At 37.0% G+C, this 72,089-nt stretch overlaps 1 protein-coding gene across 3 annotated transcripts; it reads left to right on the forward strand.

The window, feature by feature from the left end:
- The first annotated feature begins 23,459 nt into the window (after positions 1 to 23,459).
- Positions 23,460 to 59,404, forward strand: LOC131152289 (uncharacterized). 3 transcript variants are annotated; one of them, XR_009135914.1, is made up of 6 exons: positions 23,460 to 23,989; positions 44,712 to 44,776; positions 44,859 to 44,919; positions 50,618 to 50,764; positions 58,850 to 59,099; positions 59,222 to 59,404. XR_009135914.1 is itself a non-coding variant. In XM_058104103.1 (5 exons), the coding sequence occupies exons 1-5, from the start codon at positions 23,602 to 23,604 to the stop codon at positions 58,975 to 58,977; spliced, it is 789 nt and encodes a 262-aa protein (XP_057960086.1). In that variant the 5' UTR covers positions 23,460 to 23,601; the 3' UTR covers positions 58,978 to 59,404. The 3 variants fall into 3 exon arrangements, 2 of the variants coding, with proteins under 2 accessions (XP_057960086.1, XP_057960087.1); XM_058104103.1 differs by having other exon boundaries at positions 58,850 to 59,404; XM_058104104.1 differs by lacking the exons at positions 44,712 to 44,776; positions 44,859 to 44,919 and having other exon boundaries at positions 23,548 to 23,989; positions 58,850 to 59,404.
- Positions 59,405 to 72,089: the final 12,685 nt, after the last annotated feature.

Below are 72,089 nucleotides of genomic sequence, written 5' to 3' on the forward strand. Positions count from 1 at the left end.
TTTTAAGGTCAATCATTTAGAAAGAAAACCTAAGTTCTCTTATTTTTATTTTAAAATATTTTTGGAGAAAAACGTCTTGGGTTTTTCAAGAATTTTGAGCATATATTTAATTAATATATATTGCTTGAAAAGGTTCTTGAGAAAAGCCTTGAGCATGTATTTAATCATATACATTTTTGCTCAGAAGGTTTGTTGATTATTTTTAAAGGTTTTTTTAAAAAAAAAAAAATCATTTTCTACACTCTCACGTTTTATTGAAAAATATTTTTGAGAGAAAAATCATAAATCTATTGAGCTTTATTTTTAAATCATATGAGAGTGCATTTAGGTCTTCAACTTGTGCATCTTTGCTTATTTTAAGAAGCATTTATATTGTACGGAAAGTTTTATACTTGTAAGCCAGTTGGGCTCAACCTGAAAATTAAGCTGGGTTTCAGCACCACCCGTAAAGTGTTGTTGAGGTATCTGCGCCTCGCAAGGAGTGTTAGTTGTGGCTCAATTCGTGAATTGAGTTGGGGTGTCTCTGGTCCGTAAGGGAGACTAGTTTGGTTCAGCCTGATAATTGAGTTGGAGTTTACCATGCCCCGTAAGAAAATGTTGTAAACGGCTTCTATTCCGCCCGTTTAAATGAACAGGGTTAGTGGAATCCTTGGGGAGCACGCCCAAGGCGGGGACGTATGCTGATTTGACTGAACCTCGATAACAAATATCGTGTGTCGCTCTCTCCTTATCTCATTTAATTTATGCACTTTAAATTCAGCATCTGTATGCTTTGGTTATAACAAATTGCATGCACACATTATTTTAAATGAGATACATGTATATGTCTGCACATATTGCTTATTTAGTTTTTTACATATACGTCCATAATTAAAATGAGATATGATACGTGGTAAATCGACGTAAATGTTTAATTTAGTTAAAATATTTTTAAAACCTAATTCACCCTCCTCTTGGGATCACACCAATTCCATCAATTGGTATCAGAGCCCAGTTGCAATAAGCTTAACCGTTTTTTTACATAAAGATCGCAAGGGCTCGTTTTTTGTGTATCCCTATTTTGAAGATAAATCCTTTGCATATCCTCTACATCTTTTATTGTATAGATTTTACTATTTGTATATTGAAAATGATTTTTGTAAAATCAATTGTTTGGGGGATTTGGAAAGTGTTTTTCAAAAGAAATTATGTCTAAATTGAAAATTTTTTTAAAATGCATAGTTTCCCAATATTGAAAAATAAAATGAAAAAGCATGACATGGTTTTAATGTATATCATCTTGTGTGCCATGCAAATATTTATGTTGTACCTTAATTACTAATGCTCTTGAAAGAGATTATGTTTTAGTGCTAAGGAAATTTTGGGAAAAATAAACGGTATGGAAAAACTGAGAGAGAGGAGAACGTCACTCTGAGCTTAAACGTATAAGAAAGAGTCATTTGAAAAGGTATATCTTTTCTCCTTCAGCTTTATTAAATATTCCATTTCATAATTCATGTGATTTTTTTTGTTGAATCTTTTATGAATCATGACAACATGCTATCTTATGAGGTGCATTTCAAAGAAATATTTTTTAATACTCATAAGATTTTAGGATATAACATATAAGGGGTTATAATGCTTTGAATGCTTAAATAGTGTTGTATGCTTAAAATTTTAAATTTTAGTATGCACTATTGTTATACTAAGATTATTAGAAAAGCAAGCCAATATGAAAATCTTAATTGATAATATCTAATCCAATTGCTTAAATTATATATATTATGATTGGTTAAATTTTGAAAATATTGGCTATTGCATGCTTTAATGTGTAAATCCCCTTCATATGATCAATGACTCTTAATTGGTGAAATAATTTGTAATGCTATATGTATACTTAAAGTTTGAATAATTTTATATATATCATATTTTTTTGTCCACCAAATTGAATTGAGTTTTAGGAAATTAATCTAGTGCTATGTATCATATAGCCCTAAATTCATAATGGAACTTAAATAATTAATCATATTTGAGTTTATTTAAAACTCCTCCCCTTAGTTGAAAATATTAGCTTAAATCTTAGAATAAAAATGTCAAATAATATTTATTGAAAATATAATCTCTTTGGCAAATGAGTTGATTATAAAAGGGGTGAAAAAATGTCTAAATGTATCAAACCCAGAACTCAAGGTCAAAGTTATGTTATTGAAAATTTAGAGTATTTGGCTAAGTTTGAAGCATTAAAAATGAAAATCTAAGAACATAAGTTAATAATGCTTAGGCTAAGGGGGAGTTCTTTAAAATTCATCCGATATGCAATCAAGTATATTGTGCTTAATTTAGAAATATTTTATTGTTTCATTTATATTGGATGACTTGAGAGCTGAATGCTAGCTATCCATTCTTAACTTTAAAGTTACATCAATTGATGAATGATTAATTATGATCTTTTGAGCTGAATTCAAATATCTATCTGTGCTAAATGTTTATATTATGGATGGATAACTTAGAACATAAGCTGTTATTTGAGCTTAAATAGATCGCATGCTATTTGAACTGAATTCTATATGCCCATTCTTGTTTAATGCTTATATTATCTGATGAATGAATATCTTTTAGCATGATATGTTATTTGACCTCCATGCTTGAACTGGAATGCCATATGCATGGCTGACGCAGATTTGTGAATTTCATGCTAGTAGTTGACTAGGTTTTGCATGTTATTTTGAATGATCATATATAGACATACATGCTAGCTAGTTGACCAGAATTAAAATTCCATGAGACTTATTTTAAATTTTAAATCTCTTTTACAAGTCTTATGTAGGATCAAAATAGTGACCTTATTGAACAGTAGTTCTCTAATCTTAAAATAGTCACTTAGACTAGTGCATGTACATGGTGATTATTGAATATCTATAGTCGTTACATACTAAATAAAAATGCTTTGAAGCTTATTGCATGCTAGTTAGTTTTTATAAATATCATTAGGCATGCAAAATAATTTAATAAGTTGGTACATGTTGAATTTTAAAACAGTATATGCATATTTGAAAAACATGTACAATTTTTATGTTCCTTGAATTTTCCTAGAATGATCAAAACTTTACACATTCTATGTACCTAGGAAAGTCTAGTTCGTGGACACCATTTGGTCCAACACTTTGGGTTATGTACTTTCACTTAGATCCAAATGGAAAAACATCATCCTTGTATTTAAACGACTTATGTTTTGATGATGGTTCATAGACTAGGGACGATTGCATGACTTAGGGGGAGGTTTCATTTCACACACACTCATTATATTCTTGAGTTGTGCTATCCCTTTTTGAACTCATATTGCATTACCTTTGAGTATAGTCTGGTTTGGCTGAACCTCGATGACAAATATTGTGTGCCGTTCTCTTTTTATCTCATTTAATTTATGCACTTTAAGTTTAACATGTGTATGCTTTGGTTATAACAAATTGCATGCACACATTATTTTAAATGAGATGCATGTGTATGTTTGCACATATTGCTTATTTAGTTTTTTACATACACGATCATAATTAAAATGGGATATGATATGTGGTGTATCGGCGTAAATGTTTAATTTGGTCAAAATATTTTTAAAACCCAATTCGCCCCCCTCTTGAGATCACACAAATTCCAACAAAACTGTATCTTAATCTAACGCTTTATTGGCTTAAGATCACAAAGGATTCGGACTTGACTCAGCACATCAACACATTTAATTAGATCCTTAGTGATCTGGGGCGAGTTCATGTGAAGTTCTAGGAGGACAAGATGTTGGTGTTGCTGAATTTCCTATCTACGTTGCTTACATACGAGAATCTGGTTACGACGCTAAGTTGGGGGAAAGTAACCCTAGAGTTGGAGAACATCACGAGTGTATTGTTGAGGTTCCTTCAAAGGAAGAAGGCTAGTGATGAGGGTTCACATGGTGAAGGGCTTAGGGCAAAGGGTAATCAGGATTGTGTGAGAGGCAAATCCTAGAGTGGATCAAGTGGGAATAAAACTTAGTCTAGGAGGAAGAAGGATGTTCACTATTTTAAGTGCAGGAAACTAGGGCACATAAAATCAGAATGTTCGGAATGGGAGAAGGGAAAGGCAAAAACTTCAGGGGATTCGTCAAAATCTGTGAATGTAGTTAAAGAAGGGGACTAGGGGTGCAGTGATTATGAGATGCTTACTGTTTCATTAGGTTCAAAACGCTTCATGAGTTCTTAGATCCTAGACTCAAGCTATTATTTTCATATGACGCCAAAAAAAAGTCTAGTTCACCACTTTTAGATTAGTGAGTCCTGATTCCGTTCTGATGGGAAACAATGTGGTTTGCAAAGTTATCGGAATAGGGGATTTCAGGATCAAGATGTATGACAGCTTGGTTAGGACGTTGTATGAGGTAAGACATGTACCCGATCTATGGAAGAACGTGATATTATTAGGTGCTTTAGATTGTAACGGGACAATTACAAGTCCAAAGGTAGGACAATGATGGTGTGTGATGGCATATCGATGGTGATGAAGGGATAGATAAAGGCAGGGAATCTTTATGCACTACAGGGTAATACAGTTTAGGTGGAGCTGCAGATGAGAATTCTAAGTTGGGAAATACCATTTTGTGTAATTTAACCACACACAAAACGGTGGGTATTCTTAACTACATTGGTACGGATGTTTGGGGACTTGTGAGGGCAGCATCACAGGTTGGACATAGGTATTTCGTGAGGTTATCATGAAAGTTTTAGGGGTATCTCATATGGCACAATTTGGAGTTGTTTGCCAGGTGTAACTTATGGCTAAGGTGGAGTACCAGACCGGGAGAGAGTTGCTCAGGTCAGATATTGTTGCTGAGTATGTTGGCATTCAAGGGGTCTTGTGAGCTGGGCTTGTAAGGAACTTCTTGGTGAAGTCAGCGAGTATGATGTGTTTCTTAGTTAATCAATCACCAAAGGTATCACTAGATGTAAGAGTTGCAGGAGAGGCTTGGACATGTTATATGGTGGAACACTCTGGTTTGAGAGTGTTTGGAGGTACAACCATGCACGTTTCTAGTGAGGTGGGATCTAGGCTTGGTGTGATGTCTAAACGATGCATGTTTCTAGTATATAAGAAAGATAGGTTCAAGTTGGGTGATCCAATGAAAAATAGGGTGGCGATTGGTGGAGACATGACTTTAGGTGTTAAAGCCATGAGATAGCGCAATCAGGTTGATGAAGAGAAATGGGTGCCAGAAAGCTGCAGTAGTAGCAATGAGCATGTTGTGCTGGTGGAGTTGGAGACTCAGGGCAAAAGTGCGGGGAGTTCTAACCCAGGAGACTTGCAGTGTCATAGAATAAATTGAAGTAGAAAGGAGATTATGATGCAGGTGAAGTTTCAGACTTAGGGCAAAGATGACGTTGGTCATGATGTAGTGAGTTTGAGCTTGGGAGACCAGCAGGATCACAATGGGCTCAGGTGCACTATCAGGCTACCACCCATATATGTTTTGATGTCTTATGCAACCATTACTACCAAGGAGGATCCTACTACCTTTCAGGAGGTAGTGCACGACTAGGAGAAGGGTAGGTGGATAGGTGCCATGGTGGAGGAGATGGAGTAACTGTATAATAATAAGACGTGGAAGTTGGTGGTGCTCCCAGAGAGGGAGAGGAAGATAAGTTGCAAGTGGGCAAGTATTTTGTTGTTTTATGTGAGTGACATGCCGATTGTTGGGAAGGTTTCGATTGAGGTAAATCAATCGGGGAAGACATGAAGGTTTTGAGTGCTGCCAAGAGTGTTCTTGGGTTGGAGATTCGCATGGTTAAAGTTACAGGGAAATTGAGATTATCTCAAGGTGACTTTGTAGTTGCAGGGAGATTGAGTCATCTAGAATACTCCGTCGGATGGGGCCTTGGAATCCCTCTTTCGGGGAGTACTTTACCTAGGCCACCAGTCGCCTTTCCCATCCACACTCTAACTGAGTAGTGTGGTTGCACCTTTACATACATATAGCTACGGTATCATGCTTAACCATGAGAACATCATAACACGACTCTACTATCATAGCCACACACTGATAATAATATGTTTTCTCCTTACTGAGAGGTGTCTCACTCCAACATTATAAATATTTCAGATAACCCAGAGAGGCAAGCAGGGCCGGCTCAAAGGTAGAGGAGGCGGTTGAGTCGGCACAGTTTTGGGATGAGTCTTGGGCTGGATAGTAGAGCCCATAGTGTTTTGGGATTTTTGGAAAGGATGTATATGTGTGTATGTATATATAGATAGGTCAATATAATTCTGGTATTGTGTATTTTGGGTTATGTTTTTCCGCTACATAGGTAAAATACAAGGATTGCACAGGTTACCACAGCGCCTACTCTGGACCGTGAAGATGACAGATGTTTGTTTACAGGGTATCAGAGATTATGTTATATAGTTTAACAAATAAAAAAAATAATAAAAAAAAGTGGATAGAAATTTTGGGTTGTTACAATTTGGTATCAGAACCTAGGTTGCTAGGTTCTGTAGACTATAGTTTGCAGCGGAAAACAATACCAAAGTATAGGAATAGATTAGGAATTCAGTGAGTCAATGTTCGGGAAAGAAGATGAGTATTTAGGATTTTGTTCCATGATCGGGAAGCAGGATTTTCGTAGTGGTTCATGTGTCTTTGCTGGGGTGACGATTTCAGGAAAGTCATAGTAAACTATTTTCGGGTTGTGTTTCTCAATTACTGAACTGGATCTTAAAATGGGAATAAAGGCGATAGATTAATTAATAGTATGAGATTTCAATTAGATAAATATGTTAGTTATGTTATACAGACAGGGTCTTCAGATTATATTTATTTTCCTTTTCAGGATTGACCCTGGAGGGAGTAGCGCTCATGCTAGTGGTGATGATGGGGTAGGCCCCTCTAGTGCAGGTGGTGGGGATTCAAATGCAGTCTTATGTAGTGTGACTCAGTAGGTTATGACTGAGATTGCACAAAGTTCTATGGAGCGGGGTGGCCCATCGACAGACCAGGGCTGTACCATTGAGAAGTTTACTAAAATGAATCCTCCGACATTCTCAGGAGAAGCAAATCTTGTAGTGGCTGAAAATTAGATGCAGGAGATCGAGAAAATTTTGACAGTATTCCACCGTACAAATGAGCAGAGGGTTCTCTATGCTACCTATAAACTGACAGGGGAAGCCGAGAGGTGGTGGACGACCACGAGATTATTGGAGGAATAGAGGCCCATACCAGTGGTTATGACCTGGATTCGATTCAGGGAGGTATTCTTTGACAAATATTTTCCCACTACCATCAGAGAGGCTAAGGTGGTAGAATTTTTAAATTTGACTTAGGAAAATCTCACAATTCAGAAGTATGCGGCGAAGTTTGTTGAGCTGTCACGTTTTGCCCCTAATTGTCCTAGATGAGGTGAAAAAGGCAAGGATGTTTGAGAGGGGCTTGAGGCGGGAAATTCATAAATAGGTGGCAATTCTGAAGCTGCTGGACTTCTCTGAACTTGTTGATAGGGCCATAGTAGTAGAAGAAAGCGAGCAGAAAGATGTGGGAGCATCGAGCCATAGGAAGAGGCCCACGCCTCTAGGTTTCCAGGCAAGGTCTAGCTGGGGCCCTTGGAGAGGAGATAGACATGGCAGGGCTCAGAGACAGGAGAGAGGAGATCATGGGCACCAAGGTGAGTAGACATACGCTATTTGCCCTATATGCGGTCGGAGACATACGGGAGCATGCCAGTTGGTGAACAATGTTTGCTATAGATGTGGTAGACCCGAACATATAGCACCAGAGTTTCATTAGCCACCAAATGGAGCACCAACCCCTAGACAGATACGAAGATATAATCAGGCACCCAGAGGCGTCGGCCAGCAGAAGACACAACTCCGGTAAGAGTGTATGTGTTCATGCCGGGAGACACCGAGGTTGCTGGAAACATGGTTACAAGTACACTTACTATTTTACCATATAAAGTCATTGTTTTGTTTGATACAGGTGCCACCCATTTTTTTTGTGTCATCGGGATATGCTAAGTTATCTGAGGTTGAGGCACAACTATTACTAGTTAAGTTATCAGTAGCCACATCGACTGGGTCAACAATGAGGTGTAGGAGGGTACTTAAAAACTTCCGAGTGGGCATTCAAGAGAAAGTGTTACTAGCTAATCTTGTGGTATTAGATCTACATGGGTTTGACGTGATATTAGGTATGGATTGGCTGGCAACTAATTACGCTAGCATTGATTGTCATCAGAAAGAAGTGATTTTCAGACCCCCGGGTGAATAGGAATTCAGATTCATAGGATCACATGTGCGCTCCCCGTCACAGTTAGTGTCAGCTATTTAGGTGAGGAAGCTGTTTTAGGGTGGTTGTCAGGGGTATGTAGCTTATGTAAAAGATGCGCTAGAGGGAGAATTAAAACTTGCTGATATTCCTGTAGTTAGAGAGTTTTCAGATATGTTTCCAGAAGAATTACCTGGTTTACCACCAGATCGAGAGATAGAATTTGTAATTGATTTACTACCAGGGTCAGCACCATATCTAAAGCACCCTACAGAATGGCCCCAATTGAACTGAAAGAATTGATAGACCAGTTGCAGGAGTTGATGGATAAAAGATTTATCAGGCCTAGCGTGTCGCCTTGGGGAGTACTAATCCTGTTTGTGAAGAAGAAAAATGGGACTACGAGGATGTGCATAGATTATAGGGAGATAAACAAACTGATAGTCAAGAATAAATATCCTCTTCCCAAAATTGATGATTTATTTGATTAGCTATATGGGACCCAAGTCTATTCCAAAATTGACCTTCGGTTGGGCTACCACTAGGTGAAAGTTAGAGCAGAGGACATTTCGAAGATAACATTCTGAACTAGATATGGGCACTACGAGTTCCTAGTAATGTCGTTCGGATTGACTAATGCACAGGTAATGTTTATGGATTTAATGAATCGAGAGTTCCATTAGTATTTGGACCAGTTTATTGTAATATTTATTGATGATATACTGGTCTACTCGAAGAGTTTTGAGGAGCACGAGGTTCATCTGAGGCTGGTATTGCAAGTATTGAGGGAAAAGAAATTATACGCTAAATTCAAGAAATGTGAATTCTGGCTGAGGCAAGTCACTTTCCTCGGGCATGTGATCTCCTGGGACAACATATCAATTGACCCGAGCAAAATAGAAGTAGTGGTGAATTGGGTGAGACCGAAAAACGTTCAAGAGGTCAAGAGTTTTCTAGGTCTGGTGGGGTACTACTGACGCTTTATAGATGGTTTTTCTAGACTGTTAGGTATATTGACACGACTTACGAGAAAAATGTGAGGTTTAAATGGATTAATGATTGTGAGCAGAGCTTCCAAGAACTGAAGCAGAGACTGATCACTACACCAGTGCTATTTATTCCATCGGGAGAAGATGGTTTTGTGATATACAGTGACGTGTCCCAGAAGGGACTCGGGTGCGTGTTGATGCAGCATGGGAAAGTCATTGCCTACACATCTCGGCAGCTTAAAGAATATGAAAAGAACTACCCAGTACATGATTTAGAGTTAGTTGCAGTGGTGTATGCTCTAAAGGTACAAAGACACTATCTTTGTGGGGGAAAATATGAGATCTTCATTAATCATAAAAGTTTGAAATATTTGTTCACCCAGAAAGAATTGAATATGAGACAGAGAAGGTGGTTAGAGCTTATTAAGGATTATGATTGCACTATCAGCTACCACATAGGGAAAGCAAACGTGGTAGCTGATGCTTTGAGTCGAAAATCAGTGGGTGCAACTTTGTTAGCAGAGGAAATTCAGCATCCGATTCTGATGGATTTAGAGAGGCTAGGCGTGGAGTTGATAGAAGGTGATCATCAGACATTCATTGCCAATCTAGTGTTACAACCTACTTTGCAAGAAAGAATTAAAGTTGTCCAGAAGAATGACGCAGAATTGGTAGAGCTGATAGAGAAAGTGTAGGATGGACAGGGAGACGAGTTCAGTATTTTAGAGGATAGAGCCCTGAGGTTCCGTACCAGACTGTGCGTGCCTGCAAATGTTAGGATTAGGAGGGCTATTTTAGAGGAGGCACATAGATTCCTATACATAGTTCATCCCGATAGTATTGAAATGTATCGGGATCTTCAGGAATCATTTTGGTGGAGCGGCATGAAGAGAGAGATAGCTAAATTCGTGGAGCAGTGTTTGACATGTCAGTAGGTGAAGGCTGAGCACTAGAGGTCGACAAGACAGTTACAGCCCCTCCACATTCACGAGTCGAAGTGAGACCATATATCTATGGACTTCGTTTTAGGGTTACCGCCGGTGCTACACGAATAGAACGCCATTTGGATGATGGTAGACTGAATGATGAAGACAGCCCACTTTCTCCCTATTAAAGTTAGCTACCCTATGAATAGATTAGTAGAAATATACATTTAGGAGATAGTTCGACCGCATGGAGTGCTAGTGTCTATAGTTTCAGATCGAGACCCATGTTTCACATCACGGTTTTGAAGGAGCTTACAGGAGGCTCTGAGGTCTCAGTTATCATTCAGCACAGTGTTCCATCCTCAGACTGATGGGCTGACAAAGAGGACAATCCAGATGCTTAAGGATATGCTATGAGCATGTGTGCTGGATTTCAAGGGTAGTTGGAACCAATATATGCCGCTAGTTGAGTTTGCGTATAATAATAGCTATTAGGTCAGCATCGGCATGGCACCTTACGAGGCGTTATATGGTAGGAAGTTTCGTTCTCCGTAATACTGGGATGAAATGGGTGATGGGTGAGTTTTGGGACCAGAATTATTACAACAGGCGTATGATAAAGTTTGACTTATTAAAGACAAAATCAGTGCAACTTAGAGTCGGCAGAAAAGCTACGCAAGTACTCGCCGCCGGAAGTTGGAATTTGATGTGGAAGATAAGGTGTTTTTGAAAGGAGCACCGCTGAGAGGGGCTATGAGATTTGGGAAGAAGGGTAAGCTGAACCCTAGGTTTATTGGCTCATTCGAGATACTGATAGAGTGGGTCCAGTTGCCTACAAACTAGCTTTACCACTAGCTCTATCCAGAATACACAACGTATTTCATGTTTCCATATTAAGGAAATACGTCCCAGATCCCTCCCACGTTATCAACTATGAGGAGATAGAGCTCAGGGACACACTAGCATATGAGGAGACGCCAGTACAGATCTTAGATAGAAAAGAATAGGAGTTGCGTACTAAAAAAATGTCATTAGTAAAAGTTTTGTGGAGAAATCATGCAGTAGAGGAAGCATCGTAGGAGCTTAAGGAAGAAATACGACAGAAGTGCCCACATCTATTTAGGGGGGATCGGCATTAGATAGAGAAGAGCAGTAATAATTCAGGTAAAGTAGATAGAGTTTGGTTTTATTTTATACAAAGCAAGATGATGTATCTATAAGTGGTATTTTAGGTTATAGGATAGATAGTGTTTTTGATTTTGGGAGAATTTTCTTTTTATGTGTATACTTGTAATCTCTCAGAACCTTGAATGTAACCACGACATTCCTCCACCATAAGTAAGGGTAATTAATAAAATAAGTAGTAAGTCTTCCTCAGAAGGTGTTGTATAGCATAGATAGCAAATTTTGAGGACGGAATTTTATAAGGAGGGGAGAATGTAAAGACCCAAAAATTATAATAATTAAATAATAGAGAGGAAGGAAAATTTAAAAAGGGATTAAAGCATGGTTCGTCAACGAATGCCCTAGTTTCATTGACGAAGTCCCATATAGTGTTCGTGGACAAGTTTCAGCATTCGTCGACGAAGAGTTATCGAGGGGGGGGGGTATTACAGACCCATCAGTTCATCGACAAACTCTTCACTTTCATCGACGAACTCCCTTCTTCGGTTCATCGACGAGTACACGTGGCTCGTTCGACGAGACCATGTGTCAAGTCACCTATAAATATGCTGAAATCGGGATTCAACGTGAAAAATCTCTCTCTCTCTCTCTCTCTCTCTCTTTTTCTCATTGTCTCTCTCTACCCTCGGTTCCTCCTCCTCTCTACAAATTCAGTTCCGTTTTGACAATTAGAAGCTACCACGTTGATCATAGGGAGATTCTCTATAGCTTAGTCGGAGCAGAATTTTAGTTTGAGGAGTTTAGGCACCATCCCAAAATCAAGGTAAGTGGGTTATTTAAGGTTTATTTGGTTAATAGGCTTTTCTGAGCCCAGATTTTGTATTAAATATTGATATTCTGGTGTTTGGGATGATTAAACTAGGATGTTATGATTTTAGGGTTTAGGGTTCCAAACACTTCAGACATGGATTGAGAAACCTCGCGGGTATCATCTTAGGAACCTAGGTAAATGATAAATAGTTCATAGTTTAGAAATGTGGGTATAATAATTATTCTGGATATTCAGTTGATTGACAGGGAGATATATATATAATTTCAGGGTTTGTAATTACGAGCGCCGTAGGCATGAGATAGAGAAATAATAAATAGAACTCAGATATTCAGGTAAGGGGAAATATGTTATGCCAGATAATTTAGAGATTTTATCAGTATAGCACAATATTTGAATATGGGTTACAGAGTATGATTTTAAACTAAATAAAGTATGGAAACTATACAGTATTACAGTAGATATTTATAGAGTTTTATTTAATTGTGTGGCATGAGGAAAATACTGGAATATTTACAGAATTTTATACAGATTTACAGACTTATGATTATATAGTTTTTATAGAGTTATGAAATACAGTTTTATTTACAGAACTATGGCTCTACAGAGTTTTATAGAATTACAGTTTACATGATTATACAGAATTGCAATATACAATATTTTATAGAATCATATTTATAGAACATTATACAGAACCATGTAATACAATATATTATAGAAACATATTTATACAAAATGTTTTACAGTACCATGATTATGCAGAATGTTTTATAGTACCATGATTATATAGAATGTTTTATAGGACCATGATATACAGAGCATAAAACCATGACATACAGAAATACAGAATGTACAGAAATACAGATTATACAGAAATACAATTTATACAGAATTACAGAGATTTACAGTGTCATGGTTAATACAAATGATATAGAATCATAGTAAAACAGTTAGATCTTATATAGAAATAGTATTATATAGTATTAGACCCTGATTGAATAGAGTAATTTATAGAGCATGATACTGTAGCTATGCAGTATAGATAGTGCAACCATACGTCTTAGATAGAGTATGGTATAACCGATTGTGCCATAGGTAGAGTAGAGGACTCCCTGGCATCCGAACCAGGTGGAGTGGGGTCTTTCATGCTAGAGGCATATACAGATGCATACAATTAGGCTGACATTGGAGGGCCAACTAATGTCTAGCCCCGCCTACGGGCCGCACAACCCAGTCATGAGGGATTAAATCATGACATACAACCATCTAGGGGAGGTTTTCAGAGTTATGTATTTATTATAGCATTCACAGAAAATAGATATTACTTATTACAGATAGAACTACGATTGAATAGATAACTCAGAAAATAATGTATTTTAAATGACACAGATGTGGATTGTTATATTGATACTTTTTACATGATATACTATTTACAATTTTAATTAAAGAGTATAATTTATGTACATGCTCATATGTCACACACTGGTAATAACATGTTTTCTCCTTACTGAGAGATGTCTCAACCCAGCATTATAAATATTTCAGGCAACCCAGAGATGCGGGCATGGTTGACTCAGAGGTAGAGGAGGTGGCTGAGTCGGCATAGTTTTGGGGTGAGTCTTGGGCTGGATAGTAGAGCCCACAATGATTTGAGATTTTTGGAAATGATGTATATGTGCGTATGTATATATAGATAGGTCTATTGAACTCTGGTATTGTGTATTTTGGGTTATGTTTTGGGTGTTATGTTTTTCCGCTGCATAGGTAAAATACAGGGATTGCACAAGTTACCACGACGCCTACTCTGGGCTGTGAAGATGACAGATGTTTGTTTACAGGGTATCATAGATTATGTTATATAGTTTAACAGGTAAAAATAAAATAAAATAAAAATTGGATTGAAATTTTGGGTCGTTACAATTATGATATGCATATTTTCCGATGATTACTATATTATGAGTTATCATTCAAAAATTGTGTGGCATGAGGAAATGATGATATGAGATATATAGATATGCTTTTATATAGAAATGAAGATTTGTGATGTATACATATATGTATTTTATTAGATATGATGATATGAGATACACATATATGATTTTATACAGTAATGAAGTTATGAGATATACATATATGTTTTTATACAAATATGATAATATAAGATATATTGATATGTTTTATAAAGATATGAAGATATGTGATATAGAGATATGTTTTATATGGAAATGACAATATGTGATATATACAGTCATGTTTGATACAAATATGATGATATGGAAAATACACAAATATGTGTTATACATATGTGATGAAATGAAATGTGTACCGATATAATGAGAATTATACAGAAATGATGAGAATTATATAGAAATGATGAGAATTATACAGACATGATGAAATATGAACACATATATGTAGAAATGAGAACACTGATGGACCAGAGATATACAGAGAGCACGGTACCATTGCTAGCATATGTGTCAATGCAACCACACGTCTTGTATAGAGTGTGGCGAGACAGTCGATTGGGCCTGTGAAGAGTAGAGTTACTCCCTGGGGTCCGAACCAAGATTGGGTAGGTCAATCGTACTATAGATGCATTTAGTTTTGATCTAACCTAGTAGGCCAACCATGGTTAGGTCCTGCCGACGGGTCGCATAACCCAGTCATGTGGGGTGAATACATGACAATGTGACATGAATATCTTCAGGATGGTTCCTTATTACAGACGCGATAATTGTACGTTATAATATGATGAACAACCATGAGTTATAGATGCGTTGTTCTATATGCTGGTGGATACTTATGAGTTAGAATATGAATATGAGAAATGAAATGAAAAAAAAAAACAAATGAACAGCCATGAGTTACAGACGTGTTGTGTTATATACTGGTGGATACTCATGAGATAGAATATGATTGTGAGAAACGAAAACTTATGGAATCATGTTGATATATGATTTTGAGAAATGATATGAAAGTTTATGAAACTATGATTTATATATAAATATGATTATGAGTACATATCTGTATGTTTTTCTCAATTGATATAATTATTTAAATGAATGTGTTATGATATAACAAAACTCATGTTGGCACACAGTGTTAATAATTTATTCCGTCTTACTGAGAGGTGTCTTACCCAGAATTTAAATATTTCAGGAAATCAGGTCAGACAAGTAGAGAGAGCTCTGAGATAGAGAAGATCTTGTTACCCTAGTATTCAAGGTAAGTGTTTAGAGTTGGGGATATGCTTTGTATAACCCCTAAAGTATTTTGTGAATTTTTGGGGTAGTATATGTATATGTATGGAGGTTATAACACTTTGGTATTGTATATGAGACTCAGACGCTTTATGTATTCCGCTGCATGGATAGTATGTTTTGATGGATAGATTTCCCGGTACCCCACTTCAGGCTGGGTTATGTTGATATATGGCATAAAAAATGTTTGTTATATGATTGATTATTATTGTTTATGATTGTATAAAAAAATGGTAGAAAAATCGGGTCGTCATAGTTTGGTATCAGAGCAAAGGGGTAGTTACCCCCGATCCCTGGGAACTTTTGCTTATGAATGATTATGGCGAAATAAAACTCTTCGCCTGGGGGCTTGCTGAATTAAGGGACGGCAAAACGTAACGCCTCAATCTCAGTGAGAGCTCTAATAGGTACCCGTTGTTGGCACGGGCGCAAGGCCCATTAGGTTAAGTGACAATGCCTCAATCTCCTACTCCCCTAGAGGTCAGAATACCACTTCTTTCTTGCAGCAATCAATACTGGCATAACCTGAAACTAGCCAGTTCATCCCCAAAATCACCTCAAATCCATGCATGTCGAAGACCACCAAATTAGCAGGCAGTACCCTTCCCTAAATACTGATTGGATAATCTTTGAGTACTCTCCTACACACCATTACGGTTCTTGTCGGTGTAGCCACTAATAAATAAACATCCAATGGTTGAGCTTCTATTCTACATAAATTGATAAACTCTCGTGCTATGAATGAATGAATTGCCCATGAATCAAATAACACAACCGTTTTATATGACAATATTGAAATAGTACCTGCCACTACATCACTGGCGTCCTCTGCATCTCCCGGCGTAAGCGCATACACTCGCGTCTGCGTGGTGTTCCTTCGACGATCACCTTGGGGCGCCTGATTACCTCCCCGAAATTGACTGGATGTGGGCACACTGCTTGACGGAACACGACAAGCTCGTGCTATGTGGTCAGGTCTCCTGCATCGATAACAGACCACCGCTCTAGACCGGCATTCCCTTGTATGTCTCCTGTAACACCTAGGACAAAGAGGGGGTGCTGGATTACCCTGAGGAACTTGATGTCCCACTACCTGCCATTGCCCACATTGTTTCTCCTGCACTGACCCTAACTAGTACTTGCCTAAAAATCAGGAGGCGTGGATCTCTTTCTCTGACTTTGTAGCCTTGTGGCTCTCTGCCGACTCATCTCTGCCACGGTGGCTTTATCCACTAGCTCTAAGAAATCCTGCACTTGTAGAACTGCCACCTACTCATATATCTCCCGTATCAAGCCCCTCTAAAACCTCTGCGCTTTTCTGGACTCATCTGGGATCATGTATGGGGCAAAGTGAGATAGTTCCACGAACTTGGCGGTATACTACTGCACTGTCATGTGGCCCTGGGTCAGGTTTAGAAACTCCTCCACCTTAGCATCCCTAATGGAGGTGGGGAAGTACCGATCATAGAAGATCTCCTTAAAACGACCCCAAGTCAGTGTTATGGGTACTGGCCTCTGCTCCTTTAGTAGCTTCACCGTTAACCACCATCGCTTGGCCTCACCCGTCAACTTGAATGTAGCCTAGAGAACTTTCTGTTCGTCAGTGCAGTGCAGTACTGTCAGTATCTTCTCAATCTCGTGTACCCAATTTTCTACAATAATTGGGTTGACACCACTTTAGAAAGTTGGGGGATTCATCCGAGTGAACTGCTTTATGGTGCAGCCTTACTCAGCTGGTAGGCAACCATGTTCCCTGCAATTTCGTGCTATTTCCGCTATAACCTGCTCAGCTACACTCTGTGGTACCTGATCTAAATCACTGCCACCCATACTGGAAGCCCCCACATGGCTACTACCTCTAGCATTCACGTTATTATTATTCCCTGGGTCCATCCTGAAAATAGGAAAGAAAACCATCTTAAAATTTCAATATCTTAACGTGACTAAAATGTTTATCTAACTAAGAAACAATTTAACATCCAAACTCTTAATATAAGCCTTAACACCTAACTCAGACACAAAACCATCGATGGTTTTCATGAGACCTCTGAAACCGTCGACAGAAAACCTGAGATCCCTAGAGCCCGTTTTGAGAAAATTGTCAACGGTGTGTACTTGCCACATAAGACCGTCGATGATTTGGCCAAAAATCCTTCACTAATCCATTTTTCTCATATATGCCTAACCATCTCAAAGATCAAGCCTCAAATCATCACAAAATTACGACTTATCCAACCAACTAACGTCTCAAGCTCATGTCTCTCTGCATAGAAGCAAAAAGCGTCAATGATTTGCCGTAATTTTCTTGAAACCGTCGTCTCAGGAAAACCATATAAGTCCATCAATGGATTCCAACCTCCAGGTTGCAAAACCACAACCCAAGATTTCCATTTACCCATTTCCTACCCTTATTAGAATTCATTCCTATACTCTGGTATTGTCATTCGCTAAAGTCTGCAAAACCTAGCAACCTAGGCTCTGATACCAAACTGTCATGCCTTGTGAAATTCTACCATAAATATGCTCTGATACCAAAATATAACAATTTGGTACCCGAGGTGGGCACCAAGTACACCTGTCCATGACTCATCCCACACGACACAGTAGAAATAAATGTAAAATACTCCAAATACAATACTAGAGTTCTACCATCTTCCAAAAATACATACACGAATTACCAAAATATCCACACTAAGTATACTTGTTTACATAACTAGGTCTCACAAAAACAACTTACACTGAACAAACTCTAATTAGCCCTGCCCTAGAGCACTCTAGGCCTGATTTATGGGATTTACTGAAATGTTAGAAATTATAGGAGTGAGACACCTCTCAATAAGAAGAAATAGATTATTATCAGTGTGTGACAACATGAGTTTTAATATTTTCAAAAACACATCCATTTAAATAATTACTTCAGTTGATAAAACATGTAATCTGTACTCACACTTATGTATATGTGAGAAAACACATATTTCCCTTTTCAAAACATACTGCATCATAATACATAATTTTATACAATAATTGAAACATCATATACGTATATACATAAGAAATTTTCCCCTAAATGGATGATCATATAACCATCATGTAATCACCCCACATGATTGGGTTGTGCGGCTCGAAGGCGGGACTTAACATTGGCTGGCCTACCAAGTTAGGTCAAAATTTACCAGGTTTGTAGTATGATTCGCCTATCGCAACCTAGTCCGGACCCAGGGGCGGTCAACATCTCTTCGCAGGCCAAATCGACTTCCATTACCAATACCCTGTTTGAGTAGTGTGGTTGCACTGACACATCATACTAGCAACGATACCGTGCTCTTAATCTGAATCAGTCCATCAGGGTTCTACTGCCATATAATACATTGCATATAGTTAAACTGTAACATTATGACATTTTCGTCAATTTATATAAAATCTGATATAATCACAATTCTGTATCAAATTTGTCATTTCATAGCTCTTTATACAATCATTATTTCATAAATCGGCACACATCCATTTATAATCGGCACACAACCATCTGAAATCATATCATAAATCCATAATTTTTACAACATTCTTTAAAATTAGTATATACTCGTGCCACACAATTTGAGTAATAAGTCATAGTATAATACTTGTTTGGGAAAATATCATTTAGCTAAATAATAAATATATAATCATCTCTAAAATTTACTTAACTCAAATTACCCAATTTTTTCCCAAGTACACACATATATATAATATCCGAAAATATCATTTTCATATGTCTGAATACTCAGAAAATCATATATATAAATATATATATATATATATATATATATATTTCATATAATCAAATACTAAAATTTAATCAGTTAAATTTTCTGAAATTACTGACATAACCCCTTACCTTTTTGCTAGAGTGGTGCCTAGGATCTCCAAACAACCAATCTGCTCCGGTTAAACCACAAAGAATCGATGCCAGGATCCTGAAATGGTGTTTATTAGTTGATTCGGGTTGAATTTGGGGAGAAAATGAGGAGAGAAAGAGAGAGAGAGACGAAATAGATTATTATTAGTGTGTGACAACATGGGTTTTATATTCCCAAAAACACATCCATTTAAATAATTACTTTAGTTGATAAAACATGTAATCTGTACTCACACTTATGTATATATATATATGAGAAAGCACATATTTCCCTTTTCAAAACATACTGCATCATAATACATAATTTTATACAATAATTGAAACATCATATATGTATATAAATAAGAAATTTTCCCCTAAATGGACGATCATATAACCATCATGTAATCACCCCACATGATTGGGTTGTGCAACTCGAAGGCGGGACTTAGCATTGGTTGGCCTACCAAGCTCAGTCAAATTTTACCAGGTCTGTAGTATGATTTGCCCACCGTAGCCTGATCCGGACCCAGGGGCGGTCAACATCTCTTCGTTGGCCAAATCGACTTCCATTACCAATACCCTATCTGAGTAGTGTGGTTGCACTGACACATCATACTAGCAACGGTATCGTGCTCTCAATCTGAACTAGTCCATTAGGGTTCTACTGCCATATAATACATTGCATATAGTTAAACTGTAACATTATCACATTTTCATCAATTTGTATAAAATCTGATATAATTACAATTCTGTATCAAATCTGTCGTTTCATAGCTCTTTATACAATCATTATTTCATAAATCGGCACACACCCATTTATAATCGGCACACAGCCATTTGAAATCGGCACACAACCATTTATAATCGGCACACAACCATCTGGAATCATATCATAAATCCATAATTTTTACAACATTCTTTAAAATCAGTATATACTCGTGCCACACAATTTGAATAATAAGTCATAATATAAGACTTGTCTGGGAAAATATCGTTTAGCTGAATAATAAATATATAATCATCTCTAAAATTTACTTAACTCAAATTACCCAATTTTTTCCCAAGTACACACATAGATATAATATCCGAAATTATCATTTTCATATGTCTGAATACTCAGAAAATCACATATATATATATATATATATATGTATGTATGTATGTATATTTCATATCATCAAATACTAAAATTTAATCAGTTAAATTTTCTGAAATTACTGACTTAATCTATTCCCCTTACCTTTTCGCTGGAGTGGCGCCTAGGATCCCCAAACAACCAATCTGCTCCGGTTAAACCACAGAGAATTGATGTCAGGATCCCGAAATGGTGTTTATTAGTCGATTTAGGCTGAATTCGGGGAGAAAATGAGGAGAAAGAGAGAGAGAGAGAGAGAGAGAGAGAGAGAGAGAGAGAGGGGGGGGGAAACCGTCGATGGTTTGGTTTTTAACCAAACATCTTTTTACCGTTTTACCTTTATTGAGCTATGGTAACCCAAAATCGTGACGGTTTTCCTGAGCTCCACAAAATCGTTGACGGTTTGATCTACACCAAACCAAATTTCCTTTTTTCTTTATTATTTTTATTACTTCTATTTTTCAGGTCTCTACAAGATATCTAGGTAGCCTTACCACTATATCCCTAATAGGCATAGGACGAAAATGAACCTTTGACATGGGCAACAAATTGTTGTATCATTGGTAAGAAAACCATTCTCGATTTTTTGGAATGAAAACTATTAGTAACTTGGGATTAACCACTATGTTACTAATAGATGCTAGGATAAAAACTTATGACGTAGGTTACAAACATAGATGTTAGTTCTATTTCCAAGTGAATTCATAAATTTTGTTTTAAAAACATTAAATGAAAACAAGTGATGAAATAAAATTATGCAGTTCCCCACTGATCAATTTGCATTATCAAACTTGTATTTGGCTATGACAACCTAATGATTGATCTAATGGATAATGATTTCAACCCTTCTTGAGTTGTCTTGTCGAAATCTTGATTTATGAACTTAGCCCGCCAGATACTCATCCATTATTCCCATTGTAGTGTCTTTGAAGGCTACTGAACCACCCTTTTGGGTTTTCAGCTCAACCTTCTCTCATTTTCCTTTCTCTTTCTTTTCCTTTTTCGTTTCATATATATATATATATTTTCGCTTCAATACCTTAGTTCTGCTAGATGCCACAAATTGCCTTCCATGGGATTCAGTACTTGATTGGATGCTAGAATGTACACTTGTTGTCCACCACAAATCCTCTTAATGTTGTAACATTCATCTAAAGTAGTGAAATTGACTTTATTCTATCATTCTTTGTGCACAATAGTATTATTCTTTAAGTACCAGTGTTGGCCTTTTGGACCTCAAGTGATCTTAAAGGCCAGATTTTAGGGTTTAAGAAAAATAGGAAACTAGGTTGAAAAACCACATTGGTGCCCCTGACCCAAGTAATGTAAGAACTTCTATTTTGATTATATTTTGGTGAATTTGATCGAACTAGTGGTGGGAAACCACCAAGCTACCTACATACCCATCTCAGGATCAGGTCATTATATAGTTTAAGACTCAATGTCCTACTTTGAAAATTCGATTAAGATAATGTCATTATACCAATTCGATCGAGACTTTTATTAGGATCGTAATGTAGGTTAAGGTTTACAAGTTAAAGAAGAAATGAATTATAAGGCTCAAAGTTCACATTTATGAGGGTTGGGAACTCCATGCTTTGTTAGTCATTCTATGTTTTAATTCCCTTGAAGTGACCAAGCATTTACATGTATGTGGACTTTGAAAATGTAGACTTCATTTCAGTTGAAGTCTTTCATCCCCAATAATCAAAGGCATGTCTCACATACATATATATATATACCCATACATACACACACATACATGCATACACACATACACACACATTAACTTACAAAGGTGAAAAAATTAATTATAAAAGCTCTAAGATTATGCTTGATTTAAAAATAACTATTCTTAAAATTTGGATGAAATATAATGAGAATAAATAATATTGAAAATATATAAGATTTTTATAATAATATAACAACTTTAAAAAAAGCCACTCATGTAAATTTGTGTTATTTCATTCAACATGACATAAGAGACGAACATACATTTGTACAATGAAATTTACAAATAGTTATCTTTTATCTATTTGTTGTTATTGATCCATAATTTTTTATAATTATTATTTTTTTTATGATTTTTATTATAACCATTTAACCGCTCTTATAAATGAATATTATATTAATCAAACACGAACACAATCTAACTATATTTTTTAATCTTTTAACAACCAAAACCCTATAAAAACTCTCTTTACCTTGTGTTTGAGTATGAATTTTACATCTTAAAATTGGATTTGTGCGATTTGGACAAAATATATTTTAAAATTATACTAATCCTATGTTTAGAAAGGCCTTAATTTGAAATTGTATTGGATTTGAATAAGATATAACATAAAATTATATTGAAATTTGTGCAAATCTAAGGTTCAAAATCCATGTTTTCAAACAATACTGATTTTTTTTTTCTAATCCACATAAATTCAAATCCAAATAAGAAAATTCATACTTTCAAACACTATTTTAGAGAATTCAAATCCCAATAGCATATATGTATATTGGGAAAATAAATTGTGCCATAAGATTGTGGTTACTTCCTCAACTCCAAAGCCAAAAACAATTTAAAAGACATGAAAAAAAAACTAATTGTGCAATTTATATTTATAATATATTTTGTGGACTTAAATCCCATTTGAGGGAAGGAAAGTATAAAGCATAGGATTTCATTAAAGTTTTGAATACAATTTTTCGTAATAAGAAATGTATGATACATAACATACACAAAATTCTTGTCTGCTGGAATGTTCCAAAAAATTTAATTTTTTTTAAAAATTTGATAATAATGCTAATATTAATACTAATAATGAATCTTATTATTATTATTATTATTATTAGAAGTATTGTTCAGCAAATTTTTGTTTATATTAAAATTAAGTGATCGAATTTTCAACTTTTCTCATTCTTAGGAATTATTTTTAAAAATGGCTAAACAAAATACATAACGTAGTCTTTTTTATTTTTTATTTTTAAAATTAAAAATTCAATATTAAATCTTTAACCAAACAATCCCTCAATTTGATTTTCATATATAAAATAATACCCTCTCCCTCTCCCTCTCCCTCTCCCTCTCCCTCATATGTTTATTGTTTTTTCTTTTCTTTTTTTTTTGGCTGGGACTGGTAATCTAAATCAACAAATCACCTTCTGGGCATCCAAGTTCCGTTATCCAGCTTCCTCTCATAACATTAATGGCTGCCACAGGCTCCCCTGTATGCGCCCAAAAACCCGCCCATCGATCCCACTCACACCAACTCATAAAAGCTTACATCAAATCAAATAAGAGTGTCTTAATAATTCCTTCTCACACACAAATGGAATTTACTGCCCATTCTCTTTCCCTCGCCAGCCCAACGCTCCCGAAGCGCTTTGGCTGTTCTCCTTCCCTCTCTCCATGCAAATTGACCTCTCTCCCTGCTTTAGATTCTGTAACTTTTCTGGGTTTTAGCAACTTCCGTACACAGTTGCAAGGTAGTAGAGTTAAAGTCGCGCAACGGAGGAGCTTTGGAGCTATACGTGCATCTAATGCTGAAAGTCCTTCAACAGTTGATGCAGAAAGATGGCTTCTTGAACCTGTAGGTCTGTAATTTTTCTTCTACTCTGCATTCTTCAGCCAAAAGAACAGATAGCTATATTGAAATTTTTACGGAAAAGCATAGTATGCCGGTGCTGTAGAACTGGTTAAAGATAAAAGAAAATCAGAATAAGAAGATTGCGGGAAAAAAAATTGCATTCGAGTATTAACTATTTATACTCTGTTTTAATTTCTTTTTCGCTTTCCTTCTTTTTTCATCTGTTTATCTCTTGATCAGCAATGGAAGCAAATGGGTTTTGTTGGAAAAGTCGGAGTTGCAACTTTTCTGGGTTTTAGTTGTTCTCCCAAAAAACAGATAGCTATATTGAAATTTTTATGGAAAAGCAAAGTGTGTTGGTGGCTTGGTGCTGTAGAACTGATTAAAGATTGCAGAAAAATCAAAACCCAGAAAGAAGATTGCACAAAAATAAAAGTGCAATCAAGTATTTATATTCTGTTTTAATTCCCTTTGTGTTTCCTTGCTTTTTTCATCTGTCCATCTCTTGATCATCAATTGAAGCACATGGGTTTTGTTGGAGAAGTCGGAGTTGCAACATTCCGTTAAAGTTTAATTTGACTTAACGACCATTGGTTGTAAATTTTTAATGCCTCTTTTATTTTATTGTATTTTTTATTTTTTACGATCGCCGTCTTATTTCATTTGCCTTTTGTCTCTAAAATTCAGCTTTCTTGTGTGCTGCATTGAAATTAACTCCCAATCTCCCATATCGAGGTTGGAGTGAAGATTCAGATCCTTGGAATGGGTCTCTCAGACTGATATTTCCCTCCCTTGTATTTTTTCTTGTTAGATTTTTTCCCCCCTGGGCTTAGTCCCTCTTAATCACCAAATAAATGGAAAAAAGAAAAAAGCATGAGATTTTTATGTTAGAGGTTTCAGGTTCTAATCTTCACAAGATGTGGGAAGGTGTTTGGGAAGTGGCTCCTCCCTTGTGTTGGTCAAGTCCAATGAGCCTCCTGGTGGACCAAAAATGGCAGGAGGAAGAGATGGTTTGATAATCATGGTTATGTGAAGGCATATGGCACAAGGGTTACACTAAGGTGTAGGGATGTAGCAAGAATGCGGAAATTCCTGGTTAGACACTAGAGAACAGTAAAATGATTTCATTTCAGGCTTGAGTTTATAAATGTCTTTGTTTTAATGTTGTAGTCTTTGTAATTTCCCAATGGTTATAGTGGGATTATATCTCTCTCATTAGTAGAATTAGGCGCATCGGCAAACCATGAAACAATGTTGCCTTTTGCGTGTGCATGTTTTATTGTTGCTTATCAAATTTTGACATTATGCTTCAGCTCAATCCATAAGTGGTGTAAAAGCAGATGGTTTGGATGGTTCAAATATTGACAAACAAACGTTCATGCCCATGGGGTTTTAGGCCATGTCTCATCAGTCAAGTGATGGTTGTTAATTGGTGGTGATCAAGAGGAGAAAGAATGGTTTATTCACAAGGGTTTTGTTAGCAAGATCGGGGATGTTGAGGAATGCTGCACTTCACGGCATAAATTGAGTGTTGAGAAATGCCGCAATCCACGGCATGAATCAAGGAGTCAAATCACTGCTGAAATCATGTAAAGAGAAAAGTCAGCAAATCATTTTACCTTGGAGCGTACAGATTGATTAAATGTTCCCCAATTCTTTGTATAAATAGGAGTTGTACAAATTGAAGTAATACATATAGAAATTCATTCTTTACTTCTTATTTTCTCTCTTGCTTCTGCTCAAATTTTATCATGGTATTAGAGCAAGGTGCGGAGTCGATCCGCTCCACGAAACCGCCGTTGCAATAACGACAGACGACAACATTTGGCGGTGCTCCTTGAGTGCCTCGGAAGAGCCGAATTCTTTGCTACCAACAGATCAATAGACGCCATCTGTAAATTCAGTGACGATTGCAGCAGCTTCACCGTCAAAAACGACACGAACAACCTTTTCGTACCTTTGGGTTTTTGGAACCTAAAACAGAGTCCATTTTACTACAATCGTATTGCAGCATGGACTAAGCCATTCGCCAAGTTAACTCAAAGAGTCATCCTCTGACCTCCCGAAGCTCTGTTCCTCCTAGGCACCTCAATCGTCGCCGCCGACTCTCATGCCGTTTGGGAGCAATTTCCTCCCATTGATTACACACTGTGTATATGATTCAGAGAAAGCTGATAAGTTGAAGCAGTCTCCTCCAGTTTTGCACGTGCTAGATCCTCCTCAACAGTTTTTTTTTGATGCTGCGTGCAAGCCTCCTCTATATTCCCAAGGAGTTCATCAGCTAGCTAGTGGTTCTGCGCGCTACTCGTGTTTGTCGGTCATGCGCTGTTAATCTCTTCCCAAAGTGAGCCCATCAATCCGCAAGCATTTGGTAGGGTTATTTAATTATTATAGTATTTAATTATTATAATGTTGAAATGCGTGGACACATTTGCTGAAGTTGGGGTCATTATTTGATTACTATACTTGTGAAGTTGGGGACAACATATAACCGCTTGCTGTCACTATATAAAAAAAAAGAAAAGAAAAGAAAAGAAAATAAAAAGTGGTTTCATTTCTCATGGCCGAAAAAACAACTAAGATGGAAAAATATGATGATCCCAATCATCACTTATCTCTCCAACAATCAGATCATCTTGGACTAATTTTAGTTTCTCCGCCGCTTACGAAGGACAATTATTCCACATGGAGTCATGCAATGATTCTCGTACTTCAAGCGAAGAACAAAAACTGCTCCATTGATGGAACACTTATCTCCACCATCTTTTGAATTCTTAGAATACTCAAAACGGAGACGATGCAACGTTATGGTGATTTCCTAGCTTCTTAACTCTATTTTAGAAGAAATTTCTAACAGTGTGGTCTATTGTGAAACTGCCCATGCCATATGGGACGATCTGAAAGATCGATACTCCCAAGTCAATGGCTCTGGCCTATACAAGCTTAAACAAGATACTGCTAATCTTGTTCAATGATCCTTATCAGTCGGTGCATATTTTTCCAAATTGAAGAGTTTGTGGGACGAGTTATGCACAATTCAATGAACATCTACCTGCATTTGTAGCGCACATAAGGAGACTCTCAAACAACAAGAACTAGATCATGTCTTGAAGTTTTTAATGGGCCTCAACGATTCCTATACTGCAATCTGTGGGTAGATACTTCTGATTGATCCACTTCCCACTCTCAACCGCACCTATGCCCTTGTGCTTCAAGAAGAATGCCATTGCAGCATTTTGTCTCCGCCATCCTTTGATGGCATTGCTCTGGCTACCACCAATTATCAGCCACGAAAGGAAGGACGCCCTGGTCCACCCAGGAAGTCTTTCAAATGTACTCACTATGCCAAAGAGGGTCATACTGTAGATCGATACTACTGTATCCATGGCTTCCCTCAAGGGCCTTGCAATTCTAAACCCAATCAAGGTCCCAAGCCTCGTGCTCATCAGGCTTCTTCATATCCATCTACTAGCAGTCTTCCTTTCACCCCTAAACAGTGTCAAGCTTCTGGCCATTCTCAACAACTCTGCTCCCTCTCAACCCATGACACACCAAGTGGGTAGTGTTGAATCACCATTGTCAAGTAAATCTCATAATGATTTATTATGGATTCTTGACAGTGGCACAATTAATCATATGGTTTACTCACCCATTGCTCTCACACAATCTATCCCAGTACATGGTTGTACTGTTCAATTACCAGATGGATCTCATGCCACCATCACTCATATTGGATCAGTTCACTTATCTTCTAATCTTGTTTTAGACAATGTCCTTTGTGTCCCGACTTTTCATTTCAATTTAATTTTTGTCTATAAATTATGCAAAATCCACCATTGTCTCATTATTTTTTCTTCCGATTTTTGTTTCATTCAGGACCTACGCTTGATGAAGATGATTGGGATGGGAACTGAGCGGGACGGCTTTTACCAATTTACCAACACTAGGAATGCTCATTGCCAAGTGGCTACATCCACATCCACATCCACTTCCCAACTTTGGCACCATCGTTCAGGTCATATGTCAAATAAAAATTTGTCTTTTCTTTCCAATAAATTTCCAGAAATTTGTAGTTCCAATTCGGATTCATGTTTAATTTGTCCATAGGCGAAACAAACTCGTGCATCTCTTCCATGTTGACAAACTCTAGATCCATTCCTTCTCTTAAACCTTTTGACTTGTTGCATCTTGACATTTGGGGGAGTCATTGTGTCCCTTTCACTAGTGGTGCACACTATTTTCTCACCATTGTTGATGACTATACCTGTTGTACCTGGATTTACTTAATGCGCCACAAATCTGACACACGCCCTATTTTGCAATCCTTCATCCACCTTATCGAAAATCAATTTTCCATCACCATAAAAATCATTCGAAGTGATAATGGGCCTGAGTTTGACATGCCTTCATTCTATGCTCCCAAAGGCATATACATCAAACCAGTTGCGTCAACACTCCCCAACAAAATGAAGTAGTTAAACGCAAACATTGTCACTTTCTTAATGTTGCCCGTGCATTAATTTTTCAAGCATATATGTCTAAACACTTTTAAGGGGATGCCATTCTTACCGCAACTTATCTCATTAAACAAATTCCTTCCCCTATTTTAGGTGGTTTGTCTCTTTATGAAAGATTGTATAATATCAAACCTGCATATAACCATTTGCGAGTCTTTGGATGCTTATGCTTTGCTTCCAATCACTCGCAAAATCCATCTAAGTTTGATCCCAGAGAGACTCGATGTGCTTTTCTTGGTTATCCATATGGCCAAAAAGGTCACCGACTTTATAACCCTGCAACACATAATATCTTTGTGTCTCAAGATGTTCTTTTCATGAATATTCCTTCCCTTTTGCTTTATTGACTCTCGAACCCATGGAACCCGTTCTACCTTGTCTTATTTCTTCTCTTGACAACATCACTAAAGTTCCACCTTCATCACCATCTCCACCACCAACCTCTCCTCCATCCCCATCTAATATTTTACCCTCTTCTCCACCTCCCCAACGATCCTGTCATCCTACTTAGCCACTGACATACTTGGAAGATTTTTATGTGGAACAGGTTTTGCCATCTTGGCCCGCTCAATCATCTGACTCTACAATGGTCCGTTCGTTAGGTAACCTTTATTGTTTGACTAATTTTTTATCTTATTCCCGCTTATCTCCTTCTCACCGTGTTTTCACCACAACTCTCTCTCTTGCCAAATAACCACAGTCATTTTTACGGGCCATGACAGATCCCAACTAGCGTACTGTCATGCGTACTGAAATTGATGCTCTTGAGTTCAACAACACTTGACACCTTACTCCTTTTCCTTCTGGTAAGAAACCCATTGGTTGCAAATGGGTATACAAGATCAAATACAACCCTGATGGATCCATCGGATGATACAAAGCTCGCCTAGTTGCCAAGGGCTACAGTCAACAGGAAGGCATTGATTACACCAAGACATTTGTTTCAGTTGCTAAAATGACCACTGCTCGTACCATTTTGCCTCTTGCTTCCGTTCGCAATTGGCACATCCATCAACTTGATGTCAATAATGTCTTTCTTTATGGCGACCTTGATGAAGAAATCTATATGTAGCTTCCTCTAGGATTCGGATGAAAGGGGGAGACTAGAGTTTGCAAGCTTGTTAAGTCTTTGTATGGTCTCAAATAAGCTTCAAGGCAATGGTATGCCAAACTTTCATCTACTCTTATTGATGCAGGATACAAACAATCCAAGATAGATTATTCACTATTCATCCGATCCGATGAGGGCAATTTCACTACCATTTTAGTCTATGTGGATGACATTATTGTTGTAGGAAACAACTTGGAGCAGGTCAATGAGATCAAGAAATACCTTAGCGATCATTTCAAACTCAAAGATCTTAGAATTCTCAAATACTTTTTGGGAATCAAAGTGGCCTGTTTAGCCAAAGGAATATTTTTATCCCAAAGGAAGTATACACTTGAGATATTAGAAGATGCAGACTTCCTTGGAGCTAAACCTAGAAACTTTCCCATGGATCAAAATTTTGCACTCAATGAAAATGATGGTGAACTTGTCTTAGATTCTTCATCATATAGGTGACTTTTTGGAAGATTAATTTATCTAACCATCACAAGACCCAACTTAGCCTATTCAGTGCACGTGCTAAGTCAGTTCATGGACAAGTCACAAATACCACACTTGGATGCATCACAAAAAGTCTTACAGTATCTTAAGAAAACCCCAGGTCAAGGAATTATCTTATCTGCTTCTAACAAAATTCAGCTCTATGCATATTGTGATGCAGATTGGGCACGATGCAAGGATACCATAAGATCGGTCACCGGGTATTGCATCCTACTTAGAAAATCACCCATTTCCTGGAAAACCAAGAAACAAACAACAATTTCACGCTCTTCAGCCTAAGCAGAATATAGGTCTATGACCTCCACATGTTGTGAGGTCACTTAGCTAAAGTCTTTACTCTCAAACCTTGAAGTAATGCATTCGCAACCATTCAATTTGTACTGTGACAACAAGGCCGCAATACACATAGTTTCAAATCTAATGTTCCATGAACGAACCAAGCATATTGATATAGACTGTCATGTGGTTTGAGTGAAACTCCAGAGTAGCATCATCCAAACAATTTACATGCATACAAGCTAGCAACTTGCTAATCTTTTTACCAAAGCTCTTGGATTCGCACAGTTTAATTATTTACTCAACAAGTTGGGTGTCATAAATATCCATGCCAACTTGAGGGGGAGTGTTGAGGAATGCCGCACTTCATGGCTTAAATAGAGAGTTGATAGATGCCGCAATCCATGACATGAATCAAGGAGTCAAATCATGGTTGAAATCACGTAAGGAGAAAAGTCAACAAATCATTTTACCTTGGAGCATACAGTTTGATTAAATGTTCCCTAATTCTTTGTATAAATAGGAGTTGTACAAATTGAAATAATAACAACAACAAAAAAAAAAAAAAAAAAAGCCTTAGTCCCACTAAGTGCAGTCGGCTATCTGAATCCTTTTCCGCCAATTTATGTGATCATGGACCATTTCTTTTGATAGATTCAAGTATATGAAATCCTTACTATCTCCTCCCAAGTTATTTTAGGTCTACCCCTACCCCTACTCCTTCTACTACCCCCCTAGAGTAACTAAGTCACTCTTCCTCACAGATGCACTATGTGGCCTACGTTGCAAGTGTCTATATCATCTGAGTCGTTCCTCCCTTATCTTATCTTCTATAGGAGCTACACCTAACTTACCACGAATATGTTCATTCCTTAATTTATTTTTCAATGTTATACTATTCATCCATCTAAGCATTCTCATTTCGGCAACTTTTACTTTTTGGATATTATGTTTCTTCGTCACCCAACATTTCGATCCATATAGCATAGCTGGTCTTATAACTGTTCTATAAAACTTTCATTTCAATTTTAAGGGTATTCTACGATCACATAGGACACTTGAAACACTTCTCCATTTTACCCAACCTGCTTTAACTCTATGCATTACATCATCTTCAATTTCTCCTTTAGCTTGCAAGATAGATCCAAGGTATCAAAATCTACAAGTGCTATTTATTTCTTCATCATCAAGTTTAACTTTGTCTCCAATATTAGAATTACTAAAATTACATTTCATATATTCTGTTTTATTTCTACTTATCCTAAAGCCTCTAGATTCCAAAGCTTCTCTTCATAATTCTAACTTAGCCTCTACTCTGTCCCTAGTTTCGTCAATTAATACAATATCATCTGCAAACAACATACACCATGAAACCTCCTTTTGAATACTCCTAGTCAATTGGTCCATCATTAAAGTAAAAAGATAAGGATTCAAAGCAGATCCTTGATGTACACCTATGGTAATTGGAAATTCTCTAATTTCTCCATCTATTGTCTTTACACTAGTCATTACTTCATCGTACATATTCTTAATGACATCGGTATACCTACAACATACACCCTTTTTTTTCTAAAACCCACCGTAGAACTTCCCCAAGTATCCTATCATATGCTTTCTCAAGGTCAATAAATATCATATGCAAGTCCCTCTTCTTTTCCCTAAACTTTTCCATTAGTCTTCTTAAAAGATAAATAACTTTTGTGGTAGATCTTAAAACCAAATTGATTTTTTGAGATCTTTGTTTCTAACCTTAATCTTTGTTCAACTACCCTTTTCCATAGTTTCATCATATGACTCCTAAGTTTAATTCCATGATAGTTATTACAATTTTGAATATCTCCTTTATTTTTGTATATAGGTATTAAAGTGCTTTTCCTCCATTCATCTGAAATTTTCTTAGTTTTTACAATTGTATTAAATAAATTAGTTAACCATATAATTTCGTTATCACCTAAGCATTTCCAAACTTCAGTTGGGATGTTATATGGTCCCATTGCTTTCCCATTTTTCATCCTTTTTAGTGCAAACTTAACTTCGTTAACTCTAATTTTGCGAATAAATCTTATATTTTTAGTCTTTTCCTCATTTGACAATTCTAAGTTTAAGCCTTCTATTTGGTTTTCGTTAAACAACTTATTAAAGTAACTTCGCCATCTTTCTTTAATATCTTTGTCCTTAACCAAGACAATATCATCCTCACTTTTTATACATTTTATATTTCCTAAGTCCTTACTCTTCCTTTCTTTAGTTTTAGCATGTTTAAATATATCTCTTTCCCCTTCTTTTGTACCTAATCTATTATACAAACTATTAAAAAATCTATATTTAGCTTCACTAACGGCCCTTTTTACATCTTTTATTGCCTCCTTATATTTTTCAAAGTTATCTCTGTTTCTACATTTTTTCCATATTTTATACCAAATTCTTTTTGTCTTTATGATGTTTTGTACATCTTTATCCTACCACCAAATCTCTTTGCTATTCGAGAATCTTCCCCTTGATTCACCTAAAATCTCTTTTTCTATCTTTTTAATAGAGTTAGCTAATCTATTCCAAAGAGTATTTGTATCTATCCCATCCTCTATGGTCCAATCCCCATCTTTGATCATTTTATCTTTAAATATTATTATATTTTCTCCTTTTAGGTTCCACCATCTAGTTCTCCTACACTGGTTTATTTTATCCATTTTCTTCCATTTTTTAATACATATATCTAACACTAAGACTCTATGTTGTGTGGTTAGACTTTCACCTAGAATAATTTTACAATCCTTACATGATAAACGATCTACCCTCCTAGTTAAAAAAAAATCTATTTGACTTCTATTTTGTCCACTTTTAAAGGTTATTAAGTGTTCTTCTCTCTTCTTAAAGCAAGTATTCATTATACTAAAATCATATGACATAGCAGAGTCTAAGATCATCTCCTCAGACTCATTTTTGTCTCTATATCCATATCCTCTATGTATCCTCTCATAATTTTTATTATCTCTTCCAACATGTCCATTTAGATCTCCTCCTATAAATATTTTCTCAGTCCCTGGTCTGCCTTGTCTAATACTATCCATATCTTCCCAAAATTGTTTCTTAAGATTTTCTGCTAAGCCAACTCCTCATAAACACTAATGATATTTATTATCTTTTGTCCTAATTCCATCTTGATTTTTATAATTCTATCTCTTACTCTAGTTATATCCACAATGCTATCATTTAAGTTTTTGTCTATAATAATGCCTACTCCATTCTTATGTTTTTTTTTTCCAGTGTACCAAAGTTTAAATTCTAATTGATCGATTTCTCTAGCTTTCTCCCCCACCCACTTAGTTTCTTGAAGACAAATTATATTAATTCTTCTTCTAATCATTGTATCCATAATTTCCATGCTTTTACTTGTAAGTGTACCTTTATTCCAAGTTGCTAATCTAATCCTAGTTTCCTGAACTAACGTCTTAGCCTGCCCACGTCCAGAATGATGCAAGAACCCTCGCATATTTGACACTGTACCTGGGTGCCGACACGGCCCGTCGCTTCGGGGCGATGACCTAGCCCCACCCTCGCCCATTTTTCGCTACACCCGGGTGGTTCAAGTGCAACGTGTCGCTCGTAGAGGACGTCCCAGCAAATATTCGGTAAGGATTCATATCATAGTGATTTGACAAATTTTACGTTGGCTGTCAGCTACCTAACGCAACCCTCCTCCTTTTCCTGGGCTTGGGACCGGCTGTGTGTGAAAAAATTAGGACATTAAGTGCATCACGGACGGAGTTTACAAATTGAAATAATACATATAGAAATTCATTCTTTACTTCTTATTTTCCCTGTCGCTTCTGGTATAATTTTATCAGGGGATACATCAGTTGCTGCTAGAGTTGATGGTCTTTATTGACATGTCGTTGTACTTGGTCCATGTATAGCTGCAAGAAAATGTTGTACATTGAATTAGAGTTAGGGTATTGCCTGGGTATAAGGCAATAAGACTCCCATTAGATCAAGATGTAGTGGTGTATTGGGTATATGTACAAAGAGATGTACTAGGATGAATCATGTATCAAGGGGGAGTTGTACCTTATAAGCATGAATTGGAGATTTGTTGGGTCAGTCCTACTTGTGTGGGACTTGTTTTGTTACTAAAAGATAGCAGCCATTGAAAGAAAGAAAAGTGTTCAATTCAGATTAAACCAGGAAAGGGCAATAACTAAATCTATGGCACTTGGACTAGGAAAATGAGAGTCATTCTTTATGTACTTACTATGCATAGGACTACAAAAATTAAAAATAAAATAAAATAAAATAAAATAAGAAAATAAAAACATGCAAGGAATGTTTGAAGGCCTAGTTTGCATGAGATTTTAGAATGCATGGGACTTTTGAGTTGAGATCAATTCCAAAGCCATGTTATGACTTTGGGTCAAATATGAATTAGTTGCATGCTATTGCTTGGTGGGGTGGATCTTTTTCAAGGCCACAAGTTCCTTGGTCAGTCCTTAGTAATTACACAGTGGCATAAAAATATGGAAGGCTTCTCTCGTAAGCTTTGACTCAAACAAATGTGCTAGGGGGAAGGTTGGCTTGGGGGAGGGAGGAGGTGCGGGGGCATGTGTGGGTATAGGAATAGGAAGGCATGATGCTGATGTGTCTCTCTTGGAAATTGCAACAATTCCCATGTGGCTTTAGATACTCTTAGAAGGCTTAGGGTTCTAAGGCTGCCATAACCTAATTAGATCATGCATGGGAAGAAAGGAATTGAAATGAGAGAGGAATGTGAGGAAAGACAATCTTATTACTCACTTTGCTAGATTATAACAAATAAGGCACCTATCCCTACTTATGCTACTCCACCTCTAAAACCAATGGTGGTGATTAATTTGATCCTACAATTCACAATGACCATCTAGAATACTCTATGGAATTATTTACATCCTCCATAAGTGTTTATAATTTCTGCAATTCTCTAGATCCTTCCACCCAAAAGCATCTAGAAGACTCTAGAGAAGAACCACATAGGCATCCACATAATAACCTTGTATGCATCCACATGGCTCCTCACAAGCGACGAGTTGGCGGATCATGATATTCACTCCCACCTATCATGTCCATGTCCTTATCGTGCTTTCTTTTTGGAAGTTGGCTACCTCTATATCTCATCCTCGAATTGCCACAACCAATATACTTTATAAGGTTGAACCTCCCTTTTCACCAAGTGCTCCATATAGCTTTGTATGATCCCCCATCTTGGAATGATCTGATAAGAAAGGATGCAATCCACCACCTTGTCGTAAAAAAAGTGGTTATGGAAGTATGATCTCTCTTTCCTTAGTTTAGGTCTTCTTTGTTGGCATGATGTGCTGGAGTAGGTTCGCATAGAAAATTGGCCCAACTCCAGTAAGCTATGGTTTGCTTTAGTTAATTTAACCTCATGATTTTTTTTTTTCTGTATAAAAGGTTCCTCACAAGGTTTAAACCAACTCCATCCCTATGTGGTAAGATCTCCCTAGTATTGTGAGATCGTGATAGACTCCCTTGTTTGATCTCTAGTGCCCTTGTGAGCCAATTCTTAATGTTACATCCAACCACATAACAATAACCTTACGGTGTAAATTTCTTAGGCCAATTTTGATGTGATATTGCCTGCTTTGGACCATTGGACCTCACAATTTTACTCCATAAATGGTGCTTTATCGAGTTGAAACCTACTCCATCTTTATATAACCATACATAGGATTGTGACATGTCGGCATGGGAGATGAGATAAGAAAGAATTATGACTTGTCAGAGTTTCACAAGGGTGTAAGGATGTAGCAACGATGGGGAAACATTGGGCAATACGCTTGTTGATAGAAAAACAGGAGAGAAGAGCTTTTTTAGATAGGAGGTACTCCACATATATTCCACATATATCATTCATCACACAAACAACCTTTATATAGGCTAATACACAACAGTTAAAAGCATAAAAATAGGCACTAAAGAATAAAAATAGGCACTAAACACAAGTACTAATAAACATGTAAAATAACTCCTATAGAGCACTACTCAATGTGTTAAAAAAAAAAAAAAAAATGAACATCCTAAAAACTAGGACAATAGAAAAACTACCTTGACTTTTGTTGGAATTGGTGTATTGCGAAGAGGGGTTGAATTGGGTATTAAAAATTCCTTCCTAGGTTCAACTAAACCAGCAGCAGTAATATTCAACCTAGGGTCTTTCTAAGCATATACCAATTGCGTAGATAAATATAATATGCAGAAATTAAATCATGCACAACATTTACAATATATCAATTATAATATATATGTGCAGGAATATAAAGTGCAAGAAATTAAAAGTAGGTACACAATATGTTATTTGGGTTCAGCCTATACTGCCTACGTCCCTGCCTCAAGCTCACAAGTAAGAGGATTCACTAAATTGCTCACTTGTGGGTGGAGCAACTCCAATTACAACACCCTTTCCTTACTGGGCAAGGGAAACCCCTGGTCAGATTTACAGGGCTGACCTAACCTTTACAACAGCACCTTAAAAAGGCGCACTTGGTTTTCTTAACTGGGTCTAAACCATCCGGTGCTTTCTTAACCGGGTCTAAGCAATCCGGTACTCTCCTAACCGAGTTTGAGCAAGTCCGGGACTCTTCACAGGGCAAGTCTCTCTCTTCCGACCACACGTCGGGAATATAACAAATAATAATTTTTGTACAAATGAAATGCTTCTATACTAAGCCGATGATGTACAACAATAAGCTCGAAATGCACTCACGTATGATAGGATTTTAAGCTCAGTAGAGTATATATGATAACTCTTAAAGATGTAAATGTGTGTGTGCGCGCGCGTGCGTGTGAGAGTATAATGAAATGATCTTTGAACCAAGATATATGATAATCACTAAGTGGATTTACAAAGATCTCGAGAACCCAAATAATATCTCAATAAAAAGATATTTTTAAAATCTGAAGTATAAGAGATATTTGGGATTAAGCTTGCCAAAAATATTTTTCAAATAATGCACAATGCAAGCCTTTGAATCTTGCAATTGAATGTGCAAGATTCTCAAGCTAAGAAGAGTTTCCCAACAAATATATATCAAGAAAATAACAAGGGAAAGACTCAAGAATCACTCTCAAAATGATTTGTAAAAATGAACAAAGGAGAGAATAAATGATTTTTGATTTTGAAGATGAATGCCCAAAATGTATGCTCTCTTAAAGAGATTTTCAAAATAATGAAGATAAGAGAGTAAGATGATGAATAAAACACAAAAATTATTTGGGAGGATTTTTCTTCGTAATCATCTATCTTAAATGTGAGTAATGAAGGGGAATATATAGACCTTGAGAAAAATATGACCTCTGGGGACAAATTAGGAATTTATGAAATTGTTTAATTAAAATTTAACCCGATTTAGCGCAGTAAAAATGGTTTGACCCGAGAGGTTTGGTCGACCATGGAATAGTGACCGGTCGGCGCCAAGGTGATTTCCGATCCTTCGTAGGTTCAGTTGACCAAGGCCTAGGTTTAGTTTGTCGGGCTTAAAGTTTGGTCGGCCGTGATAAATTTGAACTAAAATGGCCGGTCGGCCGAGTACATTGAAAAGTACAATTTGACCATTCGGTTGACCGTGGACGGTATGTTCAATTTAGTTCGGTTGGCCGAGGTTGCACAGCACATGCCTCACGTGGCATGGTCGGTTGACCGAGAGCTTCAGTACATAAGGGGTCGGTCGGCCGAGGCTTTTTAATTAAGCTAAAAATTCAATGTCTAAATCTTAAAAATAATACAAAACTATAAAAAATTGATTATACAAAATAAATAAATAGTATAATATATTTATTATAAACAATTTAAGATATATTTATTTTTAATTTTTGAAAAAAGTAAAATCATTCAATAAATATGTTTTATGACACATAGATTGTGATATTATTCTACATAAATTGAATTTTCTATTCCTTATTCACATTAATGTCATTCATGACAAGATATATGCTTTTAGTCTATACTTAGTAAAAAAACATATTTTTAGAAATTAATTAATCAACTTGAATTGAGTAATTAATTCTTCAAATACTTAAAAAAAAAGTCTATTTGAAGTTTTTATATAATTTAAATCATAATTTTATACTATTTTACTAATAAAATCGTAAAACATGTAAACAATAATATTATAAGTATCGACATTGAGTTGTGAGGACCCATTTAGGTTGTTAACACTTGGTGATAGTTTTAAAGTCAAACATGTATAGACCACCAAACTATTGGTACATCTAACTAGCCCTTTTATCTTTAAAAATGTAATCATCACTTTATTTTAATTTTTGAAAGGGAAAAAAAAAAAAACCTTTTTAAAAGAGATTTGGTTCATAAATACAATTGGGCATAGAGAAGATAATACTTTAAATTCTTTTTTCTTGAAAATTCAAAGAGTTAGCACCCTAAATCACCTCTTCTCATATATGGCCTTTTTGATAATGCTCAAAATTTATTCTTTTTGCAAAGTCTTTCATAGGATTTATGAAAGTTTTATTACTTTAATGTCTAATCAAACATACATAACACATATAATATGCAAACAATAAAGAAAAATGAAGAAGATGAGAGGGATATTTAGATTTTTTTTATTTCGTATGATTGAATCTAAAAAGAAAACTGCCTACATATTCTCAAAAGAGAAATTAAGTCATCTATAGTTCCCAAAAAATATTTTCAATTCAAGTTTAAAAAATATTTTTTGGTTATTTATAAAAAATAAAAGTGCATAATTTTGGTTTCTTTGGGAGGAAAACCATAAAACCCAACTTAAAATCCCTTTAATTATCTTCTGAAAAATAGGAATTGCAATATATTTCACAACCGCATCATAAACAGTTCATTAAAAAGTTAAATTTTTTAAAATACATTTTGGTTTATTTAAGGAGAAGACCATGAAAACTATTTTGAAATGCGTGGATTTTTGAAAGGAGAACCACAAGCATAACTTTACCATCATTTAAAAAGATTGGAGAACATCCAAAAGTCGCTTCATGGATGTATGACCCCAAGTAATTCTAACACTTTTGCAAAAATATTGATGTTTTTAAGAAAACTCATGCAAATCCATTCGTTCTTGATGAAAGAATGATTTTTTTTAGCCCTAATTTTTTGACCCTAACCAATTAGTTATTAAGAAAATGTTTTCCGTGAAGTGTGTAGGTCCCTAGGGTCTGCCTACGGTCGTTCTGAACTTTCATCCACATCATACATGCAATGCATTATTACAGACCAAATGGAAAACAAAATGCATTTACAATTGAAACTAAATGTCTTTTTCTTCTTCTTCTTTGCTCTTCACTTCATGGAATACGCCAGGTGTATGTGTTCTTTGAGTTCCTTCTGGCTTCCATAACCCTCTGTCTTATGTGCATGCCAAAGTAAAAACTTGTTCACACACTAAATGCACACATAAGACACTTGTGCTTTGTCATCATCAAAACAGGGATCGGACTCAAAAAGTCAACAACTTTTCAACAACCCCTCCCTTAAATTGATATTTCAACATTCAATTTAGTGAAGGTTAGTTCCGAAGCGCCCTCCCTCAAATTGGATTATCCAAAGTGCAAACACCAAGCAACTTTCTTAGCTTCTGAAATGCAGACAATTTGAGGGGCTTGGTAAGATCATCAGCAATCTGGTCTTCACATCTATAGTAAATTAGAGTAATGACTCCATCATTAGTGAGATCTCTCAAGAAACGATACTTCACATCTATATGCTTGCTTCGACTGTGTAGAACTGGATTTTTTGAAACCTTTATAACTGAACTGTTGTCACAATAAATCTGAGTAGGCCCATCCTCCCTAGCTCTTTAAGAATTTTCTTTAGCCAAATAACTTGACAAGCACAAGCTGTTGTAGCAACAAATTTAGCTTCGGTAGATGATAATGTGACAATAGGTTGCTTCTTTGATCACCATGAAACAGCTCTTGTCCCCATCATGAAAACATACCCAGATGTGGTTTTTCAATCATTTGAATCTCCTGCATAATCACTATCCGTAAAGCCAAACAGATTTGACTTTTCTCCTTTCTTGTAGGACAGCCTAAACTCCTTAGTACCTTGCAAGTATCGGAAAATTCTCTTTGCAGCCAAGAGATGAATCTCTGTAGGACACTCCATGTACCTACTAATCACACTTACAACATGCATCATATCAGGTCTTGTTGCTGTCAAATACATTAAATTCCCCACTATCTGTTTGTAAAGAGTGTTGTCAACCTTCTTTCCTCCATTATCTTTGTTTAGCTTCAAACCAAATTCAGATGGTGTATTTACAGGATTACAGTCCTTCATCTGAAACTTGTCCAATATTTCTCGCACATACTTCTTTTGAGAAATAAAAATTCTAGCAGAAGACTGCACCACTTCAATGCCAAGAAAGTAATGCATCATACCAAGATCAGACATCTCAAATTCAGCTATCATGGATTTCTTAAAACTTTCAAACATGGCTGCATTATTTCCAGTGTAGATTAAATCATCTACATATAAGCAAGCAATGAGCATTTTTGCTCCATCTTCATCTTTATGAAAAATGTATGTTCGTAAGGACATTTGTGAAATCCTCCTTCAAAGAATAAGTTTTTATACGATTATACCAAGACCGTGGAGCTTGTTTTAATCCATATAGAGCCTTCTTTAACTTATACACTTTATGTTCATTGCCAAGTTTCACATAACCAGGAGGTTGATCAATAAATATCTCTTCTTTCAAATCTCCATGGAGGAATGCTGATTTTATGTCCAACTGGAAGATAGGCCATGAGTTTTGAGCTGCCAATGCAATCACCAGTCTGATTGTGTCATGCCTTGCAACCGGAGCAAAGACTTCTTTATAATCAACACCAAACTCCTGCTTGTATCCCTTAGCCACCAAGCGTGCCTTGTGCTTGTCAACTTTACCATTCTCCTTCAGCTTTGTATTGTAAACCCACTTTACACCAATTGTTTTCTGCCCTTTTGGAAAATTACATAGCTCCCAATTATCATTTCTTTCGATGGCTGTAATTTCAGCATCCATAGCCTTTCTCCATTTTGATTCTTTGACAGCCACTTCGAAAGTGGAAGGATCACAATATGAAAACAGAGCAAAATGTGTAAGTGGGTCATCACCTTGGTCAACTCCAGTTACCTTATAATCAGTCATCCATGCTGTTCTTCTTCGAACATGTTGAGACCTTTGTGATTCAGCGCAAGTGGGCTTTGATTAGCTGCTGGAACATTTTGAGTGGCTTCTTGTTCTTGCTCATTCTCCATAGGCAGCTGCTCTTTCTCATCATCATCATCAAAATCTGCTAAAATATTTTGTTTAACACCATTTTCATTCCATTACCAGGTGTCTTTTTCATCAAAAACCACATCACGGCTGATAACTATTTTCATGGTGCTAGGATTGTATAACTTATAAAGAAAAATGCATTTTTCTCCCTTATTATCTAGTTTCCTCCTCTTCTCATCTGGTATATGGGCATAGGCAATACACCCAAAAACTTTTTGGAATGCCACTCATTGTCAAAAGGCTTCGCACCATATTCAAAATAGTGCGATTCTTCCTCTCGCATACACCATTCTGTTGGGGTGTATAAGCTGCTGTAAGTTGTCTCTTGATTCCATGGTTCTCACAAAAATTTGCAAATTCATGTGAGCTATATTCTCCACCACGATCTGCGCGAAGAACTTTTATTGGGTTGCCAACCTCTTCTCAACAAGCGCTTTATAGCATTTAAAAGCTACAAAGGCTTCATATTTTTCTTGCAAAAAATAAACCCATATTTTACAACTATAATCATCAATGAAGGTAATTATATATCTTTTACCTCCATTAGAATTTAGTGTTATTGGCCTGCAAATGTCGGAATGAACAAGCTCCAATGCCTTCTTCGCTCTCCTAGATTTTCCTGTGGGAATTGATTGCGGTGTTGTTTGCTAACGACACATTCTTCACAAACTTGAGAAGGAGCTGTAATTTGAGGAAGACTCGTCACCATATTCTTCTGTTGTAGTGCTTTTAGTCCACCAAAATTCAGATGGCCATAGCAGAAGTGCCATGGCCATGCGTCACCTTCAATTTCGCCGAGAAGCATGAATGAGTGGTGTTGTGGAGATAAAGTGGGAATATACGATTCGCCGTCATGTTAACTTGAGCAATTAAACCGAACTTTGCATCTTGAATCTGACATACTCCATCTTTGATAGAAATCTCGTATCCCTTTTCTTGCAACTGATCTACACTAAGCAAGTTGATCTTTAATTCTGGTACAAAAAGAACATTAGCGATAGTGTGGGTGGAATTTCCTTTGGTTTGGATTGTTACCTTTCCTTTTCCCATAACGAAAACCATGGAATTATCACCGAACTTAACAGAGCTGCGAGAAGATTCGTCCAAGTCAGAGAATGCCTCTTTATCTCCACACATGTGGTTGCTGCATCCAGTGTCTAAATACCACATGTTTTGTTGAGTTTGTTCCTTCACGTGACACGCCATCAAAAGAGACACCTCTTCTTCTTTTTCTGCAAAGTTAGTTTTTTCTCCACTTTGTCTATTCAAATTAGTTTGACATTCTGACTTATAATGGCCATACCTATGACATCTGTAACATTCAACATTGGACTTGTTTGCTGACGTTGGCCTATAAGTTGTTGAGTGTTGGCTGCCACGTCCTCTGCCTCTTCCTTGAAATTGGCTCTCTTGATGCTGATGATTTTGTTGTCGGTTCCCATGATCATTGTTGTTTCTGCCTCCTCTACCTCGACCTCTGCCTCTACCTCTACCTCATCCTCTATCAGCTCCACTGGGTGTAGAGTTATTTTCTGATAAGGCCTTCAATGCTTGTTCTTCTTTCTCCTGCTGGTTAATTTTTTGCTCATGAACCAACAAAGAACTTTGTTATTCATCAATTGAAAGTTCATCAACATCATTGGCTTCTTCTATAGAACAGACAACAAAATTAAATTTTGGTGTCAAGGATCGAAGAATCTTCTCAACAATGGTAACATCCTTTGTCTTGTCGCCGTGGATCCGCATCTTATTAATGATTGCCATCGTTCTTGAAAAATATTCTATAACTGACTCTCCAGATTTCATTCGAAGCATTTCGAACTCCGAACGAAGTGCTTGAAGTTGCTGCCTCTTAGCCCTTGCTGTACCTTGGTACTTCTTCTTCCTGGAATCCCAAATACGCTTGGCGGTGTCCTTGCAAGGAATGGTTTCCAAGATTGAGCGATCAATAGCTTGGAAAAGGTAGTTTTTTACCTTCAAATCTTTCAGCTTCAGTGCTTCTAACTCTGTTCTCTGCGCATCCGTTAACATTGTACCGGCTGCTGGTTCTGTTACCCCAGAAACAATCACCTGTCAATACTCTTTAGAGCGCATGAAATTCTCCATTAGCATGCGCCAATGGTCATAGTGACATCAAAGCGGGGAATGGCTGGTTGGACAAAATTTTCGGTTGCCATAGTTTTGCTGCTGCAAAAGAAAATGGAGCTACTGCTGTATCACTCTTATCTCAGGAACTCTCTTGCTTTAATAATTCTCTCTCTTTCTTTGGAACCACTCAATGCAACCTGGGACTTGTGGCTCTGATACCACTGATAGAAAAACAGGAGAGGAGAGCTTTTTCTGATAGGAAGTACTCCACATATATCATTCATCACACAAACAGCCTTTATATAGGCTAATAGCAACAGTTAAAAGCATAAAAAAGGCACTAAAGCATAAAAATAGGCATTAAACACAAGCACTACTAAACATGTAAACTAACTCCTATATAGCATTACTCAATGTGTAAAAACAAAAATAACTGAACATCCTAAAAACTAGGACAACAGAAAAACTGCCTTGACTTTTCAACACTTGTGAGCGGTAAGAAAGTTTTATTTTGCTGTACAGTTTAGATATTTTGTTTGTTGTTGTACTCTTGTAATTTCTTTATGGTTATAGTGGATTATCTTTCTTATCCATGGACCTAGGTGACTTGTAATTTCTATATGGTTATAGTGGATTATCTTTCTTATCCATGGACCTAGTTGGATTTGGCAAACCACTTGAAATTTTCGTCTTCTGTGCTTGCTTGGTTTATCTTTTTTTATTGATACTTGTAGAAGAACCGCTTGCTATAATGATTTGTACTCATGTCTCATGCAATCCATGGATCCCTGTGATTCTTTAAAGATGATTTGATTCTTACCTTGTAAAGTTCCTGCACTTAATCCTATTGATAACTCATTTTGTCTTAAAGTAAGTGTTTATTTAAATGAGACTTAATAATATATATATATATGTTCATGGATACTTGTGTAGGTGATGGAGACTCAAGGCACATAGGTTTTAAGGTTCCAATGCCAGGGGCATTTGAAATTGTTTCTGTAAGTACTTTATCTCAACTTTTGGTGGTTCTGCAATCTAAATTATGAACCTTGTTAAGGGGAAGCTTTGGGACTTCTACAGAGTGAGGTGAAGGTTGGTCGTCTTCCTGAGAAAGTGGATATGGTGATTCCAGTTGCAACAGGTGCTCGAAAATTTCAAAATTTTAAATTTTTTATGCCTTTTCATTCTCCCCTTGTTAAAATGTCAACCTAGAATATCTTTGTAAATAAAAAACAAATTAGGAAAGTGAGTAATTAGTGAGTAATTATGGGGGATTTGATTTCATTTCATAGGAAATTATTTCCTTGATTAGAATAGTATTATATATTGGATTGTACGTAAGAACAAAATTATGAAAGAAATATTTTTTCCAATCTTTTCTTCTTTCCTGGTATCAGAGCTAGGGTTTCTTAAACCCAGCTAAAACAATGGCTGACAGCAGAGACTCTATCTACTCTGCAAACATCACCGGTGATTCAGAGGTTACGTCCGGTGGGAGTACGAATGATAACACAGTTTTTCCATTCTCACTGGAAAAATTAAACGGAAAAAATTTCTGTGAATGGGCTTAGTCCATTAAACTAGTAATTGAGGGAAAAGGAAAGCTTGGTTACCTTACCGGTGAGCGAAGGAAACCAGATCCATCCGACGCCGTCGCCTTGCAAAGATGGAGGTCCGAAAATTCCATGGTCACGGCTTGGCTCGTCAATTCAATGCAACCATCAATCGGAAAAATTTATTTGTTCTTGCCGACGGCGAAGGAGGTCTAGGAAGCCATACGTGAGACGTACTCCGATGGCGAAAGTTACTCTCAAATCTTCGGCATCAAGACCCGATTGTGGCAGATGAGGCAAGGCGAGAGTGGGGTTACCGAGTATTTCATGGAGATGAGTCATCTTTGGCAGGAGCTCGATCTGAGCATCGACGAAGAGTGGGAGTGCTCCGGCGATAGCATGCGATACCGAAGGACGTTTGAAAACGAGAGGGTCTTCGAGTTTCTTGCCGGCCTAAATCGAGAGCTCGACGACGTGAGGGGACGGATCCTTGACTGGCGCCCTCTCCCTTCAACCCGAGAAGTTTTCGCAGAGGTCAGGTGTGAGGAGAACAGGAGACGGGTAATGTTGCAACCCAAAAATGATTCCACTGGGACCCGGCTGCACGTGGATCTGCCCAAAAATTAGATGGGCCGGACGCCGGGCCGGACGCATCAGCCCTTACATTAAAAGGCCCAGGAGGACCTAGTCAACGGCCACAAAGAGGTAAAATGTGGTGCGAACATTGTCGAAAAACAGGTCATTCAAAAAATACCTGCTGAGAGATTCATGGAAAATCGGCAGACTGGAAACCGAGACAATACCACAAAAATCATGGGTACCAAGCCAATACTGGTGGGTCAAATGAAAGATCACAAGGAGAGAACATTGATACCCCATCCGGCAGTGTATTCAGTCCTGAACAGTTGGATCAGTTATATAAGATGTTTTCATCAATGCAAACATCGGGTCAGTCTTCCTCTGGTTCTCTGGCTCATCGAGGTAATCATCTGACAGCTTTAAAAACCACATCTTGTTACAAATGCCCTTGGATAATTGATTCGGGTGCGTCCGATCATATGACTGGGTCATATCAATATTTTTCATCCTACTCCCCATATGCCGGGAATTTGAAGGTAAAAATTGCAGATGGATCTCTCTCACTAGTTGCTGGAAAAGGAAGTATTCGCATATATGATTCCTTAACTTTACAATCAGTCTTACATGTCCCCAAGTTATCCTGCAATCTGTTATCTATCAGTCAGTTAACAAAAGACTTAAATTGTTTCGCTAAATTTGTTTCCTCCCATTGTGTTTTTCAGGACCTATCATCGGGGAAGACGATTGGCACTGCTAAAGTGTATGAGGGACTCTACTACTTTGAGGAGGCAAGTTTGAGTGAATTATGTAATACTGCAATTTGTGATTCTGCATCTACTTCTAAAAATAGTGAACTTTTGTTATGGCATTCACGGATGGGTCATCCCAATTTTCAATATTTAAAACGTTTGTTTCCTTCTCTTTGTTCAAATAAAATGGCTTCTGAGTTTCAATGTGAAGTATGTGAGCTTGCTAAACATCGTCGTACTTCGTTTCCATCATCCATATACAAACCATCTCGCCCATTTGCTATGTTTCACAGTGATGTATGGCCTAAATCGCACCAATACAAAATGGTTTGTGACCTTTATCGATGACCATACTCGTCTTTGTTGGGTCTACTTACTGAAAGACAAAACTGAAGTCCGTTCCATTTTTATCAACTTTCATACCATGATTCATACACAGTTCCAGACTCATATTCAGATCCTATGTACTGATAATGGTACGGAATATTTCAATACCATCCTGGGAACTTATCTTCAAGATCATGGGATTGTTCATCAAAGTTCTTGTGTGGATACCCCTCAACAAAATGGGGTTGCTGAACGAAAAAATAGACATATACTTGAAGTCGCCTGGGCTTTAATGTTTACTACCCACATGAAGCATTATTTTTGGGGCGATGCCATCTTAACAGCCACACATCTCATTAATCGAATGCCAAGTCGAGTACTCTCATTTGTCACTCCTCTACAGAAATTTCAGGAAAACTTTCCTAACTCTTGACTCCCTTCCAGTCTCCCATTGAAAATTTTTGGCTGTATTCCGTTTGTTCATGTCCATGCACACTACCGCGATAAATTGGATCCTCGTGCCATTAAATGTGTTTTCATTGGTTATTCACCTACCCAAAAAGGCTACAAATGCTATGACCCGGTCTCAAAACGATTGTTCGTTAGTCTTGATGTCACCTTTTTTGAAACCACTCCTTATTTCTCAAAGCCCTCTCTTCAGGGGGAGAAATGGAGGAGTGAAGATCGGTTCTTTGATCCTTTTACTATTGAATCTGCGGTTACTCCACTTACTTCATTCCCTGACCCGTCTATTGAGTCTTCCATTACAGTACTTCCTGATTTGCCAAACACAACTGAACACTTACCCTCAGGGGGAGATGCAGGAGAACAAAACAACGCAGACATACTGGTTTACTCAAGAAAGCCGAAAAGAAAGGAGAAGGAGAACCTCATATCTGAAGCACCAAGAGCGTTGGACCCGGTGATGGCTTCGAATAATCATGATCTGGTAATTGAGTCTTCTTCTGACAATTCTGCACCTGATGATATCAATCTACCTATTGCAATTAGAAAACAAACCAGGTCATGTACTCAATATCCTTGGTCGAAATACATGTCTTATAAAAACTTGTCTACAGGATATCGTGCATTTGTCTCTAATCTGGACAGGACGAAAGTACCAAAAAACATTCAGGAAGCTCTAGAAATACCAGAATGGAGAGAGGCAGTCTTGGAAGAAATGCGAGCCCTAGAAAAAAATGGAACTTGGAAGTTGACAGATCTACCGAAAGGGAAGAAGCCAGTAGGTTGTAAATGCGTTTTCACAGTGAAATGTAAATCTGATGAAACAATTGAAAATATAAAGCCAAATTTGTTGCAAAAGGTTTTACACAGACCTACGGCATTGACTATACTGAGACATTTGCACCAGTGGCAAACTTAAATACAGTTCGGGTTCTCTTGTCCCTGGCAGCCAATTTAGATTGGCCACTACAACAGCTTGATATCAAAAATGCTTTCTTAAATGGAGAATTAGAAGAGGAAGTTTACATGACTATACCACCAGGATTCAGTAGAACAGGTGAAGAAAATAGAGTGTGTAAACTAAAGAAATCGTTATATGGCCTCAAACAATCTCCAAGAGCGTGGTTCGACAGATTCGCAAAGGTACTAAAGAATCAAGGGTATCGACAAGGGCAATCAGACCATACACTATTCTTCCAACAATCTGAAGGAGGTAAGAAAACAATTCTAATAGTGTATGTTGATGATATAATTCTTACTGGTGATGATACTGTAGAAATCGAGAGATTGAAGAAGGTTCTGGCTACTGAATTTGAAGTTAAAGACTTGGGACAAATGCGGTATTTCTTGGGCATGGAAGTGGCAAGAACAAAAAAGGGGATTAGTGTTTCTCAGCGAAAGTATGTTACTGACCTCCTAGTTGAAACTGGCATGCTAGGGTGCAAACCCAGCGAAACCCCGATAGAAACAGTAAAGAGGGTTGAAGATTGTGGAAAACCAGTAGAAAAGGAGAGGTATCAGAGATTGGTTGGCAAACTGATCTACCTATCGCATACTAGACTAGATATTGCATTTGCAGTTAGTGTAGTAAGTCAACACATGCACTCACCAAAGGAAGTTCACTTCGATGCCGTATACAAGATCCTTAGATACCTCAAGGGATCCCCAGGAAGAGGACTCTTCTTCAAGAAATGTGAGAGCAAGGAAATAGAGATCTTTACAGATGCAGATTGGGCAGGATCAGTGGAAGATAGAAGGTCCACCACAGGATATTGTACATTCGTTTAGGGAAATCTCGTGACTTGGAGAAGCAAAAAACAGAATGTGGTTGCTCGTAGTAGTGCTGAAGCTGAATTCAGGGCAATCGCTCAAGGGATTTGTGAAGGATTGTGGTTACGAAAACTATTGGAGGAATTACGGGTACCGGTGAACCTTCCTATCAAACTCTACAGTGACAATAAGACAGCTATTAGCATCTCTCTTAATCTAGTCCAACATGACAGGACTAAACATGTGGAGGTAGACAGACACTTCATTAAAGAAAAAATTGAAGAAGGAATTATATGTATGACTTATGTACCAACCAAGGAACAAACTGCAGATATTCTCACTAAAGGCTTGGGACAACAGAGTTTTGATGATCTTATTAACAAGTTGGAGGTGATTAATATTTATGATCCAACTTAAGGGGGAGTGTTAAAATGTCAACCTAGAATATCTTTGTAAATAAAAAACAAATTAGGAAAGTGAGTAATTAGTGAGTAATTATGGGGGATTTGATTTCATTTAATAGGAAATTATTTCCTTGATTAGAATATTGTATTATATATTGGATTGTACGTAAGAACAAAATTATGAAAGAAATATTTTTTCCAATCTTTTCTTCTTTCACCCCTCATCTTTTGTGTCCAGTCCCTTGAGTTATTCTCAATAGTCGCAGATGGAAATATTAACTCTGGTTAGCAGATTGTTAATCAAATACTTTTCTCATTCATTGAGTATCAGTGCATACAACAAGATCAAAATTATTTTAATCATCCATTAGTTCATTTAACAAGGTAGAAGGTTTACAATTAAGTGTCATTGGTGGACTTTGAAAACTAAAAATCGAAACCACTGAACAAGGGTCTTGAATTTTTCTGAGCACTCGGGTTATAAATCAAATGGTAAAAGGTCGTACCCAGTGCATAAGGCTCCCACTTTGAGTGGGGTCTGGGAGAGGTGGATGTCGGCAAGCCTTACCCCCATTTTTGGAGAGGCCGCTCCCAAGTCTCGAACGCGAGACCACCCGTACTGAGGCAGAGGCACTTGCCATCGCACCAAGGCACGACCTCTTTATAAATCAAATGGTATCATTTCTAAATGCTTAATCTAGATATTGCAAAAATAATAATTTATTATGATTATAAGCATGTTCTGGGTTCAAAATTTCAAATGATATCGTCCTTTGATTTCCTTACAAAATCTTAACTGGTTTTATAGGTTCTTAAAGCATCAGATTATCTCCAGACAGCTTTATCCTGCAAAATCTTTCTTGTTTGAGCTTCCATTTTAGTTGAAACAGAAATGTCTTTATTGGACTTGGAAATCGATTATGCAATTGATATCAATAATCATATTTGTCTTGTACCTTGTCTATAAATTTTTCTCTTTCAAACTTTAACAGTATCTGGTTTGCACGCTCGCATTCAGAAGAAAGAAGGGAATCTTTTGGTTACTGATTTGGACAGCACAAATGGGACATTCATTGATGACAAGCGGTTGAGACCCGGTGCTGTTGCCACTGTATTACCTGGAAGCTGCATTACGTTTGGTACCATGTCTCTAACTGTCTCCTATCAGTTTAATTTATTTTTTTAGATTATTAATAAGCTTTAAAAGACTTGGAAACTTTTAATTCCCTGTTCTTAGTGAAAAACTTGATAACAATAGAAGACCTGAATTTGAATATATTCTTATTGCATGTTTGATGCATAGGAATGGAATGGAATTGTGTTGAACAGAATTTAAGGGTGGTATCATTCCTATTTTCTGTTATTGTTTCTGTATAGAAGAGATTATGACAATGAGTTTGTTTAACTAGTTTCTATTTTTGTCATCGGCTTTCAATTGCTTTCGGGGAAAAAAAACTGAAAAGTAGATTTTATAGTTTTCAATTTTTTTTTGCAAATTTAAAATATAATGAATAAAAATAATCCATATAATTTTAAAAGTTTTAAGAAAAAAAAAGAAGACTAAAAATCATTTAAAAAATATTTTTACCATTTTCAATTGTCATGTGCAACAAGATTTTTCTTGTAGCACTAAAAATTGAGTTTTGAATTATAATAATTATGTAAAATAGCTATATTTCTATTATAATATTTTTTATTTTTAATTTTTAAATATTTTTTTTATTTTAGCCTTATTTTTTAATTTTTAGTTGATTTAAGGACGAAAATGGGCATTAGTTCAATGAAGTTTTTAATTTATTTTAGTTTTATAAATATTAATTTTTAACCAAACAATTTGTTGGTTTTTGTTTTTTGTTTTTTATTTTCAGTAACTCAGTTTCTGTTTTCATATATTTTGGCAGTGATACCAAAAGACCCCTAATTCCATCACTCGGTTTCCTTCATGTTCCATTCAAGTTCTCATTCCATTTCATTTTGCAAACCAAACATGGCATTAGAGACTCTATTGTGCTCTTTAATGAGTTTTTATTTATTTATTTATATATAAAGAAGCATTTTATATAGTTTAATTCTCTGTTTTCTTTCCGTAGTGTTTGCTCAAATATGGAGATAGAAAAAACACTGCACTACTTGAAGAACACTTTCATTTTGTTTGTTCTTGTGGTTGATGTATTGAGTAGATTGGGGGAGAGAGGGCCCTGCGAGAGTTTGGCGTTGACCAGCCAATACATACCTTTCCTCAATATAAGTTTTAAGCACATTGTTTTGGTAGGGTTTTGTGGGAGGGATAGGGTGGGGATTTAGGGGGTTTTAGTCTCCCATCTTTAGTTTTGCAGATGGTGGGTTTTTTTTAGGATCATAGGAAGTCATTTTTAAATTTGCTTACTATTTTAAAATTTTTTGAGAGGGTATCTAGTTTAAAAGTAAACTTGGGAAAGAATGGAATAGCTTGTATTAACATGAATGATTCTAGATCTTTGGAGTTGGCTTCTTTAGTTGGGTGTGGTATTGTAAATTAGCCTTTTGACTTATTTAGGGGTTCCTTTGGGTGGAAATTCTAGGTTTGTCGGAGTTTTGGGATCAAGTGAGGAGAAGGGGTCAAAACCTTTGGATGGGGGAAGTGTGCTTTATTCTCTCTGTGTGGTCATATCACTCATATTCAGGCTTCCCTTTCTAGCATACCTCTTTATTTCTTGACTACTTTTAGAATTAAAATACAGGTAGCTTGGAATATTGAGACTTGAGAGTCTCCTGGGGTTGAGGAGAAAAAGGGTTATTTGGTTAGTTGGGAGATTATAGGAAGAGGAAGGAAGAGGGTTTGGGCCTTGGGAAGTTGGTGTCTGGAAACATTGTTTTAACAGGTATTGGCCTTGGTGGTTTCCCTTAAAGGACAATTCCCTTTGGCACAAAGTTACTAAATGTAAATTTGGCACGTGGGTAAATAGTGCGATGCAAATTTGGATTAAGATGTTCTTTGAGAGTGTCCTTAGAGGTGTATTTTGAAAATTTATTCTCTCTTTGCTCCTTACACCAAATTTGTTGTGGTATGGTTTTTGTATTCATTTTTGGGAAGAAGTTTGGGTGGGGGATTCTGTGCCTTGCATTTCTTTTCCTTATTTATTTCGGATTTACTCATTGCATAGTGGACTTATCTAAAGGCGGGCCTTAGATCAATTGTAAGGTTGCTCCTTTTTGACCGGTTTGTCATGGGTCTGAGTCCAAGGAAACAGCCTCTTTACATAAAAGCAGGGTAAGGCTGCATACATTGTGACGACCCTCTCCTGACCCTTGCGAAGTGGGGAGCCTTGTGGCCGGGGATGCCCTTTTTTTTTTTTTATAGTGGAGTTACCTCATTTTTTTGACGTCTTGTGGGGATGAATTCTTTTGAGATTTTCGTAGGGCTCTTAATGATAAGGAATTGATGGAGCTCTTTTCTTTGTGGTGCTTGTTGGAGGGTTGCTGTCCTTCAATTGGGAGGGACTTTCGATCAAGGTTCCTTGATTCTTCATGGGGGTATTTTTGTGAATCTTTCTTTGAGCATTTGACCCATGAAAACATGATTTTCCTGCTTCATTGTGCCACGTGGAATGCTAAAAATCCCTCTAAGATCAGGGCTTTTATTTAATTAGTTGTTCTTAATAGAGTTTACACTAACAATATATTGCAGAATAGGAGGCCTTCTATTGCTTATCTCCGGATGTGTATGTTCATTGCTTTGACAACTTGAATCCGACACTCATATTTCCGAGTATTGTTCCTTTTCTTGGGGGATTTGGAATGAGTTGTTTGATTTTTTTATGGAGAGAGTTGGGTTTGCCCAGAATCAGTGGAGGCGTTGGCTATTTCTGTCACAGGATTTGGTTGGATTAGAGATCGTTTGGCTTTGTGGAGGTGTGTTTTCTTTGCTGTTTTATGGGGTATTTGGCTGGAAAGAAATGCTTTATATATTTTACGGGGAAGATGATGCCTTGGTCTTTGCTATGGGATGAGATTCAGTGCATGGCTTCATTATGGGCTTTTGCAGCTGATTGTTTCTAAGGGATATGTTTTGACATATTAACAGAATGATCGGCTGACCGTGTTGGTCTGTTCTTACTTTTACTTTTTCCTTCTTTATATTCATCTTTTCTAAGGAGGATTTATTATTCTCCTTATGGTAATCGTTTTTCTTGAATGAAATATCTTGTTTTCATATCCAATAAAAAAAAACTCTCTACTTCAAAGCAACCTTGAATCCACTATTACGAGTGCACTAAGAAAACCTAAAGAGGAAACTAGTAAGTGGTGTTCAATTATTTCCCATGTCTTATTTTTAAGCTCAACTTTCAAACCTCAAGCGGATTAACTAAAAGAAATCCAGAGTCAAAGATTATGAAAATCACTTTTAAATTCTCAAAAATGTTAACTTTCTATTTTAAAAAATTCAGTTTCAGTAAAGTGTTGTTGAACTATCTGCAATTTTGACCTGAAGGAATTTCTGCATACCCAATCTCTATACGAGATCCATCAGTAGTGGAGACTATTGTTAGTATATCTCCCTAAAATACCCCTAAAATACCCTTGTACTCTTGTACCCTTGTATGCCTCCTCGTACCCTATAAAAAGGATGCCCGTGTATAGTTGTTTTTGTACAAAGATTTTAATCTTAACATGGTATCAGAGCCAAGTTAACCCTAATATATATATATATATATTTTTTTTCTTAAACCTCCTACTCGCTGCCGTTTTGGACGCCACCGTCGTCTTTGTCTCTCCTCCGCTCAGCTGCCGTTTCGGACGACGTTGTCGTCCTCTCGCCACACCGCTGCCGATTGTCTCTCTACATCCAGCGTCCAAGGCCATCTTCCTCACCGGTCTTTGTTCTCCCCGTCTCTGTCTTCCACGACGCGAGTTTGCCATCGTGCTCCGCCCTTGTCTTTGTCGTTCGTGAACTTCTTGCTGACGCAGTAGCCGTTCCTGCTCACTGTCATCTCCTCCGCATCGCCACCGTTTCGGATGACGTCGTCGTCATCGTTGGTAGCCGTTCTGGACGACGTCGTCGTCATCTCGCCAAACCGCTGTCGGTCCCGTCTCTCTTTGGTTTTCGTTTGGCGTCCACGGCCATCCATCGTCATCGGTATCTGCTTCAGACTCTTCGTCATCGCTCCATCGTCTGGAGCTCCTCAGCCCTGTGTTTGAAATTCCATCGCCTCCACCACGAGCTCCACCGGGGAGGACTCTTCACACTGGCTCCCCCTGTGCACGAGCAACATCGCAAACGGTCCGTGAACTATTTTCCTCTGCTTCGGCATGAACTATCTTCCCCTGCTTTGGCCTTACTTGAACTGAGAAAATTTTTTTTTGGCACAATGAAACTAATTGATTTAGGATTGATTATAAAGCAAAATGTGGGTTTTGAAAATCTCATTGTTTTTTGAAGATGGGCATTCTCCTCTTGCACGTTGTACTCAAAGAGGTCCGCGAACTTAAAGCCTACATTTTGCACTGTGTGCTGCAATTTTCTCGTTTTGTTGAAGCTTTCCCTGTGCCCTACACGCCAAGCGGGTCACCATCACTAACAAGCTACCTGCAGTCAGACTACAGGGGCACAACCGAGGCTTGTTTCAGTTTATTACTGTGCTACAATTGCTGCTATTGTCCTTGCATTTTTTATTTTATTTTTATTTATTATGGCGTCTTTCACTGATGTTGCTCGCCCTATAGAAATTGTTCTGAACGGCTCCAATTAGAATGCATGGGCCCAGCATATGTCAGTTTTTTTGATTGGTCAGAGATTATGGCGTTTTGTCACTGGAACAAAACAAAAACCCACGAAAACTGACACATAATCAACAGAGGAGTTTGATGAGGCTCTTGATGAATGGGAAAGTACTCACTGTAAGATCCTTTCCTGGTTTATTAATACATCTGTTCCTACTATTCAGAGTCTACTTCCTAAATTTCGTAATGCCAAACTTGCTTGGGATTTTTTGGCCAAACGGTACAACTGTGGTAGTGATATTGCTCTCGAGTTTTAGTTGGAAACTAGGCTTTCCCAGCTGCGTCAGGAACCTGGACAATCTATTGCCGAGTTTCATGCTCAGGTTAGTGGCATTTGGGATCAACTTTCTCAAGCTGACCCTGCTTTTTCTGATGAGCAGTCGATTAAACTTTTTGCTGCCTATCGGGATCGTCGTCAGTTTATATATTTTATGATGCATATCCGGGACGAATTTGAGAATACTCGAGCTTCTTTGTTACATCGCTAGCCTCTTCCTACACTTGAGGTTGTTCTTGCGGAGCTCATTTCTGAGGAGACACGCCAACAAACTCGTCGCGTTCATTCTACCGATATGGTCTTAGCTATTGCTCCGTCTTGTTCCTCTTCTCCGACTACTCCTGCTGTAGCTGTTGCATCTTCTAAACCGCGTCGTTTCAATGGCCAGTGCCACTATTGTAAGGAAAACGGTCATCGTATTTCTGATTGTCCTAAGAAGAAGGCCAAGGATGCTCAGGATGCTCTTAAGGCTGAGGTCTCTTCCTCTTCCAAGTCTGTTGCTGCTGTCTCCACGAGCTCCTCAGTTTTTGCTCCATCTTCAGCACCTCCTCTGTCGTCTCTATCTGCAGCTTACCTTGAGACAATTATCACCCAGGTTCTATCCCGCACTTCTACTGCCTTATCAGTCTCCACAGGTACCTCTACACCTTGGTTTATTGATTATGCCTGTTGCAATCATATGACCTCTGATTCCTCTTTAGTGACACATAAGCAGTCTTTAAATCCTGTTCCCTTAATTTATACTGCTGATGGTTCACATATGTCTGTTAGTCATATTAGTCATATTTCTACTCCTACTTTCTTTGTACCTGACACATATGTTGTGCCTAATTTGTCTCTCAACCTTCTTTCTGTTGGTCAACTTGTTGAACGTGGTTTGATTTTAACCTTTTCTCACAAAGGTTGTGATGTATAGGATCCGAAGACGGGCCAGCTTGTTGGGACGGGGCGTAGAGTTGGTCGCCTTTTCGAGCTCACATCTCTGCATTTGCCTCGTTCGTGTTCCCCTCCGTCTTATTTCGCTGCAGTGTCTTCCAGTGTTTGGCATTCTTGTCTCGGTCACGCCTCGTTGTCTCGTGTTCAATCTTTAGCTTCTAGTGGTTGCTTAGGAGATGTTAAATTTGAACATTTTGATTGTATGCCTTGTCAACTTGGCAAACAGAAAGCTTTACCTTTTAATGAAAGTACTTCTTTGTCTTCTGCACCTTTTGATCTGGTTCATTCTGATATTTGGGAACCTGCTCCCGTCCTTACTAAGGGCGGGTCTCGTTACTTTGTCATTTTTATCGATGATTACTCTCGGTATACATGGATTTATCTTTTGTATGATCGCACTAAGTTACTTAATGTTTTTCGTGACTTTAAGGAGATGATTACAACTCAGTTTGGTCGCATCATTAAAGTCTTTTGGTCCGATAATGCCCTGGAATATACTTCTACCCCTTTCCTTGAAGAACTTAGAGAGGCCGGCACCTTATCCCTCGATCTTGTCCATCCACCTCCCAACAAAATGGTCGTGCCGAACGTAAGCACCTGAAGGAATTTCTGCATATCCAATCTCTATACGAGATCCATTAGTAGTGGAGACTACAATAAAGCTCAGTTGGATTGGTTCATGAATTTGTTATTTTTAACTTTTCCCCAGACTAAATTTAACTGGTCCCACACTCGTTTCTTGGAAGTTTCATCATTTGTATTGTAAATGGTGGATATTTTACATTAAATTTCAATGTGGAGTACATAATTGCAGCATTTTTTTTCTATGTGCAAATAGTGGTGTTTTACTGGTAATTTCCAACACCTGGATATAAAAATTTAAACCAGAACCACTTGTTTGTGCAGCGTTCTTGCCATTGGTTTATAGCGTATTTCCCATTCATAGCTCTTGCACCAACATGTAAAATTAATTTATTCAGTGGTATAGGGGATAAACCTTGCCAGACCTGACACCATTAGGCTGGATCTTCCAAATAAGAGAGGCAGAACTGCATAAACTGTTATGCTGTATTAACAGCGACTTGAATTGTATTGTCTTGCCTAGGAATTATGTCAAACCTGATGCAAGGCAAAGAACATATTTGTTTAGGGCCTTAGACAGTTAGTACGTAAAAATTCCTGCACTGGAGCAGAACCAATCCACATTTTATGCCTTGGGATGGATGACTAAACATGTCATACGGACCATCCAACGAATTAAGAATCTCTGTGGATCTCGACTTATATTGTGTTTAAGTTGGTCCAAATCCTGGTGGATGTGTACATGGCTGAATAGGAGGCAAGAAAGATCGGCAATTTTCTCCATCCCTTGCCTTCCCCAAAGGCAGGAGAAAAAGGGGCAACCCTAACCTTAAACAGGACTCCATTAATGTGTCTTAAAAGGCCCAGCAGAATGTCTGAAAAAGGGCACGAATGATCAACTTGTATCTTGTGCACCACAATTTGGGTGGAAAATCCTGCAGTTCCCATCTAATAGGACACTAGTGTCCCTTATTCTGAAATAGGGCATACAGCATCAAAGTTCTTTCTAATTAGCTATGAACATTTCATTTCTTGCTTTTATGACTGATTTGCCATTGCAATAAACAACTTTGCATGCCTACTTCGCAACAAACCCCGGCACAGTTTTCAACCTTTTTTTTGGTCCCTTCAGGTTGAATGATGATTTGTACTTGGCTGATTGACTTGTTAGTTTTTTTTTTCTTTTTTTCAGCTCCATGAATTGATCTCAACCAATTTTAACTCTTGAAGGCTCTACTTGAATCACAACTATATCCAACAAGAACCTCGATGAGAAATATAACTGTTTGCAGACTGGCTGTCCATGTATGATGGACTGAGAAAATACCTGCATGTATTGGTATCAAGTTTAGCATTTGGAAGAGTCCAGGCAGCCCCTTGAAAACCTAATTTCATGTGCATCTAATCCTTTCCTCATAAAAATTTAAAGTAAATTTATATTCATATTGTATTCGGGAGCATGTATTTCTATTTGAATTTGAATAAAAATTAATATAATTTTGTACTACATTTTGTTTAAATTCACACAATTCCAAATTCAAAATCCTGAAATCTAAACACATAATCATGACTTTTCTGTTTTGATTATTAAATGGTTTATATTTGTGACACAAAAGGGTCATGCAGCTTTTAAGTATAGGGTGCTGAATAGGCTTCTTTTATTCTCTAGGGGACACACACCTGGCCATGTTCCAGGTGTCCAAGCTTGAAAATGTTGAAGCCCCAAGAAAACCAGCAGCACCCGAAGACATATTGAAGACTGGCAGCCGAACCAGTGGTTCAGAAACCACAGCATAAAACTAAGGATGCATTTCTTAGACAAGAAGGGGAGCATAGGCACAATGGTAAAGTTGTTGCTGTGAGATTTGAAAGTTACACAGGTTCGAAATGTGGAAATAGTCTCTTACAAAAAATGTAAGGTAAGACTGCATACTATAAACCTATTGTGGTCTGCCCCTTTCCCTTCCCCGCATACGCAGGAGCTTTGTGCATTGGGTTTTTTTTTTTTAATATTTTATTTTATTTTTAATGCATTTCTCAGGAAAATCAGTCAATGGATATATCGAGGTAACCATTCTACAAGGATGTGTAACTTAATACTTTTACTTTTTTTTTCTTATTTATTTTAAATGATAGCATGTGTATCCTTTTGGAAATAGCATCTCAACCTTATTCCCAATTTTTTTTTTTGAAGAAAAAGACCAAAAGAAAATATGCTTTATCATTTTCTCTTCCTCCATGTTTGTGAATTTACTATCTCAACCTCATTTAAATTTGTTAATATTTTGAATAAATGAATGACCTAACTTGAAGATAAGTCTCTTCCTCTGTTTATAATATAAATCAAATACATTCTAATGACTATAATGTCCTTGCTAATTGTCGCTAGTTAACATATTAACACACTTAATAATAATACTAAAAGACTAAAATAACCTTTTAACACTCATTTTCAAGTTGGATCATAAATATCATATGCTCCAAACTTGTTATAAATAAATTTAACACAAGAATCCCCCCAAAGCTTTGGTAAAATAATCAACAAGCTACATATCGAACTTCAAATAAGTGGCAGATTAATGAGCTTTTATACATGGTTCTCTCGAACAAAATGACAATCAACTTTAATGTGTTTCGTTTGCTCATGAAAGATTGGGTTGGAGGCAATATGAAGAGCAACTTGATTACCACACATCAACTCCATCAATTGAAAATGTGGAAAACCTAATTCTTCAAACATGTTCTTTAACTAAACAAGATTCATAAGTAGTGTGAGTCATAACTCTATGCTCTTATTAAACATTTGACCTGACCACCATGGTTTGTTTCTTACTATTCTAAGAAACTAAATTACTACCAACCAAGATACTGTACTTGGTTGTGAATCTTCGTTCGGCAGGCGACCCAACCTAATCCACACACACACACACACACATATATATATATATATCCCTGAATATAATTGTGACTTTGATCTTCATATAAAATACCTCTCCCAAGTGCACCTTTGAGGTTTTTCAAGATGCGAATTACTACATCCTAGTGACTTGTCCTCAAAGAATCCAGAAATTGATTCATAACAATTGTTGTGAAAGATATGTCCGACTGAGTGAGTGACTATGAGATAATTCAACTTTCCAACAAGTCTTTTGTACGTCTAGGATTAGACAACAAATCACCTATATTTGACGCTAACTTGCTATTAGGATCCATAGGTGTATCAGTCGGTTTGGATCCCAACAATCAAGTTTCATCTAACGTATCAAGAATATACTTCCCCTGCGACAAAATAGTTCTCATATATGATCTAAATAATTATATACCCACAAAGTATTTCAACTGTCACAAATATTTGGTTTGAAACATAGTATGTAGAAAATGTTAAGACTATGAATACCTTTATCATCATCACCTGTAATAACAATACTATCCATATGCACAACAAGGATTATACTTGATGAAGCATAACGATAAAACACAGAGCGATTCATTGTACATCGTCAAATACCAAACTCAAGTACTAAAACACTAAATCAACCAAACCATGCTCTGGGAGACTGTTTTAAATCATACAATGCCTCCTTGAGCCGACACACCAAACTTGACTGCACTTGAGCAACAAACCTAGGTGGTCACTCTGTATATATCTCCTCCTTAAGATCACATGCAAGAAAACATTCTTCATATGTAATTGATGCAAAAGCTAGTGACAAGTGGTAGCTAAGGAGATGAACAGACATAAAAATTTAAGTTTGTCAATCGTAAAAAAAAAAAAAAAAGTGTCAGAATAATCCAAACCATACAGTTGAGTATACCCCTTAGCAATAGGATGTGCCTTCAGACAAGCCATAGAACCATCAAGGTTGACTTTCACAGTATTTAAAGAGTGACAACCAACCACACACTTGTTAAGAAGAAGAGATTTCATATATCAAGTATCATTGTCCTATAAAGCTTTTATCTCTTCAACCATGACATTCCTCCACCAAGGGTGGGCTAAGGCGCTTCCAAAATAGATTTAGGAAGGCCGGTGAATGATAGAGCAGTAACAAAACAATAATAGGAAGGTGATAAGTAGTCATAGAAAACATAGTTGGAAATGTGATGTTGTGTACATGTGCATTTACTTGTCTAGACAACAATGAGAGGATAAATATTGTGGGAAATGTGATCATTAAACGAGAAAACCAAAGGCGTGATAGTAGAAGTTAGAGGGGACTCTCTTCCTTGGAGCCACCATTGTGAATACACCTACAAATTAGGACGATCAAGACGATGAGAGGGTCTCAAACTACATGGAGACAGATGGTTAATTAGGCAAGGAAAACAAACAAGAATTTGGAAGATTAGACAGATGAGGAGACTCATTGAGATCGGAAACACTTAGAGATTGAGTGTAGTAGGGTGTACACTCAAAGAAGGTAATATTTGCAGAAAGAAAAAAGCGATGCAGCGTTGTACTATAACAACAATATCCTTTTTTAGTATACGAGTAGCCCAGAAAGATGCATTTTATAACAGGAGGATCCAACTTATCCACCCAAGGAGTTAGTTGATGAACAAAGGACGCACATCCAAGTATATGAGGAGGTGAAGAGAGGTGAATTAGGAAAGAGAATGGAGTAGGGAATTTTACCACTAAGATCAAAGGATGACATCCTATTGATAAGATAGCTAGCTGTAACTACAACATCACTACAAAATAATTTAGGTACATGCATTTGATAAAGTAAGGTGCGAGTGATTTCAAAGATATTGCAACCATTTTGAGGAGTGTGGGCACATGATAATTGTTAAATAATAGCAAACTAAGTCATATAAGTAGTGAATTAAGTACTAAAATACTTTTTAGAATTATCATTATAAAGTATACGAATTGGCAAACCAAGTAATCTTTATTTTAGAACAAAAGGCATAAAATATATGAAATAACTCAAAATGATCTTTTATTAAATATAGCCTAAGTCATCCTTGAATAATCATGCACTAAGGTTACAAAGTACGAGAGATCCAACTTGGATACAATTCTACTAGGACCCGATCTTTGTTGTTCGCGAGTGCGCAGCGGAAGCCTCACACAAACTTACGAATCAAACACAAAACAAGTGGTGCAATCATTCAATGATGAACAATATGAAAGAAGCAATCATCTAGCAATGAGAATTAATGAAAGAAATTGTAGAGACCTGGAGAATAATAATAATAAAAATAATAAGAAAAAAGGGAAATCGGTTTGGTGCAGGACCAAACCGTCAACGGTTTTAGCAAGCTCAGGAAACCGTCGATGGTTTTGAGTTACTGAGAGCGTGTAAAGGTAAAAACACGGTAAAACAGTTTGGTTAAAGACCAAACCGTTGACGATTTCAGGAAAACCATTTACAGTTTTGGTTGGGATAGTAAATAGGGATCTAATTCATTTTACTTAGAAAAAAAAAATTAAACTCTCTCTCTTTAGGGCTGTGGTCCTCCCTCTCTCACTCTTCAAATTTTACCCCAAAACTCATTTAGATTGATAAATAAACACCATTTCGGATTTTGGCTACAATTCTTAGCGAGTTAACTAGAGCAGATTCGTAATTTGGGGATCCTTGGCACTACTCCAAGGTTGAGGTAAGGAAAATAAATTAAGTCAGTCGTTTTAAAATTTAATCTGTTAATGAGAGTGTGCGAGCCTAGGAATGTTAAAATAGTATTTATTCCGGGGTTGAGCCGATTAAACTAAAGTATATGTATACAGGGTTTTGTGCTTCGAATGCTGCAAGCATCGTTTCAGGATCCTTGCAGGCACATCTTCGGTAAACAGGTAAAGGAATAGATAATGTCAGGTATTTTTAGAAATTTAACCGTTTAAATTATAAAATGTGGTTACATAAATTATTTATATGTTTTCTGGATATTTTCGGTATATTTAAATGCGGATTCTGGATTATAATTATTATAAGCATATTTTTGGGAAAATGGGTATATTGAGTTGATTAAACCCTAGAAGATGATGATTCATTTAATTTTTAGTGAAATGCATATATTTTCCAGGAAGTTATTAAATTATGATTTATTACTCAAATTGTGTGGCATGAGTATATATATACTGATAGGAGAAAATATTTTAAAAATTTTGGAATTATGATATGAGTATAAATGGCTGTGTGCCGAGTTCAGATGGCTGTGTGCTGACTATATATGACTTTGTGCTGATTATATATGGTTGTGTGCCAAGATATGATATGATATGACTGTGTGCCAAATACAAATGGTTGTGTGTTGATTATATATGGCTGTGTGCCAAGATATGATATGATTTATACAAAATAAATTGAGAACATGTTAGATTTTACACATTTATATTATATGAATTGTACTATATGGTAGCGGAACCCTGATGGACTGTTTCAGATTGAGAGCACGGTACCGTAGCTATGATGATAGTCAATGCAACCACACTACTCGGGGAGAGTGTTGGTAACAGAATTCAATTGGGCCTGCGAAGAGATGTTGACCGCCCCTGGGTCTAGACCAAGCTGCGGTAGGCCAATCGTACTACAGACGCATTAGATTTGACTTAACCTAGTGGTGGGCCAGTCATGGCTAAGTCTCGCCTTTGGGCCGTGCAACTCGATCATGTGGGGTTATTACATGATGATTTATGAACGGACATTTAGAGGAAAATTCCTTATGTATATATATATGATGATTTAATTACTGTAGAGAATTATGTATTATGATACGACATGTTTTGGAAATTGAAATACGTGTTTTCAAATATATATACATAAGTGTGAGTTTAGATTTACATATTTTGTCAATTAAACTTAACTATTTAATGGATGTGTTTTTGGTTTACTAAAACTCATATTGCCACACAATGATAACAATCTATTCCTTCTTACTGAGAGGTGTCTCACTTCTATAATCTTAAACATTTCAGGAAATCCAGGCAGCCAAGCATAGCAAGCTTTGAGATAGAGGAGGCCTAGGTATTGTAGTTCAGGGTAAGTATTTGGAGATAGGGACATATTTTGTATAAGCTTCGAGATGTATTATGGATTTTGGGGACTTATGTATATATATTTTAGGAAACAGTAGTACTCTGGTATTGTACTTGGAATGTATATGTTTTTCTTTCGTTGCATTATTAATATATATTTATGGATAGGTGTATCCTCGGTACCCACACCTATTCACCGAGGCCTAGCGTTAGTCAGATGAAAGTAATGGTTTAGGTAAATAAATGGTAATTGACTTGGTTAGAGTAGGTTGTATAGTTAATTTGTTCAGTTGTAATCTTTTTGTTTTTGGTTTTAAGTTTTGAGTGGTTTTGGGATAATTTTGTTTTGAATATTTGTAATCTCTTAGAAACCATTATTATAACCATGGTAATCCTTCGCCATAAGTGAGAGTAACTAATAAATTTTGGACGAGACCGCTATGTGGGTGGTTGTCAGCTCTTCCTAGAGTCGGATAAGAAGTTTAGTGATTTCTAGATTATAATATAAGTACGGGTTAGCAAATTTCGAGAACGAAATTTTTATAAGGAGGGGAGGAAGTAGAGATCCAGAAAATAATAATGAATAAAAATAATAAAGAAAAGAGAAAATCGGTTTGGTACAAAACCAAACCATCGACGGTTTTGGGAGTCTCAGGAACATCGTCGACGGTTTTGTGTGGGTTTGGTTTAGTGAGACCAAACCATCGATGATTTTAGCAAGCTCAGGAAAATCGTCCACAGTTTTGAGTTACTGAGAGTGTGTAAAGGTAAAAGTGTGGTAAAACAGTTTGGTTAAAGACCAAACCATTGACAGTTTTAGGAAAATCGTCGACGGTTTTGGCTAGGATAGCAGCCTATAAATAGGGATCTAATTCATTATACGTAGAAAAATTTGAACTCTCTCTCTCTCTCTCTCTCTCTCTCTCTCTCTCTCTCTCTCTCTCTCTCTCTCTCTCTTTTTTTTTTTAAATTTTACCCTAAAACTCAGCCAAGTTGATAAATAAACACCATTTCGGAGTTCTGGCTGCAATTCTTAGCGAGTTAACCAGAGCAGATTCGTAATTTGGGGATCCTTGGCACCACTCCAAGGCTGAGGTAAGGAAAATAAATTAAGTTAGTCATTTTAAAATTTAATCGGTTAATGGGAGTGTGCAAGCCTAGAAATGTTAAAATAGTTATTATTTCGGGGTTGAACCAATTAAACTAAAGTATATGTATACAGGGTTTTGTGCTCCGAATGCTGCAGATATCGTTTTAGGATCCCTGCAGGCACATCTTCAGTAAATGGGTAAGAGAATAGATTATGTTAGGTATTTTAAAAAATTTAACCATTTAAATTATAAAATGTGGTTACATAAATTATTTATATGTTTTCTGGATATTTTGGTATATTTAAATGGGGATTCTGGATTATAATTATTATAATTATATTTTTGGAAAAATGGGTATATTGAGTTGATTAAACCCTAGAAGATGATGATTTATTTAATTTTCAGTGAAATGTATATATTTTCTAGACAAATTATTAAATTATGATTTATTACACAAATTGTGTGGCATGAGTATATATATACTGATTGGAGAAAATGTTTTAAAAATTTTGGAATTATGATATGAGCATAAATGGATGTGTGCCGAGTTCAGATGGGTGTGTGCTGACTATATATGGTAGTGCACCGAGATATGATATGATATGATTATGTGCTAAATACAAATGATTATGTGCTGATTATATATGGTTGTGTGCCGAGATATGATATGATATGATACGATTTTATACAAAATAAATTGAGAACATGTCAGATTTTACGCAGTTATATTATATAAATTGTACTCTATGGTAGCAGAATCCTGATGAACTGTTTCAGATTGAGAGCACGGTACCGTAGCTATGATGATAGTTAGTGCAACCACACTACTCGGGAGAGTATTGGTAATGGAAGTCAATTGGGCCTGTGAAGAGATGTTGATCGCCCCTGGGTCCGGATCAAGCTGCGGTAGGCCAATCGTACTACAAACGCGTTAAATTTGACTTAGCCTGGTGGTGGGCTAACCATGGCTAAGTCCTGCCTTCGGGGCGCATGACCCAATCATGTGGGGTTATTACATGATGATGTATGAATGTCCATTTAGAGGAAAATGCCTTATATATATATATATATATAAATATATATATATATATATGATGATTTAATTATTGCAGAGAATTATGTATTATGGTACGACATGCTTTGGAAAAGGAAATATGTGTTTTCAAATATATATATACATAAGTGTGAGTTTAAATTTACACGTTGTGTCAATTAAAGTTAATTATTTAATGGATGTATTTTTGGTATACTAAAACTCATATTGCCACACACTGATAATAATCTATTCCTTCTTACTGAAAGGTGTCTCACTCCTATAATCTTAAACATTTCAAGAAATCCAGGTAGCCGAGCGTAGCGAGCTCTGACATAGAGGAGGCCTAGGTATTGTAGTTCAGGGTAATTGTTTGGAGATAGGGACATGTTTTGTATAAGCTTCGAAATGTATTATGGATTTTGGGGATTCATGTATATATATTTTAGGAAACAGTAGTACTCTAGTATTGTACTTGGAATGTATATGTTTTTCTTTTGTTGCATTATTAGTATATAATTAAGGATGGGTATACTCGTTATCCCACTTTGGGTTCAGGTCACTATAGTTTGGTATTAAAGCATTTTTATATTTATATAGTAGAATTTTTTATATTTATATATTTATGGACAGGTGTATCCTCGGTACCCGCTTTGGGTTTGGGTTGATGTTGTTGATTTTATTATTGGTATCAGAGCATGTTTATATAGTAGAATTTTACTGGGTCGTTACAATTGTGGCATCAGGGCCTAAGTTGTTAGGTTTTGTAGACTTTAAAGGACAGTAGATAGCAATACCAGAGTATAGGAATGGATTCTGAAGAGAATAGGAAATAAGTAGACTAGGATTTTAGTATGTCATTGTTGGAAGTTAAGATTGGAATTTAGGATTTTGTCTTGCAGCCTGGAGATAGGAATTCCGTGGTGGTTTTCATGTTTTTCCTGAAATGACAGTTTTAGAAAAGCCATTGTAAACTATCGTCGATTCTTGTTTCTGAGTGGTAAGACTAATCTTAAATGGGGAAAAAGGATGTTAAGTTGATTGGTTGTAGGAGGATATCTTATGGTTCTTAGTTAGATAATGTATTAGTCGAATTATGATGTTAGGATTCTAAGACTATTTTCATTCTATTTTCCGGATGGATCCTGAGAATAGTAAAGCGAATGCTGGTAGTGGTAATGATGCGGGGCCTTCTGGAATGGGTGGTAATGATTCTGATATGGTGTTACGCAGTATCGCCCAGCAAGTCATGGTGGAGATAGTGAGAAACTCAGGGGAATAGGGCTACCCACCGGCTTACTAGGATTGCACCATAGAGCAATTGACTCGGATACTCGGATGAATCCCTCGGCTTTTCCAAGAAGTGTCGACTCAATTATTACATAGAATTAGGTGCAGGAGATTGAGAAGATCCTGACAGTACTATGTTGCACTAATGAGTAGAAAGTTATTTATGCTACATTCAAGTTGACGGGTAAGGTCGAGCGATGGTGGTCAGTGGTGAAGCTCCTGGACGAGTAGAGGCCAGTACCCGTAGCACTAACTTGGGGCCATTTTAAGGAGATCTTTTTCAACCAATACTTCCTTGCCTCCGTTAGGGATGCTAAGGTGGAGGAGTTTCTGGATTTGACCCAGGGCCACTTGATAGTGTAGCAATATGCTGCCAAGTTCGTGGAACTGTCTCATTTCACCCCATACATGATTCCAGATGAATCTAAAAAGGCACAGAGGTTCAAGAAAGGCCTGAGATAGGAGATATATGAGCAGGTGGCGGTGTTACAGGTGTGAGCTTTTTTAGAATTGGTGGATAAAGCCACTGTAGCAGAAACGAGTTGGCAAGAAAGGCACAGGGGTACAGAGTTAGAGGAAGATGCCCATGCCTCCTTGTTTTTAGGAAAATACCAATCAAGGTCAATGGAGGAGAAACGGTGTGGGCCATCGGCAGGTAGTGGGACACAGAGTCCCTCAGGGTAATCTAGCATCCTCAACTTGCCTTAGATGTAATAGGAGACATTCAGGGAAGTGTCGGGTTAGGGTGATTATCTACTATTGATGTGGTCAGCCCGACCAAATGGCATAAGATTTTCGAGCACCACCGAGTAATGCTCCCGCTCCTAGAAAATTTCGGGGAAACAACCATGCACCTTGAGACAACTAGCAAAGGAACACTGCTCAGGCACGGATTTACTCTCTCACACCAGGGGACACAAAGATTGCAAGAGATGTGGTGACAAGTATTATTATTATTATTATGTTTTCAATTAAAGCTATTGTTTTGTTTGATTCAGGGGTAACATACTCATTTGTTTCTTGGGAGTATATTAGACTGTGTGGGATAGAAACTCAATTACTGAATGTCGAATTATTTGTGGCCACACTGACAGAAGTAGTAGTGGTGTGTAGGAAGGTGATTAAAGGCTATCCAGTGGATATTCAGGGAAGAATGTTACCAGCCGATCTCGTAGTGTTTGATATGCATGTATTTGATGTGATTCTAGGGATGGATTGGTTAGCTGCCAATTATGCCAACATCGATCGTCATCGGAAAGAGGTAGTATTCTGACCTCCTGAGGACAAAGAGTATAGATTTGTGGGGTCGTGCGTGCGCTCCTCACCATAGATTCTATCAGCTATTTAAGCAAGGAGACTACTTCTGGAAGGATGCCAAGGGTACTTAGCTTGTGTGAAGGAAACGCTAGGGAGAGAATTAAAATTTGAAGATATTCCAGTAGTAAGGGAATTCTTAGATTTCTTTCCAGAAGATTCACCTGGGTTGCCTCCTAATTGTGAAATTGAATTTTCTATTGACTTACTACCTGAGATGACATCGATTTCCAAGACTCCTTATAAAATGGCCCCAACTAAATTGAAAGAATTAAATAAGCAGTTATAGGAATTACTGGATAAGGGATTTATTAGACCTAGTGCGTCACCCTGGGGAGCACCAGTTCTGTTTATAAGGAAGAAAGACTGGTCGATGAGGATGTGTATCAACTACCAGGAGATGAATAAAGTGACAATTGAGAATAAGTATCCTCTTCGCCGCATTGATGATCTATTCGATCAGTTACAAGGAACACAAGTTTATTCTAAGATTGATCTCTGATCCGACTACCATTAGGTGAAAATTAAATTGAAAAATGTTCCAAAGACGGTTTTCCAGACCAGGTATGGCCATTATGAGTTCTTGATTATGTCTTTCGGACTGATCAACGAGATCTAATAAATAGGGTTTTCCATGAATATCTGGATCAGTTCATGGTGGTTTTCATTGAGGACATCCTGGTTTATTCAAAGAGTGCTGAGGAGTATGTAAATTATTTGAGGATGGTGCTACAGGTGTTGAGAAAAAATAAGCTTTATGCTAAATTCATAAAATGTGAATTATGGCTGGAGGAAGTTACATTCCTTGGACATGTAATATCTAAGGACAGTATTTCTGTAGATCCGAGCAAGATAGAGGTGGTAGTGAATTGGGCGAGACTAAGAAATGTTTAGGAGACCAGAAGTTTCTTGGGTCTGACAGGGTATTACCGGCGGTTTGTGGAAGAATTTTCTAGACTATCGGGTCTTTTGACGTGGTTGACGAGGAAGAATGTGAAATTTGAGTGGATCGATGATTATGAACAAAGTTTTCAGGAACTAAAACAACAACTCGTCACTGCTCTAGTTTTGACCATTCCATCTGGAAATGATGGTTTCGTGATTTAGAGTGATACGTCTCAGAAAGGGCTGGGGTGTGTTATGATGTGATAGGGAAAAGTTGTGGCATACACTTCTTGACAACTTAAGGAGTTTGAGAAGAACTACCCTACACATGATTTGGAGTTGGCTCCAGTGGTGTATGCATTGAAAATTTGGAGACACTATTTGTATGGCGAAAAATGTGAGATCTTTACAAACAATAAGTGTTTGAAGTATTTCTTCACATAGAAGGAGTTAAATATGAGGCAGAGGAGGTGGCTGGAATTGATTAAAGATTACGATTGTACCATCAGTTATCACCCAAGGAAGGCTAATGTGGCAGTTGATGCCTAGAGTTGGAAATCAGGGAGTGCCTCAGTATCAGCAGTGGTAGCTCAACACCAGATCAGGATGGATCTAGAAAGGCTTAGTATGGAGCTGGTGGAGGGAAATCATCAAGAATTTATTGCTTTTCTGGTACTTTAGCCAATTTTACTAGAAAGGATTAAGACTGCTCAATGAAGGATGCATAATTAGTAAAGATTACGGAGAAAGGGTAGAGTGGACTGGGAGTAGATTTTAATATCCTAGATGATGGAACTTTGAAGTTTTGTATCTGGCTATGTGTACTTGATAACACCGAGATTAAAAGAATTATTCTGGGAGAGGCGCATCGTTCCATGTATACTATAATACCCCAAACTCGAAAACCCGGTCTGGTGCTTTATAACTATTTAAATCGTGCTTCGTGGCGCCCTGAACCCGCTTGGTGGGACCCAGGTGCCACGTTATCCATTCATTTACCTGATACCTGACATTCTATTATCATTTACGCATAAGAAAACATAAATATAATCCTTCAATAATATAATACCAGAGTTTGTAACTATAACATCCCAAATAATCCATCCATCAACTTGCATCTACATATATATACATATCTCCAACATCTAGTATTCACAACCACCCAGAACTCAGAAAACTTAAAACATAAAATATAAAAACTTAATTCAACTCAAAAATATCATCAAGCTTTTATCCTCTCTTTCTAACTCAAAAATACTATAACAGCCTCGAGCTCTCTAAGCTCGATCACGTGGAAGTCTTGAAAAAGATGAATTTGTATTCGGGTGAGACACATTTCAGTAAGGGAAGAAACAATATATTAAATTCACACGTGGCCAACATGAGGTTTATAAATAACATATGTATATGTATTCATCATTTGCAAATTATTATCATAACTTCTAAAATCCTTTCCCAAACCTGATCAAATACATGCAAAGTATTTTACCCACGAGAATACCTAAGGATTGAGGCGATTACCCACCTATACAAGTAGCACCCCTCTGCTCTGATACTTTAGGCAATCAATAGTCACAACTGAAGCATATTAGGGCACTTACCTTACTTAGTAAGCCTTTAGGTGAAAAAGTAATCTCGTACTCACACAGTTCATACAAAGGTTTTGTAGTAATCGGGAAAAATAAAATTTTTTTAAAAATAAAATAATAAAATAAAATAAAATAATTAAATTAACAAGTAAAATAAATAGTATGATAAGGAAAATATATATATATATATATATATAAATATTGAAACATGTATATATATATATATATATATAGATATATATATATGTGTGTGTGTGTGTGTGTGTAAGTAAGTTATTATGATATACATTTAATATATAGGTTAAAGGTATATATATATATAAAGTGTGAAAGCTTCTTCAAGAAGCTTTACTTTAATTAATGTTTAGTATGATATTAATATATATATATACACATAATGGTGTGCAAGTTTCTTCAAGAAGCTTGTTTAGATTTTTTTTTGGAAGTGCTCTCTCTCTCTCTCCTACGACTCTCTCTCTCTTCGATTCCGGACCAGTTTTACGCCGGATCGACAAACCGAAACCAACACGATGCTCCTGGCGAAGTTCTCTACAAGTTTGTCGGAGCGGATTGTCAGGGAAACGAAGTTGGATTTCATCCCAAATCCAAGGTAAAGCTTTATACTCAATATTTGGATTTTTGACAGTTGAAGAAAGTGATATACGCGTAAAAATACTGAACTTTAATACTGAAAATTTTCATTTCCATTGGTGTTGATTGGG

Source organism: Malania oleifera, chromosome 3 (genome assembly GCF_029873635.1).
Source record: "Malania oleifera isolate guangnan ecotype guangnan chromosome 3, ASM2987363v1, whole genome shotgun sequence".
Lineage (NCBI taxonomy): Eukaryota > Viridiplantae > Streptophyta > Magnoliopsida > Santalales > Ximeniaceae > Malania > Malania oleifera.

Excerpts from the sequence above, each read along its gene's own strand:
- LOC131152289 (XM_058104103.1), top strand. The coding sequence starts at position 23,602 with ATGGCTGCCACAGGCTCCCCTGTATGCGCCCAAAAACCCGCCCATCGA. Across the intron at positions 23,990-44,711 it reads ATGGCTTCTTGAACCTGTAG|GTGATGGAGACTCAAGGCAC; the intron begins GTCTGTAATTTT and ends ATACTTGTGTAG. Across the intron at positions 44,777-44,858 it reads GGGCATTTGAAATTGTTTCT|AGTGAGGTGAAGGTTGGTCG; the intron begins GTAAGTACTTTA and ends GGACTTCTACAG.